This window comes from Mobula hypostoma, chromosome 8 (assembly GCF_963921235.1).
Source record: "Mobula hypostoma chromosome 8, sMobHyp1.1, whole genome shotgun sequence".
In the NCBI taxonomy this organism is placed as follows: domain Eukaryota; kingdom Metazoa; phylum Chordata; class Chondrichthyes; order Myliobatiformes; family Myliobatidae; genus Mobula; species Mobula hypostoma.
The window spans coordinates 135749741-135808440 of record NC_086104.1 but is presented as its reverse complement, the minus strand read 5'-3'; the positions used below and the strand labels follow the sequence as shown (position 1 = coordinate 135808440).

Here is a 58700-nt window from a genome sequence, read left to right as displayed (position 1 = left end):
TTCTCGCAGACCACACACAAAATTTGAGGCAGTTAATATAATGGGTGTGACTGCCTCCTGAAAGAGAGCGTCCAGGTAAATCTCCCCAACCCTTTGATGTGCATCAGTGTTCTTCATTCAGATTTCATCTCATGAAATTTGAGCTTGGGTTCCTCGATCAGCCAAAACTTGCTGAAGATGTGGTCACCAGGAACTGCAATAGGATCTAGCAGCTCCTACACCATGCACCTACAGCACATTCCCTGATGACGGATCAGACCTACTTTATTTAATTAGCTGTACTTTATTGACTTTCTCCTCAACCATTACAAAAGCCTTACCAGCTACTCCCATGTGTCAGCTTGTCAGAACCTGTTGAATCAAAGTGTCACATCCCACTCCTATGCTGCTGAAGTCACACAATGACCACTCTGGTTTCATCCGGATTTTCTTTTATTTTCTGCTGTTAATGAAGCGCAAATCGATTGGTCGGTCGCTAATGTGCAGAACCCAGCGAAACGCTCTTTTATTTAAAACTCTTCTCCCCCGACCTGTGCGAAGCTCTTTCTCTCTTTGTGAGTCAATCAGTCTTCCGCTAATGCTCCAAGCCTCGCGAAACGATCTCTTCCTTTCAGCTCTGCTTCCCGACCTATGCAAAGCCCTCTATCTGCCTCTCTGCAAATCTATTGGTCCGGCGCTAAAGAGGCTTGTAGATCGTAGACATTTTATGAAGCTGGGGATATCCGCAAGCCAAATTCCTACCGCTTGAGTTTTTTTTGTGTTATTTTATCCTTTCCACTGGCAATGTGAAAATAAACCCTACTAAGGCACAGAGAGTCAGAGATTAGCCGCAGTCACCCAATAGGAAACAAATCCAAGGATTCCTAGGGATTATCGACATTGAAGTATACCTCATCAGGAACTTCATCTCAGTGGCTGATCTGTTGACAGCCCTAAATAAAAGATCTACGGGGTCTACTGTATGGAATACCTAGCGGAGTCTGATTTTGTAGAGATTAAACAACGGTTCACGACAGATCCAGCTTTGGTTTCTGTCGTGGTCCGGTTCATGAAACCCAGATTCCGGTCCACGGCCCGGTCCATCGATCCTTATTCCAAGTTTTGTTATTTTCCCCGCATCAGTTGAGACACCTGATTCTCGTTCAGGGCTGGACAGAAATACCTCAGCAAACCAGGCCTGGGTGCTGGACTGTTCTCGCTCTCTCATCCCTTCTGAATCCCGGGCAGTTACTTCAGCAATTTATCGCAACACTTACTTTGGCACTAAACTCGTCTGTAATCTTAGTCTGTTACCTTTGCCTGCTACCTTGCCTGCAACCTTGCCTGCATTCTCGCCTGTATCGCCGTCAAGTTCAACCGCCGGAGTGAGACCGGAGCCTTATCACGCCATGATAAGGAACTATCTATTGTTGAGAATGGAACTGTCTCTTTGTGTCCCCGTGTTTAGTGCCATACCAAAGAAGAGTCCCAGCCCTATGTCCTGTTCCCAAAGAGGGGTCCTGTCTCTTTGTAGAACGTAAACACAAAATAATCTGCAGATGCTGTTGTCAAAGGAACACTCATAATGCGCTGGAGGAACTCGACAGGACAGTCAGCATCAGTTGAAAAGATTAGTCGACGTTTCGAGCCGAAACCCTTCGTCAGGACTGAAGGAAGAACTCTGGGGAGGGTTTCAAGAATGCTGGTAGTTGAAAAAAAAAACAGTAATTTTTAAGACAAAGGGGTGCGGGAGGGGAGGCAGGGAGGTGATTGGCAGGAGAACAATAGTAGAAGGAGGTGGAACTATGAGGGAGGTGATGCAAAATAGGGATAGAGGAAGGGAGGGGGAGGGGATTACTGGAAGTTGGGGCATTCTGTGTTCATACCAAGGGGCTGGAGACTACGTAGACGGTATATGAGGTGTTGTTCCTCCAACCTGAGTTAAGCCTCATCATGGTAGTAGAGGAGACCATGTTTGTAGAGCCCCCGACCTAAGTCCTGTTCCACAGAGGGATATTGGCTCTGTGTTCTGTGCACGAGTCCCGAATCTACCTCCCATTCCCAAGGAGGGCTCCTGGCTCTGTGTCTTTGTGTTCCTGTGCTCTTGTCCATTGCTCTGTGTTCCTGTGCTCAAGTCCAGGGCTCTGATTTCCTGTGCTCAAGTCCAGGGCTCTGTGTTCCTGTGCTCCAAGACCAAGTCCAGGCGCTGTGTTCCAGCCCTGTCCAAGTCTGAGCTTCGTGTCCTCATTCGGTTCTGGTGCCTCGCCCAGCCCAGGGGTTCCTCGCCAAGCACCATGTTGGGGTTCTTCATCCTGTGCTGGGGAACCTCGTCCTGTGTTGGATTTCCTCGTCCTGTCCTGTAGCCACGTATGTCCTTGCCAAGACCCTTGTCCCGAGTCCTAGCCTACACCTGGGTTCCGGTTCCAAGTCAAGACCCAGGTTCTGAGTCGCAAACAAGACCCAGGTTCCGGGTCCTTTTCCAGGCTCTGGTTCTGGAGTTCCTTGTTCTACGGGACATAAGTTCCTCGTCCGGGTCCCATGTTCCTAGTTCTACGTCCGGGTCCCGTTTTCCTAGTCCAGGTCATAGCCCAGGCCCTGCGTCCTTGGCTCGTCCAGGGCTGTGTCCATGTCCAGCGTCGTTTCTTCCTGACTCCCCTTACTTTTTTGATAAACCTTGTCCTGTTACTGGTAGGTCAGTGTCTGTGTCTTGCATTTGGGTCCGCCCTCAATGCCCCCACGAATAAGTAAGGCATTCGTTAGTCTTGCGAGACCATGGATCTGCGCCTGGAAAGTCTTCACCCTCCAGGGCGCAGGCCTGGGCAAGGTTGTATAGAAGACCAGCATTTGCCCATGCTGCAAGTCTCCCCTCTCCAGTGTCGTCGCAGAGCAATGTGTGATTAAATGCCTTGTTCAAGGAATCAACATGTTGCGTCGGCTGGGGCTTGAACTCACGACCTTCAGGTCGCTAGTCCAATGCCTTAACCACTTGGCCACGTGCACCCCCTCCCTCCCCGCCCACGAATAACAGTTTCATCTATCTCGGACCTTTCCTTCATAACAAATCTTTCTGGCAATATTACAGTTAAGACAGTCCCACAAACTCGCGTTTGCGTCATATCCCTCAAATCCTTTCTAATCCAAGTATATATCATACAGTTATAGAGTCATATAAAACCGCAAGCACAGAAACAAGGCTAGTTTGTACAAAGGACCATCTAGTCATGCCAAATCATTAAAACAGGCTTCTCCCATCTAGTTGCTTCTAGACCATAGTGCAATATAACTCTATCACCAATCTAACTATCCAAGTTTCTTAAACATTGAAATCGAGCTTGCATGCACATCTTGTCCCAGCAGCTCGTTCCACACTCTCGCGAAACTTTATGTCAAGTAACCTCCACCCATTTTCACCTTAAACGTTCACCCTATTTGTAGTTCCATTCCTTAACCCTTTGCCTTCTTCTTCTTGATTCCTTATTTGTGGGAAAAATGAGAGGAAATAATTGCCTTACCTATGTTTCTCGTACCATTGTAGACGTCTGTTGGATTGTCCCTCAAATCCTTCTGTTTTAATATAATGTCCTAATCTTCTCAATTTCTCTCTATACCAGATTCCCTAAATCCCGGCAACAATCTTGTAATTGTCCTTTGAACTCATTCATGATTAATGGCCGTTTTTCTGATAACTCTCATTTTTTTTCTTTGTTATCCTTTGAAAATGGAAGCACACCTTTAGCTTCCCCCCCCTCCCTTTGGCCCCACTTTCACTCGTGGTAGATGATAACATATATCTCTAAACCAGTGCTGCTGCATGTTTTCTGCATTTCCGCACAGTGCACCTCAATATTTGGAAATAGTGCATCTATCTGTTGACTGTCCGGCACCGGAACGTGGTTTGGAAACTCACTACGAAACTCCTAATTAATCGAAGCTCTCACGTCATTGACTCTGCACAATCAACAACATAACTATATTGACCGTGAGCCAAGATGAATATAGCTCAAAAAGAAAACCAGCAATCACTACTACAACAAATAATAAAGATCAAGATATAATTGTATTATCAGAACAGAAGTATGAAGAAATGTGCTCAATTTCATACCGTATATCAATGGATTTAATGGCAATTAATAATATATAAACACAACATCAGAGAGGGAGATCAAAGAAAATCACACTGAAAAAGAAAATTCGAAAGGCATGTGACATGCAAACACTCAGGGGGAGAAAATACTTCTGATATCCATTAGAAACAAGAGCAAAGTAATAACAATATGAACCAATACACATACTGCATATTAACGTTTAAATCACAGTTCCAAACCCAAACTTCACTCACAAAAGCGGATGCTGGAAAGCAATATTAGCTACATCCCTAAGGTACAGTATTTGATGATCTCGGATAACTCATCCCATTGTTTAATAATAGCTTATTTATGATAAAGAACTCTGTCCCATTCTGCTGTGAAATTATATATAGTTTGAAGAGCAGTAAATACATATCTAAGAAAGCCCTCAGCGGTTTCACTGATTTTATATATATATATATATATCTATATGATGTTATTTCTTATTTGTGTCCCCAGAAACAGTACCACTACATTCACGATAAGAAATGATGCCCACACTTCTTAGTACTCCCATATTTCCCAATATTACCGTTATTCACCCGCATATCAACAGACATAAGACTTGTGCCTTTTATGAAATTCCACCTCAGATCTTCTGAAATTCATTCTTTCTATATGCAACCTTCAACTGAGACTATGGTCATTATTCCAACAGCAATAAATGTTAAACAGCAGCGTGTTTTATCTATTCCAGTGTGTTTCATCCATTGATGGACTTTCGCCCTTGCCTTGTTGACAACTTATTATTAGACTGCAGTGATGCAGTCCATGAGCACAAAGAGCATTGCTGATTATCGCAAGAGAGGTAGAATGAAATAGACAACTGGAAAGGGCAAATGAAATACAATGTTCGAAGGTGTATGGTCATGCACGTTGGTGGAAGAAATAAAAGGGCAAGTAATTATTTAGGTGGAGAGAGAATTTAAAATATTGAGAGGCAAGGAGACTTGAGAGTCCTTGTGCAAGATACACTAAAGGTTAACCTGTTGGTTGAGTTGTTTATGAAGAAGGCGAATGCAATGTTGGCATACGTTTCTAGAGGTACAGACCATAAGTGCAGGGATATGATCTCGAGATACTATAAGGCACTCGTGAGACCATACTTTAAGTATTGTGTGCAGTTTTGGAGTCCTTATTTTAGAAAGACTTTAGTGACATTAGAGAAGGTTCAGCGAAGATTCACCAGAATGATTCCAGGAATTAAAAGGTTATCGTCTGAGGAACACCTGGCATCTCTTGGGCTGTATTCCCTGGAGTTCAGGAAATGAGGGGGAATCTCATAGAATTATTCCGAATTTTAAAAGGCCTGAGCAGGTCAGATATGGCAACGTTATTTTCCATGGGAGTGGATTCTAGAACAAGAGGGCGCGACTTCAGGATTGAGGACGTCTTTTTAGAACTTAGTTAGAGGGTGGTGAAATTGCGGAATTAATTGCCACAATCGGCTATGAATGCAAAGTTATCGGGTGTATTTCAGGCAGAGATAGATGCAGATGAGGTCGGAAGTTTACATACAACTTAGCCCAATACATTTAAACTCAGTTTTTTACAATTTCTGACATTTAATCCTCGAAAACAATTCCTGTCCTAGGTCAGTTAGGATCAATACTTTATTTTAGGAATGTAAAATGTCACAATAATAGTACAGAGAATGATTTATTTCAACTTTTATATTGAATCTGCTCCACCATTCAATCATGAATGATTTAATTCTTACAGTCATCCCCACTCCCCTGCCTTCTCCCCATACACTTTGATGCCCTGGCCTATCTATCTCTGCCTGAAATGCATCCAATGACTTGGCCTAGCTGCTTATTGCAACAAATTCCACAGATTTACCACCCTCTGACTAAAGAAAATTCTCCGCATCTCTGTTCTAAATAGGACGTCCTTCAATCCTGCAGTCGTGCCCTCTTGTCCTAGACTCCTCTACAAAGGAAATCACCAAAAACTCACTCAGTGTGCTCTCCAATCAGATGCCCTGAATAAAACATGAGATCCAGAATTTGCTAAGGGGCAGATCAACGTCATTCAATACTATAGAGCAAGGAAGTGACATGAGTTGCAGGTAGCCATCTCACGGGCGAAGTGGAGATTCTAAACAAACTTGAGTCAATCAGGGATGTTCGGCAGCTGTGGCAGGGCTTGAATGATATCACCTCCTACAAAACTAAATCAAACAACATGGGAAAGAGGAGGGCTTTGCTTCCAGATAGCTCAATTCTTTGACCATAAGAACACGGAAGAACCATCACATAACTCCACATCTCCCAATGATCCCTCAATCTCAGTATCTGTAGCTGACATGTGGGCTGCTTTCAGGATAGTGAATCCATGGAAACCATCCATACCGGACGTGGCAGCTGGCCATGTACTCAGTACCCGTGCTGACCCACTGGTTGCTGTGTTCATGAGTTCACCGAGATCGTTATCCTCTTGCTTCAGGAGTGTGTGACCCACCTACTTCAAGTGGCTTCAATAATCATCATGCTCAACAAGGGCATGGTGACCTGCCACAATGACCATCGCCCAGTAGAGATAACTTTCAAAATGATGAAGTGCTTTGTGAGGCTGGTGAAAAAACATATCAACTTCTGCCTGAGAGGTGACTTGGTTCTGCTCCACTTTGCCTACCGGAGCAACAGGTCCACAAAAGATGTCATCTCCTTGGCTCTTCACTCAGAGCTGGAACATCTTGACAGCTGCAAATATACATACATCAGGAAGCTCTGTATGAATTACAGCTCAGCATTTAGTACCATCATCCCCTCAGAAATGATCAATAAGCTCCAAGACCTGCCTCGATGCCACCTTGAGCATTTGTGTCCTGGATTTATTCTCTTGTCGACCCCAGTCAGTTCTGATTGGTAACAACAGCTCCTCCATGAATTTATCTGAGGGAATCAAGAAGTTTAATTTCATTCCTCTTCTGTGCAGCTTTTGGAGGAAGTGCAATCTCTAAAGAGGCACAAAATACCATGTTCCCCTGCATATCTGCACTCATGAAAATACCACTGTCTATACATTGAGGCACAGCAACAGTGCCAGTTCTATTCTTACACTCACTTCTTCCAGTGATATTCTTCGCCTGAACATCCCTTGGCCGTCCAGGATAGAGATATGCAGCACATCATGTACTTTTCATATTCACTGAGTCCTCCACTCTTCAGATATATGTTCACCAGGCATACTCAGGCTACAACTATTCGCTCACTTGGCTTACTCCTCTCTACATCACCACAGAAACACAATAAAAAGTAAGATTTTCAGATGAGGATACGAGTAAACAGTTAGCAATTCAATCCAAAACCCTTCATGAGGGCTGCAAAGGGGAATAGAAGAAGCCAGAATAAGAAGGTAGTGGTGGCGGGAGGTGTGGGGAGGAGTACAAGCTGGTAAGTAACAGGTGAAGATTCAAGACTGAAGTTTATTTATCACGTGTACATCAGCGCATACAGTGAAATATGTTGCTTGTGTTAACAAACAACAAACCCACGAGTATCTGGGAGCAACCCGTATGTTTGCCACACCATGATACTTGCATGAAATGAGGAGGTGGTGAAGATGAGTGGGTGGGGAGCAGGCTGAAGTGAGAGATGTGAGGAGATACGTGGAAGAGCTAAAGGGTTTCAGAAGAAGGTATCTGATCAGAGCAGAGACATGACCATGAGTGAAGGGCAAGGAGGAAGGGCACCGGAGGGATGTGAGGCAGAGCAGAGGGGAGGGAAGAGTGGAAAAGGGTGTCACGTAGAGACCTATCTCTGCTTAAAGTGAGGGGCGGGGGGTGGAAGGGAGGGAAAGATGTGTTCAGTGGTAGAATCTTGTTGCAGATGGTGGAAATTACAAGAGTTTTGTGCAAGATGTAGAGTACAGTGGGGTGGTAAGAAACGACAAAGGTAAGTCTAAAACTCAGCTGCATGCCACTACTACGACTACTAGTACGTCGACTCAGGCCTAGGGGGCCGGCATTGGGCACGATGACGGACTATCTACTTCTCCCTCACCCTCATCAGTGTGTTCAGTTCATCTGCATTAGCCACGCCACTGACTTCTAGGCGCATGTTGACCATAGTCTTGGGAGGACCCCCAGGGTTCATCCTCCCATGCCTGGGCTCCCATATGATGACAAGGCTGGCAGGTAGCTGGGGTGGCGTAGACAGTGTCCCGCTAGTTGCAGTCTTTTCGCTTCGATTTTGCATGCCGGACGAGAGCATACCCAAGCAGCTCCTTCTTGGGGAACTCTCTGCTGGAAGACTCTCGCATGGAGGGCAGAAGAAACGTTACAAAGACACACTAAAGGCCTCCCTGAAGTCGCTTGATATAGACACGGCCACCTGGGAAACGCTGGCACAAAACCACCCTACCTGGCTCGGCCTCATCCACAACGGCTGTCAAACTTACGAAGCAAGGCACATTGCTGAAGCACACCATAAGTGCAAGCTGCGCAAGTCCAGAGCCACCAGCGCAAGAACTGCAGTGCCTATGCATGTCAGCCCAACATGTGCCAGGGCATTTCATGCCCAAATTGGCCTGATCAGACGTCTTCGGACACACCACATCCAGTCTCAAAGTGACGAATGGTGTCAACATCCATCGACAACAATGATGGAGCGCACTTCCAATTCTATAACTACCATTGTAGCAGAGAAACGGGGGACAGCAACGTGCAAAATAGGTAAGAGATATGAAAGAGATGCTGGTGAGAGCAGCATCGATAGTAGAGGAAGGGAAACCCCATTCCTTACAGGTGGAAATCCTTTAGAACCATATTTCATTTAGCCAACTGGAGAATCAGCTCACTGGAATTGGTGTGATGTAATGATCTGGAGGTGATTAGGGAATTAAAGTTAAAGGAACTCTCAGGAAGCAGTGATCACAATATCATTGAGGTCAGCTTGAAAGTCAATAGGAATAAAGAAAAGTCTAACGTAACAGTATTTCAGTGGAATAAAGGAAATTAGACTGTTATGAGAGAGGATTTGGCCAAGGTAAATTGAAAGGAGATGCTGGCAGGAATGATAGCAGAGCGGCATTAGCTTGAGATTCTGGGAAAAATGAGGAAGGTGCAGGTTAAATGTTATCCACAAACAAAGAAATACACAATGGCAAAATAGTACAACCATGGCTGACAAAGGAAATCTAAGCTAATGTAAAAGCAAAACAGAGGGCATACAACAAAGCAAAAAATCGTGGGAAGAAAGAAGATCTGGAAGATTTTGGAAACCTGCAGAAAGCACCTGAAAGAACTGCTTGGAGGGAAAAGACGAAATATGAAAGCAAGCTAGCAAACAACATCAAGGTGGAGAGAAAAATGTGTTTCTTTTTTCCCAAGTATTAAAAATACAAGAGATGACAGTAGATAAAAGTCTGCTAGAAATGAGGCTGGAGAAAGAATAACGGGGGACATGGAGATGGCAGATTAACTGAATAAGTATCTTGCATCAGTCTTCACTGTTCAAGACACTAGCAGTGCCAGGTGTTGAAGTGTGTGAGGGAAAAGAAATGAGTGCAGTTACTATTACAAGGGAAACAGAGCTCGAAAAGCTGAAAGCCCTAAAGGTATCTAAGGCACCCGAACCACATGACGTGCACACTAGGGTTTTAAAAAAAATAATGGTTGAGATTGAAGAGGCATTGGTAATAATCTTGCAAGAATATTTGGATTCTGGCATATTTCCGGAGGACTGGAAAATTGCAAATGTTACTCCACTCGTAAAGAAACGAAAAGAGACAGCAGAAAGGGTATTTTTTTTAAAGATGACCCTTTCTGCTGCCTATTTCCTTGGCCTGACCTCAGTGGTTGGAAGATATAAGTTAAGTTGGTAAGTAGGACAAAGACAGCATGGTTTCCTGAAGGAACATCATGCCTGAAGAATATATTGAAATTCTTTGATGAGCCTACAAATAGGATGAATAAAGGAGATGCAGTGGATGTTGTATAGTTGGATTTTCAGAAGGCTTTTGACCACATATGAGGATGCTTTTCAAGGTAAGAGCCCATGATATTCCAGGAAGGTTACTAGCATGGTTAGAGGATTGGCTGGTTGGTAGGAGGCAACAAGTAGGAATAAGAAGATCCTTTTCTGGTTGGCTGTCAGTGACTAGTGAAGTTCCACAGGGGTTCATTTTGGGGCCACTTCTTTTTATGCTGTATTTCAGTGACTTAGATGGTGGAAGATATACTTTATTGCTACGTTTGTAGATGATACTAAGATTGGAGGAGGAGCAGTAATGTTGAGGTGTAAACTTAAATTCGCCAGACCAATAACCACATCACACAGTTCTTTACTTTATCCTTTCACCAGTTTATTTGTTCGAGCTCAGCCGGCGAGAGGCTCCACAGCCAAAACACCTAGAGTAGTGGTCGCCAACTGGTCAATCGTGATCGACCAGCTCATCTTTGGGAATTTTCCCAGTAGATTCCAAAAAAAAAGAAAAATAAATGCACAAATACTGCTGTAACGTGAGCATTATAAAAATAAGTAATACTAATTAGGATAATGTTAATATAGAAATACTGCCACTACTGAAAGCTGTTTGTTAAGAGAATTTTAGATCCTTTCTTTCTGCCCAATATGCATGTCTGTAGCTGCCCCACTATGCACCGCGGTAGAAAAGACCGGAAGTAAAACCCTGCAACCCGGAAGCAACCTTTCTTTACAAACAGATTTCCGTAGCAGGGTATTGCTATTTTGCCGTTATCCTAATTTGTATTAACTTGTTTTTATGATGCTCACATTACAACACTTCTCCCCCTTTAAATTACAACATTCTCTAAATGTAAATAACCGGGAAACAAAAAACAGTGCTGTCATTATCTTGCGTACCTCTGAAACGTAGTGTCTCAGTGACAGTTTAGGAATACAAAACACATGAAAAACGTGGCAGATTCAACATTCAGTCCAACAAAGGAAGTTTGTCAGGAAGTTTGTGAGGGTGCTGTGCTGCCACAGATGAAAATTACGAAATCTAAGTACAGGAGCTGTCTTACTGACAGACACCTCACAGACTGTCTTAAACTGGGTGTCTGTAGTTATGAGCCAAATTTCAAAGAACTAGCAGAAAGTATTTAGCCCCAGTCATCACACTGAATACAACAGTCAATTTTATTCATTTAGTTTTCGTGTTGAAATAAAATTAAATAATGAAGCATAGAATTAAAGGTGTTGTGATGTGGGCATTATAAAAATAACTAATACTAATTATGAGAATGGTAACAAAGCAATACCTCCACTATGGAAAGCCGTTTGTAAAAAGAGGTTGTTTCTGGGTTGTGGAGTTTTACTTCTGGTCTTTTATGCCCGGTGTGCAAGCGTGTGACTAACAGATTTAGTAGATCGATCTTGCCTTTCACTAAGGCCGAGGTAGGGGATCTTGGGCTTAAAAAGGTTGGGACAGCTTTCCCTCTCTCCCTGGGGGCTCGTATCGGACCTTTGCTGTAAGGTTACAATAGTTTACTTCATCAAGAGCCACAGTCCATTCCATATAAGGAGTTGTTTTCTTTTAGTTACAAAGTGGCGCACAATAGTACACAGTTTTAAGGGAAGGAAGTAATTAGCCTTGCAGTATTATCGGACATGCACACATCTGTTACTTTACAGAGACAGTTCTTCCCTTGATTAAAACAAAGAAGTAGTTTAACTATTTCATAGCCTCACAGCTGCGCAAAGTAGAAACGAAGGATGCAACTTATGCTCGACAGAGTACAAAGTCCTTGAAGGTCATTAACCCCTGAATCCCCAATATCCTCAAAAACTTCATCATTCCCTCTTTTTTTTATCATTATATGATAAACTTTCACAATTGGTGGTCACTTCTGAAAGATACAAAACATGGCCAAAGGCATCTTAAAATGCAGACACCAATCAAAATTAATACAATCAGACTTCTGAAATGCAAAAAGAACCCCTATCAACCAATACATTTTCCTTTAGACCAAGAGAATCCTCCTACTCAGTTCCTTCAATAACACATTTTTAGCATGTTTGATTGCCCCTCCACAAATGAGGCGGATAGCTTATGGTACAAAGGGGCCAGTGCTCTAATATGGCAGATTAATGCATCAAGGAGCATTGGCTCAATAAGATCAGTTTCTTCTGAAATCAGAGGTTTTTTTTTTTGCCAATACAACTTCCTTTGCTGCCAGGGATCTGTAGGAAGTAGACACTAGGATATATAGCCACAGTCTTTCAAGTCAAGGTTGTAGAAGCCTGTGGCGCCAAGCTTAGAACTTGCTGCACCAGCTCTTGTGTCTCAGTCAGGTTTTATTTTAAGAAAGGTTTCACAATAGCAGTGAAAAGTTGTAGTTGAAAACGTGTGCTCTCATCATGGAATCCTTCCAGCAAGCTCTCTAATACCTCATCAGCTTTGTCAATTCTTTCTGCATACTCTCCACCTATCCATATTATTGTTTCTCTTACTTCTGGTTCATCCAGTAAGGGCAGATTTTCAAAAAGTGTTGCAATAACCCTTTCAAACTTGTTTGGGTATTTACGGAAAATGTTCTTTGTTACCACAATAGCTTCTTAGATGACATAGTTTACTTTTTTCTGAATGAGGTCCAGTAGCGTACTCATGCAGCATTCTACTAATTGCTCAACTTTAATTGCACGCACAGCTTTTTGTACAAAGTCAACCTCTACTTTGGTGGCATACTTATTCAATTCTGCCAAAACCTGTCCAATGTTGGATTGAAAAGCCAATTATAATATCCAGTTTTTCAAGTTTCACTCATATTGGATCATTGTATTTTACAAAAAAAAAACCTTTGTTTCATGCTTAAGATTCTCAGACCTTTTCTGTATAATGAGGTTGATATTCCGGAGGGCAACATATTGGAATTGTGCTTCTGTAGGGCAACAGCATTCGCAGTGGGGGAGCCAGTTACTTCAACAAAGTGCCATAGTATTTCAAGTCCTTTGAAATCAGTTCCATGAATTTCATCAGAACCTTCACAGCCGACAGGACAACAGCTGAGTTGGCGTGATATAAACGTGATGTCACAGGCTCACAGATGCTTTGAGCTTCTCCATCCTTTGGGCAATAACTGGCCAAACAATCAAGGATAAATATCAGGTCCTATTCAGTGCATTCAATTAAGGCTGTTAAAAGCTTATTTGATTGTCAGAAAATTGAGGTTCAGCAAGTTGCTGTTTGGATGAGATTCTGCATTCTCTGACAGAGCAGCCACAGCATTTGCAATGACCATTGGATTAGTCAGATTATCAGATCCTTTACTGTCCAGAAATCCCTGATCTCCTACCAGCTGTGCATTGATGTTATATAGCTTGGCTACACGGACAGCAGCAGTTTTTTTCCTATATAAGTATTTTCACAACAGTCACGAATGGTTAATACATTAATACGATCTTGGTGGCACCCTGATTTTAATTTGTAAAAAAAAAGAAAAAACGAATGCTGGAAAGGGAATCCCTTGTGATCCCAGAACTACCCTCTTGCCTGGTGGACCTTTTTCTTGTTTCCAACTTGATTTCATAGAATTACCTAGAGTACATTGTTATAAGGATTGCTTAGTGATAGTAGATGTATTTAGCAGATGAATTGAAGCTGTTCTATAACTAATTATACTGCTATGACTGTTGTAAAAATATTGCTAAAAGAAATAATTCCCCGCTGTGGATTTATAGAAATGATAAGCTCAGTCAATGGGCCACATTTTGTTGCCAAAATAAATGAGGAAGTCTGCAAAGAACTTGCTGTAAAACAGCAGTTTCACTGCACCCATCATCCGGGAAAGCAGCCAGCCTAGTGGAACGAGCCAATGGTACCTTGTGAAATAAGTTGGCCAAACTTACACAGGAAACTGGATTGACCTGGATGAAGGTTTTACCCTTAGCCCTATTCCATATGAGAATCATGCCATTAAGTAAGACGGGATTATCACTTGCAGAAATTATCAATGGGTACTCTTTGAAAACCCCAAGGAACCCCGACCTTGTTTGCCACTCGTCCCTGAGAGCTTACCTGCAAAATTAGATATGCATACCTTGGGGGAGGAGATGGGAATATACTTATACAAATTAATTAAAACTCTCCAAAGCTTGCATTCACAGGTACGCCAGGCTTATCAAGAGGATGAAACCCAGCCTAAAGTTGACTGTCCCACGATTGAGCCTGGATATTTTGTCCTGATCAAGAACTGGGATAGAGGGAAACTCAGACCTCAGTGGAGATGACCACACTCACCATGACTGATTCTAAATATTTCACAGCAAACAAACAAGGAGAACTCTTTGAAATTAAGCAGAACTCAACAGTGACAAGGAGAAAAAGAAAGAAGCAGTGAAAAAAGCAATTGTGTCAACGACTGTTGGCAAAAATGTCAGTGCCCTCTTTCCTGATGTCGTAAAATGTATGCAGACAGACAATTTGGAGAAGCTGGTGTACTTCTGTCTAATGAACTGTAAAGAACCAACCAGATACGGTAATTATGGCTGTCAACACCTTTGTTAAGGACTGTGAAGATCTCAATCCACTTATCCGAGCGCTGGCCGTAAGAACAATAGGCTGCACCCATGTGGATAAAATTACTAAGTATTTGTTGTTACGTACCCCGTAACTGGGTTGCCAAATCAGCAGAAATGGATCACTCAGTTGGAGTCTGGAGTACTAGGACTAAGAAAGTTTTATTAAAGAAACAAGCAACACAGTAATCGAAAGGATAATAAATGCAACAGTTCAGCGATGATAAACACACATGTGCACCGAATTAAGATAACAGCATCAATCAAGCTCTATCGTTGTCTAGGGGTAAATGACCAAATTTCAAAGTGACTCCAAGTTCAGTCCAGTTTAGTACTTCAGTTCGCAGTAATCATTGCCATGGCGATGGACAACGTTGGGGGAGAGAGAGAGAGAACGGGAACAACTGATCATTCAGACACGGCTTCACTCACAGACCGGCGATATGGCTCACAAGCAACTTTTGGGCAGGTCCTTGGTGATGTCACCTGAGGTCACCGACTGTGACCCCTCCTCCAGATGCGGTCGATCCTCTGCAGTGAACCTGGCACCCAGGCAAGGGCGGACACACACCGGGTTCCCGCTGATCGTACCTTTCCACCCTGGCCGTTGTCTGGTACTTACCACCGACTCGTGAGAGGCGCACCACTTCCAGGGTCTCGTTACCTCGGGTGGCGTGTGTGTCCTGCCTTAGCGAACCGGTCCCTTTTTATCCCCCTGCTGGGGTATCGCCTGTCCATCACTTCAAACAGTTCAGGGTTCAAAGGGGGAGCCGCTCCAGACAGCTCTCTCTCCCGTCCCTTCATTACACATCTCCAGACGCTGCTCCATTGTTCCTTATCTCTCCTTCCCCTGAGGGCAGGTGGCAGACCACTTGCTGATGTCACTGATGCTAACCCAGGCCAGCAAACATCTTAATTTTATGTGTATTCTCGTCACATTGTGTGCGCAGCTGCGAAAATGTCGAAAGCATGAAGACCCTTCTGTACGAAAATCTGCTGCTGTCTGTGCAGCCAAGCTACATGATATCAATGCACAGCTGGTAGAAGATCAGGGATTTCTGGACACTATAAAGGATCTGATATCTGACTCTAATCCAATGGTCATTGCAAATGCTGTGGCTGCTCTGTCAAAGATTGCAGAATATCATCCAAACAGCAACTTGTGGGACCTCAATTTTCAGACAATCAATAAGTTTTTAACACCCTTAAATGAATGCACTGAATAGGGCCAGATATTTATCCTTGATTGTTCGGCCAGTTATAGCCCAAAAGATGACCAAGAAGCTCAAAGCATCTGTAAGTGTGTGACAACACATTTATCTCACGCCAACTCAGTTGTTGTCCTGTCGGCTATAAAGGTTCTGATGAAATTCATGCAAATGCTTTCAAAGGACGGAAGATTGGCTTGTTTGATGTGCTGCGCCATGTTCACAATCTTCTGCAGCTTAGTCTTGACAAAGAGTCTCGGCCTGAAACGTCGACTGTACCTCTTCCTAGAGATGCTGCCTGGCCTGCTGCGTTCACCAGCAACTTTGATGTGTGTTGCTTGAATTTCCAGCATCTGCAGAATACCTGTTGTTTGCCTTCTGCAACTTCTTTCGGTCTTGGACAGGACAACTTCCATACCAAGTTGTGATGCACCCCAGAAGAATGCATTCTACGGTGCATCTATAGAAATTAGTGAGGGTTTCAGGGAACAGGCCAAATTTCTTTAGTTTTCTCAGGAAGTAAAGGCGCTGGTGGGCCTTCTTGGCGGTGAACTCTGCTTGGTTGGACCAAGTCAGGTAATTTGTGATATTGACCCCGAGGAACTTAAAACTTTTGACCTGTTCCACTTACGCACCACCAATGTAAATTGGGTCATGCGGTCCGCTACCCCTTCTGAAGCCAAAAAACAATTCCTTCGTCTTGCTGATGTTGAGGGATTGGTTATTGTCTTTGCACCATGCCACCAGCTTCTTAATTTCCTCTCTGTACTCAAACTCATCATTACCCGAGATGCGGCCTACAATTGTTGTGTCATCAGCAAACTTATATATTGAGTTTGATGGAAACTTGGCTACACAATCATGGGTTTACAGTGAGTATAGCAGGGGGCCGAGTACACAGCCTTGTGGGGCACCAGTGCTCAGAGTGATCGTAAAGGAGAGTTTGTCCCCTATTCTTACAGCCTGGGTCCAGTCCGTGAGGAAGTTGAAGATCCAGCTGCAGATCTGAGTGCTAAGGCCCGGGTTCCGGAGCTCAGGAATCAGTTTATTTGGAACAATGGTATTAAAGGCAGAACTGTAGTCAATGAAAAGGAGCCTTATGTATGCGTCTTTATTCTCCAAGTGTTCTAAGCAGGAATGTAGGGCCAGAGAGATGGCATCTGCCGTTGATCTGTTGCTCCGGTAGGCGAATTGCAAAGCATCGAGGTTGAAGCTATGGTTTATGTGTGCCAAAATCAATCTCTCAAAGCACTTCATAGCAATTGATGTCAGAGCCACAGTTCGATAGTCATTCAGGTGAGCCACCTTGCTCTTCTTCGGCACTGGGATTATCGTTGCCTTCTTAAAACACGAGGGGATCTTAGACTGCAGCAAGGAGCAGTTAAAGGTGTCAGCAAACTCTCCAGCCAGCTCGCTTGCTCAGGCCCGGAGAACCTGTCCTGGGACGCCATCTGGGCCCGTCGCCTTCCTTCGATTTATCTTCAGGAAGGCCCTTCTAACATCCTCCTTGGTGACGATGAATCTCGATGTCACCAGGTCCGGTTCATCCAGAGGGAGCGGGACGCTCCTCTGCTGTTCGAATCTTGCATAGAATATGTTAAGTTCTTCAGGAAGAGAAGTGCCAGTTATTCATAGTCCCGGCCTTTTCTTTGCGCCCAGTGATCTCATTTAGACCCTGCCATAGTCTACTGGCATCGCTTTGGTTAGCCTGGGCTTCCAACTTGGCTCGATATTTCCTCTTGGTGCCCTTAATGGCTTTCCAGAGTTCACACCTGGGTTCCGTGTAGCGACTTGAATCCCCGGACCTAAAAGTCGCAGCTCTAGCCATTAAAAGGGACTTAATTTCGTAATTCATCCAAGGTTTCCAGTTAGGGAATACCTGGATCATCTTGCAAGGCACACAGTCCTCCATGCATTTCCAAATAAAGTCCACGACAGCTGAGACATACTCATCAAGGTTAGCTGCCGAGTTCTTGAATACTAACCAGTCCACCAATTCACGGCAGTCATAGAGGTCCATCCAACGCGACACTACGTTTGACACGTGACCTCCCGCTTCAGTTTCTGTTTGTCAGCCACGAGGAGGAGTACGGCCTGACGGTCCGTTTTTCCGAAGTGAGGTCGTGGGACAGAACGGTAGGCATCCTTGACTGCTGTGTAGCAGTGGTCAAGTATATTCGGGTCTCTGGTGGGGCACGAGCCATGTTGGTATAACTTTGGCAGCGCCTTTCTGAGGTTGGTCTGGTTAAAGTCCCCGGCTGTAATGCGCAAAGGCTCCGGATGCCTGGTCTCAAGTTCACTGATGTTGGCATACAGTATGTTCAGAGCACATTCCACGTCCGCCGGGGTGGGGGGCAACGTAGACCGCTGTCAATATGACTGAGGTGAATTCCCGAGGCAGAGAGTAGGGACGATACTTCACCGACAGGTGTTTCAGGACTTGTCAGTGTCACTGAGTGCGAGCACCACCCAGTGTTAATCAGTAAGCAGACACCACCTACCCTCATCTTGCCCGAAGACGCCGTGCGGTCCATCCGATGGATCGAAAATCCCTCTGGTTAGATGGCACAGTTGGGGGTGGGAGGGGAGAGCCAGGTCACGGTGAAACAGAATACACAGCAGTTCTGCATCTCCCTGCAGTATGTGAGTCTCCTTTCAAGATGATCCACCTTGTTCTCTATGGCTTGCACATTAGCTAGTAGGATGGTGGGCATAGGGACCCTGAACCCCTCAGTTTCAGTCTGACCAGCAGCCCAGCTCTTTTCCCACGCTTCTTCGGTAAGTAGTCCATCTTTCCCGGTCTCCATCGATGCAGTGTGTTGTTGTCAGCTCTTCGCTGTTGGTGGGTCATGTCATCGTGCGCTCCTGGTCGGGCCGAGTAACAGGAGAGGCTTTGCTGCCACTTCCAGCTGCCGAGGGCCTGGGCTATTGATTGGGTCAGGCCCCGAAGCCGACACTTAATCCCGGATGGCCAGGCTCCTTTCTGAAACAAGTCCTTAAACCAATTCACGGTTGCGGAAGGCTCCGTTCCAGCCGAGCCTCGAGCTCGATTTCCGAGGTTAGCGGCGGAGGCCTCACTTCCCACTTCCGGCAACTGTGGATGACCACCAACGGGGCTTTACGGTGGTCGCTCCATGGAAGTGTCTGGGGCATCTTGAGGTCTCTGCCGTCACTTCTGTGTGGTCGTCTGCTCCGTAGAGCTGCTGGTCGGAATGGGCCGTGTCTCCAAGCGCTCTAGCACGGTAGCAGACCACGGGTGTCCGGGAACGTGGTGCGCCTCGTTGGTCGGGCCTAGGTATGGTCCGGAGTTTAAGAAGCAGTTCTGGTGCGATGGTCTCCAGCTCGGTCAGTAGCTTCTCCAGGGTGTTGCTGATCTTTATCTTGCTAAACTGAAGGTTTACAAGGGTTTCTCGGGTATAGGATACTGGAGAGGGCAGTTTGCTCTGAACAGCACGCGCAAAGTCGCCAGTAACCGGCACCATCTTTAACGTATAACAATGATCCAATATAAGTGAAACTGGGAAAACAGGATATTATGATGCGACTGGCTTCTCAAGCCAACGTTGCACAGGTTTCGGCAGAATTGAAGGAGTACGCCACTAAAGTAGATATTGATTTTTTTTACAAAAAGCTATGCGTGCAATTGGATGATGTGCAATTAAAGTTGAGCAATCAGCAGAACGCTGCGCGAGTACGCTACTTGAGCTTATTCAAATAAAAGTAAACTACGTCGTCCAAGAAGCTATTGTAGTAAGAAAGGTCATTTTCTGTAAATACCCAAACAAGTATGATAAGGTTATCTCAACAGTCTGTGAAAATCTGGACTCACTGGATGAACCAGAAGCAAGAGCACTAATGATATGGATAGTTGGAGAGTATGCAGAGTATTGACAATGCTGATGAGCTATTAGAGAGCTCCTCGGAAGGATTCCATGATGAGAGCACACGGTTTCAACTACAAGTTTTGACTGCTATTGTGAAACTTTTCTTTTAAAAAACACGACTGAGACACAGGAGCTGGTGCAGCAAGTTCTAAGTTTGGCGACACAGGATGCTGCAACCCTGACTTGAAAGACCATGGCTATATATATATATATATACACACTGGCATCCACATTCTACAGATCCAGTGGCAGCAAAAGAAGTTGTTTCGGCAAAAAAAAACTTCTGACTTCAGAAGAAACTGATTTAATTGAGCCAATACTCCCTGAAGAATTAATCTGCCATATTGGAACACTGGGCCCTGTGTATCTTAAGCCACACAGTGCATTTGTGGAGGGGCAATCGAACAGACTGCAAATGTGTTATTGAAGGAACTGAGTAGGAGGACTCTCTTGGACTAAAGGAAAATGTACTGGTTGATAGGGGTTGTTTTTGTATTTCGGAAGTCCGATTGTATTAATTTTGATCATTTTCTGCATTTTAAGATGCCTTTGGCCATGTTTTGCCTCTTGTAGAAGTGACCACCTGTTGTGAAAGTTTATCATGTAATGATAAAAAGGAGGGGTTGATTATGCTTTTGAGGATATTGGGGATGCAGGGATTAATGACCTTCAAGGGCTTTGTACTCTGTTAGCTTAAATTGCATCCTTTGTTTCTACTTCGCACAGCTGTGTGGTTGTGAAATAGCTAAACTACGTCTTTGTTTCAATCAAGGGCAGAACTGTCTGTGTAAATTAACAGATGTGTGCATGTCTGATAACACTGCAAGGTTAATACTCTTCCCTTAAAACTGTCTGTACCAGTATGCATGAACTTTGTAACTAAAAGAAAACAACTCCTTATATGGAATGGACTGTGGATGTTTACGTGCATAAAAGTAAAGTATCGTAACCCTACTGCAGAGGTCAGACACGAGCTCCCAGGGAGAGAATGGAATCTATCCCTCTCGGTGTTTTGGCTCCGGACCGTCTCGCCGGCTGAGCTCGAACAAATAAACTGGTGAAAGGATGATGTAAAGAACTGTGTGATGTGGTTATTCATCCGGCGATTTTACGTTTACAATAGCAGTATTATTAGTTGTAGGGACAGCTTCAATCCATCTGCTAAATGTATCTACTGTCACTAAGCGATACTTATAACACTGTACTCTAGGTAATTCTATAAAATCAAGTTACAAACAAAAAAAAACGTCCACCAGTAAGGAGGGTAGTTCTCGAACCACAAGCCATCCCTTTTCCAGCAATCGCTTTTTTTTTTACAAATTAAGTCAGGTTGCCACCAAGATTCTAATAATGTATTTAATATTCCCTCCTTCCCTCCTTGCACAGGTGTGTACAATTATGTACATAATCTATTAAAATAGGTAAAAACACAGAGGGAATGCGGGGGTGAACCAGCGCCCGTCACTGGACCAACCTTTCAGCCCATTTGTGTCCATAATTTGCGTTCCCTGTCAGAGGCGTCCCCCGAAACCTAACTATTTCCCCTATGTCTGGCGTACCCGCCCTTAGACTTTGTCTGATAGGAGCTTGCTGGGTTCCCAAGGAGACTAAAAGAGTGGGATTCAAGGCTGTCAGTTGGGCTCCTGCATCAGCCCCAGCATTACCATTAGATATCTCATCAGATTCCCAAGTAGAGGCTGCACATTTAGTAATAGCCAAAACTTGAGGTAGCTGTAGAGTGGTGAGTAAGTTGTTTACAAAGATAGCGTTACTAATGGGGTGGCCAGAGGAAGGTAGGAATCCCATAAATCCAAATGCATAACGGAAGTCTGTGTAAAAGTTTGCACTTTAGTCTATTGCTAGGATACAGGCACAAGTCAGAGCAAGCAGCTCAGCCTTCTTGGCGGAGACTGCTGTTTCAAAAGAAGCCTGCTCCATTACTTCACTGTTCCTCATTATCACATAACCAGAACATAGTTTCTGTAGCTGGATTCACAAAAAAGCTTCCATCCTCATAAAACAATGCCTCAGGCTTGAAGGGGTATTGCAGAAGGGATGGGAGAGTCTGTCCCTCTTTCATGGTAATCCGGACAGGGGGCAGTTGGTGCGGCCGACTTCATGGCCTGAAATTGCCCAGAGATGGGGTACAAATCCTTGGGTTCGGTCAATATTAAGAGTGGCTTGTGAGTCTCCTTTCAGCAGCCCATGGAGTAAGACGCGTGTTGGCGCTACTCCTTCCTTTTACAACTTATTTCCACTGTTTTCCATCCTAGTTTTGTTGAAACTTTGCAGATTTATTACTTTTAGCGAAGGATTTACGATTTAATCACGATGGCTGGAACCCTAACTAGAATCGATTTAAGAGGTGGCAAGATTGTTTCTGAAACTGAACAAACAAAAAGTTAGAGGTAGTCTCTACTTCAGAAAGAATGTTTTCTTTGATGCAAAATATTAATACTAAGATCAGAATAGTGGATCCGATAATAATCTCTCCACATCTCTGTTTAATATGGACGCCCCTCTATACTGAGGTTGTGCCCTGCTGTTCTAGACTCCTCCACCATAAGAAATATACTATCTTCATCTGGTCTGTGTTAGCCTATCAACATTAGAAAGATCTTAATGTAATTGCCCTCATCCTTCTACATTACAACGACTGCAGACCCAAAGCTATCAAACGTTCTTCTAATGATAATCCTTTCTTTCCCAGAATATAGCTGCAAGCAGGACCCTTTTACACTTGAAATTTCTTCACTCAATCCATAAGGATTAAACAACTTCTGGTTCTATGTCACAACTTTCTACAAATCTGATGCCATTGTTTACCAGCAGATCTCACCCTCACTTGGCCTACTTCCTATCACTCCGGAATAAGACATAAGTACTCAATTGCTAGCATTTTTGGTTCTACTTCCCAAATGTACTGACGTTCAACCTACTGGCTGCAATGATGTCCAGTCATTTGTCTGCCCATTTTGACAATCTGGATGCACGCTATTTTTGCTTGCTTGTTTTTTTTTCTAACTATCCGCACTGTCCTTAGTCTATTCACTCCGGTTCCCACCTACCAAATTAGTTTAAACCATCCGAAAAATCTCTAACAGGCCTACCCACGAGAATATTGTTACCTCTCGGGTCCGGTGCAATCATTTTGAACAGATCATATGTCCCCGAGAAGAGATCCAAATGATCCATGATCATAAAACCCTGCTCAACGAACCAACTTCTCAGCCACGCATTAATCCGCCACATCATCCTGTTTCTACCCACTGTGGCTCATGGCAAAATCAGCAATCGAAATATTATTATCTTGGCGGTCCTGCTTTTCAGCTTTCTACCAAGCTCTCTAAATTCTACCTTTAGAACCTTTCTCTTTTTTGTTCTTTCCTATCTCATTGTTACCAATATGTCCCAACATCTGGGGGTTATAGCTCCCTCTACAAAATGCTTGTGATCCAGATCGGAAATGTCCCTCATCCTGGCAATGGGGGATTGGGCTGAGGGGTGGAACATACTATTTAGATGTCCCATTGAAGTCCACAGATCTCCTGTCTGTTTCCATGACTATTGAGATGCCTATCACTACCACTCGTTTCTTCTCCCTCTTCCTCTTCAGCACCATGGAACTATGCTCCAAGCCAGTGTCCCCCTCGGCGTGTCATCCCCTTGGGAGGACAACCCCTCAACAGTATCCAAAACGGTATACTTATTATTGAAGTGAATGGCCACAGAGGTTTTCTGCGCTTACTTCCTATTCACATTGACATTTCTCCTGACAGTCAGTCATCTTGCCTCCTGCAACTTTGGGGTGAATACTTCTTTGTAGCTCTGATCGATGATCACCTCACTCTCCCGGAGAAGTTGAGAACTTTACAGTCCTGCTAAAAATCCCTAACACGGTAGTCAGGGAGCTGAATCCAGATGCTTTCTTCGCAGATGTAATTCCCCGAGACTTCTGTGACTTCCAGGCCTACAACATCCGGCATGAGCAACATACATCAGACACTTTGTACAGTCGTCTGTACTTTTTAACAGGCTTCGCCGATCTGCGAGAAACTTCGAAGCCATGTACTGTTTCTGCCTCTGATTGGCCCTTCGAAATTACTGTTTGTTGTGCAGTAATCAGTTCGAATCACTCCAGGCAGGTTCAGACTCCATCATTTACAAACCTGCAAGTTGTATTCTATCAGCAACATCTCACAAATAACTTCAGTTTCGATATTATCTCTCGTCCAGAAAATTATATGAAGCAACATTGATTTACTTAAAAACACAGAAAATAAAGCAACTTCATCTCAGAAATGGTCCCACAAACTGCAGCCTCCAAGCACATGGCTGGAACTAAGACTACCTGCTTACATTCGAATTGCATGTTTTCTTCCATCTTTGAAATGCACCATGAGAAACATTTTGTTATTATTACATTTTGATACATTCCATATATACTGGACTGGCCAAAGAACACTGAGGCTGTCTACAAGAAGGGTCAGAGCCGTCTCTATTTCCTGAGGAGACTGAAGTCCTTTAACATCTGTCGGATGATGCTGAGGATTTTCCACGAGTCTGTAGTGGCCAGTGCTATCGTGTTTGATGTTGTGTGCTGGGGCATCAGGCTGAGGGTAGCAGACACCAACAGAATCAACAAACTCATTTGTAAGGCCATTGATGTTGTGGGGATGGAACTGGACTCTCTGACTGTGGTGTGTGAAAAGAGGATACTGTCCAAGTTGCATGCCATCTTAGACAATGTCTCCCATCCACTAAAGGAACGCAGTCATAGGAGAAAAATGAGTACAGAGGAGAACTCAGCACACAGCCTTGAGGCACACCGGTTTTCAGGGTAAGAGTGGAGGAGGAGAGGTTGTATAAACTGATTGGGGTCTGTTAGTCAGAAAGTCCAAGGTCCAATTCAGGTGGGATGAGCTGATACCAAGCTGGCGAAGTTTGGCGACCATAGTGGAGGGGATCACAGTATTGAATGCCGAACTAAAGTCAATGAACAGGATTCTGCCTAAGCACATCTTTCCCTCTCCACCCCTCTCTGCTTTCCGCAGGGATCGTCCCTTCCGCGACTCTCTGGTCAACATGTCCCTCCCCACAGATCTCCCACACGGTACTGGTCCCTGTAAGCGTAAGTGCTACAACTGTCCCTACACATCCTCTCTCACCACCATTCAGAGCCCCAAACAGCCCTTCCAGGTGAGGCAACACTTTACTTGTGAGTCCACTGGGGTCATGTATTGCATCCGGTATTCCCGGTGCATCCTCCTCTACATCGGTGAAACCTGACAAGATTGGGGGACCGCTTCGTCTAGCACCTCCGCTCCGTCCGCCACAACAGACACCCACTTCAACTCTGCTTCACATTCCCATTCAGATATATCCATACATGGCCTCCTCTGCTGCCATGATGAGGCCAAACTCAGGTTGCAGGAGCAACAACTCGTATACTGTCTGGGTAGTCTCCAGCCCTTTGGTATGTACATTGAATTCTCCAACTTCCGGTAATTCCCTCCCACTCGCTTCCCCCATCCCAGTTTCACTCTGCCCCCTCCCCCAACTGCCTATCACCTCCCTCATGGTTCCGCCTCCATCCACTACCCATTGTACTTTCCCCTATTCCTTCTTCACCTTTCCTGCCTATCCTGTACCTGCTTCCCCTCCCCCACCCGTTTATCTTTCCCCTTACTCGTTTTTCACCATGCACCTACCAGCCTTCTCCTTCTCATCTTCCCCCCCACCCACCAGCTTCTGGTAGGGCCCCTGACCCCTCCCTCTTCAGTCCTGACGAAGGGTTCCGGCCCAAAACGTTGTCTGTTCTTTTCCACAGATGCTGCCCAGCCTGCTGAGTTCCTACAGCGTGTTGTGAGTGTTATTCTGACGTAAGAGTTGGGGCGCCCCAGGTGAGTCAAGGCAGGGACAAGTGCCGTGGAGATGGCGTTCTCTGTTGACCTGTTGATGCGATACACAAATTGTTGGGGGTCCAGGGGAGTGGGCAGACAGGATTTCAGATGTGATAGAACCAGTCTCTCAAAGCACTTTGCAATGATGGGGGTGAGTGCAACTGTGCAGAAATTGCCATCCCTTATCCCATCCCTTACGTAACTGCCTGGCATTTTGATATGGTGCTAAAATCCTAGCTATGATTTTCTTTCATTCACGACTTAGTGATAGCTAATTGTTTCCGCTGTGGGTCAAGATTGTTCACGATTTTCCATTTACTGCATTCATTCATATATGGCAGCATAAATCATGTTTTCATTAGCCTATTCAGACGTAATCGGATGTTATTTACCTTTTTCTAAAACTTTTGTCTAATTTATTCTTGAGATCCCCAAAACCTCTCCAGCATTCCCACAACTAGCTTTAATAATTAAAGTATGATCAATTCAACACTGCATTTAAATACCAGTAATTTCTTTCATTGTTTTTTTTTTCGTTTTAAGTGCTTTGTTACCTGGAAATAAAGTGGCCCTGCCACAATTGTGAGGAAGATGTTAAACAACAAATAGAGCATGTTCGCCTGGATAACAGTGGGCACAGAGTATAATTGTTGGGATGTCACGGTGCACCTTAATAAAACATTAAGTATCCACATTTGTTGACATGTCTGCACTTATGTTTCCCATATTAGAAGAAGAATATGGATACAGAAAGACCTGAACGAAGAGGTTCACTAGGTTTTTCCTGAATTGGACAGTTATACTCCCAGTGAAAAGTTCGATGAAGTTTTAATACTGTGGAGTGATCTGATCAAATTTCTGACAGACATCGATAAGTTTTTAATAGTTTCAGATGGTGATGATTTTATTACGGAGATGGTGGTAGGTGCTTTATACGTGCTGCCACGTAACAGCGTAGTGCAATTGGTATGAATTGTGTGCACAATATATGACGGAAAAAAAGCCTGTTTGCATTTACCCTATCGATACCCTTCATTATTTTGTATACCTCTATTAAATCTGCCCTCATTCTCTTACATTCCACAGAATAAATTCTTAACCTCTTATATTGCATATATAATAGATTTGTGATAGAGCCACCTGTTAACTCCGATCAATCTATCAATCTTATTCAGGGTAATTTCAACACAGAAGGCTTGTTCCGCCTTACATTCATATTAGGTATTACGTCATCTATTTTTAAACCTGCTGGCTCATCCTCAACTATATCTACTGTTTCTCATCGCCTTGCCATATTAGTGTGAAACAGTGACAACAGCTCTAACAAATCGACCGGCAAGGACGTTGGTGCCTCCCGGATTCAAGGGCAATCTGTCCCTTTTGTACAGTGCACATATGCACCACAAGAGGTCACAACGATGCACATATCTAAATCCCTGCACTTGCTCCATTTGCACATCCATGATGGGGTAGATGGTCAAGGACAAATGACAGACACTGGAGGACATAACTCTAAATTTAGAATCGGTATATATATATGTTTAATATGCACGAGGTCATGATTTTATCACACAGAGGATCATATGTTTCTGGACTCAATATGATGTGTCTGAAAACTGGTGAGGTTGAAATTCACTGGGATCAATTTAACATAATAAAGTGTCGGCGATGAATGGAGAATATGTGCCGTAGGCTCTAAGTGTGATTTAATATTCATGTTCTGATCATCAGCAAATGCAAATATCTCTTCAGCAGTTTACTGGTAGAGTAGAACACTGTTATGCATAAGAACGCTGACTAATAGAATATATAACAGTACTATTAGCTTACGGATTATTTCATTTTATTAAGATGACGTTGGGTAACCTACAGCCATCACATCAAGTCCTTGGACCAAATCCACATACACTGCCTCCAGCGCATCCTGGGAACTACCTGGCATTAACGGGTGCCTCACACTGAAATACTTGTAAAGATCAACTGCAGAAGTATTGAAGCTATGATCACCCAGCGTCAGCTGCGGTGGCTGGGCCACATGATAAGGATAACCTCATGTTCGCTACCCCACAGAGAGTTATACGGCCAGATACATCATGATCGACACTCAGCTGGAAGGCCAAAGAAGCGCTTTAAGTATCAAATGAAGAATGCTTTAAGGAAGTGTAAGATCAGACCCGAGGACCTGGAGATGGTTGCTGCTGACCGTACCACTTGGTGACAGCTGTGTAGGGACGGGGTTCGTATTCTGGAGATGGAAAGAACAACCATAAGACAGCAGAAGAAAGCCAGGAGAAATGCAGCCATGGTTGCCACCACTAGCACTAGCACTACTACATATACATATCCCACCTGCAACAGAGCTTGTGGGTCCAGGATAGGACTGTATAGTCATCAAAGGTCGCACCGTTAAAGGAGTGGATGTCGTCATCGGATTTTGATGGACAACCGAAGAGAAAGAAAGAAAGTAAGAAATAAAGAACGAGCATCTCTGATAAGTAGATCAACTTTCATGGTTCTTGAAAAAATATAATACTTGATTTATCCCTTATTTATCATAGGAAAGGAATTCATATTGAAGCTCTTCAGTTGATTAAAAAAACAACAGTGTGCAATTTGAACAGGGAGATGGGTATGCAATGAGAAGGGTGTCTGGGTAATGGTAGATGGTTTATTTGAAAGAGGGTTTTGTGTATCATATATATCTGGCACGAACTAGCTAGAAGAGGCAAAAATAAAGTGGGATCAAGTGCTATGTGAGGTCTGTTCCTCTCGTGTGGGTTTGGAGTACACCATGAGCACAAAGAGCATTGCAGATTATCGCAATAGAGGTGGAATGAAATAGACAACTAGAAAGGGCAAATGAAATACAATATTCGGAAGTGTATGGTTATGCACTTTGGTGGAAGAAATAAAAGGGCAACTGATTATTTAGATGGACAGAGAATTTAAAATATTGAGAGGGAAAGAGATTTGAGAGTCCTTGTGCAAGATGCACTATAGGTTAACCTGCTGGTTGAGTCGGTTATGAAGAAGGCGAATGCAATGTTGGCATACGTTTCTAGAGGTATAGACTATAAGAGCAGGGATATGATGTCGAGATTCTATAAGGCACTCGTGAGATGAAACTTTACGTATTGTGTGCAGTTTTGGGGTCCTTATTTTAGAAAGGCTTTAGTGACATTAGAGAAGGTTCAGCGAAGATTCACCAGAATGATTCCAGGAAGGAAAGGGATATCGTACGAGGAACGCCTGGCAGCTTCTGGGCTGTATTCCCTGGAGGTCAGGAAATGAGGGGGAGTCTCATAGAAATATTCTGAATTTTAAAAGGCCTGAGCAGATCAGATATGGCAAAGTTATTTCCCATGGTAGGGGATTCTAGGACAAGAGGGTGCGACTTCAGGATTGAGGACGTCTTTTTAGAACTTAGAAGCGGACAAATTACTTTAGTTAGAGGGTGCTGAAATTGCAGAATTTGCTGGAACGATCGGCTATGAATGCCAGGTTATTGGGTCTATTTAAGGCAAAGATAGATACAGATGAAGTCGGAAGTTTATATACAACTTAGCCCAAGACATTTAAACTTAGTTTTTCACAATTTCTGACATTTAATCCTTGAAAACATTCCCTGTCTTAGGTCAGTTAGGATCACTACTTTATCTTGGGAATGTAAAATGTCACAGAATAATAGTAGAGAGAATGATTTATTTCAACTTTTATATCGAATCTGCTCCACCATTCAATCATGACTGATTTAATTCTTCCAGTCATCCCCACTCCCCTGCCTTCTCCCCATACCCTTTGATGCCCTGGCCTATCTATCTCCGCCTGAAATGCATCCAATGACTTGGCCTCCACAGCCGCTCATTGCAACAAATTCTACAGATTTACCACCCTCTGACTAAAGAAATTTCTCCGCATCTCTGTTCTAAATAGGACGTCCTTCAATCCTGCAGTCGTGCCCTCTTGTCCTAGACTCCCCTACAAAGGAAGTCACCACAAACTCACTCAGTGTGCTCCCCAATCAGATTCCCTGAATAAAACATGAGATCCAGAATTTTCTAAGGGGCAGATCAAAGTCATTCAATTCTACAGACCAATGAAGTGACAGAAGTTGCAGGTAGCCATCTCATGGGCGAAGTGGAGATTCTAAACAAACTTGAGTCAATGAGGGATGTTCGGCAGCTGTGGCAGGGCTTGAATGATATCACCTCCTACAAAGTTAAATCAAACAACATGGGAGAGAGAAGGGCTTCACTTCCAGATAAGCTCAATGTTCTGACCATAAGAACATGGACGAACCATCACATAAGTCCAGATCTCCCAGTGATCCCTCGATCTCAGTATCTGAAGCTGACATGTGGGCTGCTTTCAGGATGGTAAATCCATGGAAACCATCCATACCGGATGTGGCAACTGGCCATATACTCACTGGTTGCTGTGTTCACCGAGATCGTTATCCTCTTGCTTCAGCAGTGTGTGACCTACCTGCTCCATGTGGCTTCAATAATAACTATGAAGGGCATGGTGACCTCTCTCAATGACCATCGCCCTGTAGTAATTACATCCAAAGTGATGAAGTGTTTTGTGAGGCTGGTGAAAAAACATATCAACTTCTGCCTGAGAGGTGACTTGGTTCTGTTCCACTTTGCCTACCGGAGAAACAGGTCCACAAAAGATGTCATCTCATTGTCTCCTCACTCAGAGTGGAACATCTTGACAGCCGCAAAGATGCATTTATCAGGATGCTCTTTATCAATTACAACTCAGCATTTAGTACCATCATCCCTTCAAAACTAATCAATACGCTCCAAGACCTGCCACAATCCCATCTTGTGCATTTGTGTCCTGGATTTCCTCTCTTGTCGACCCCAGTCAGTTCTGATTGGTAACAACAGCTCCTCCATGAATTTATCTGAGGGAATCAAGAACTTTAATTTCATTCCTCTTCTGTGCATCTTTTGGAGGAAGTGCAATCACTAAAGAGGCACAACATACCATGTTCCCCTGCATATCTGCACTGATGCAAATACCACTGTCTACAGATTGATGCACAGCAACAGAGCCAGTTCTATTCGCACACCCACCTCTTCCAATGATATTCTTTGCCTAAACATCAATTCACTGTCCAGGATAGAGATATGCAGCACATCATGTACTTTTCATATTCACTGAGTCCTCCACTCTTCAGATATATGTTCACCAGGCATACACAGGCTACAACTATTCGCTGACTTGGCTTACTCCTCTCTACATCACCACAGAAACACAATAAAAAGTAAGATTTTCAGATGAGGAGACGAGAAAACAGTTAGCAATTCAATCCAAAACCCTTCATCAGGGCTGCAAAGGGGAAGAGAAGAAACCAGAATAAGAAGGTAGTGGTGGCGGGGGGCATGGGGAGGAGTACAAGCTGGTAAGTAATAGGTGAAGATTCAAGACTGAAGTTTATTTACCACGTGTACGTCAGCGCATACAGTGAAATATGTTGCTTGTGTTAACAAACAAAACACCCACGAGTATCTGGGAGGGGTAACCTGTCTGTTTGCCACACCAGGATACTTGCATGAAACGAGGAGGTGGTGAAGATGAGTGGGTGGAGAGCAGGCTGAAGTGAGAGGTGTGAGGAGATAGGTGGAAGAGCTAAAGGGTTTCAGAAGAAGGTATTTGATCAGAGCAGTGACATGACCATGAGTGAAAGGCAAGGAGAAAGGGCACGAGAGGGATGTGAGGCAGAGCAGAGGGGAGGGAAGAGTGGAAAAGGGAGTCACGTAGAGACCTATCCCTGCGTAAAGTGAGGGGCGGGGTGTGGAAGGGAGGGAAGCATGTGTTCGGTGGTAGAATCCTATTGCAGATGGTGGAAATTACAAGATTTTTGTGCAAGATGTAGAGTACAGTGGGGTGGGAGGAAAGGAGAAAGGTAATTCTATAATTCATCTGCATGCCACTACTACTACTACTACTACCAGGTCGACTCAGGCCAAGGGAGGCGGCGTTGGGCACGATGACGTACGCTCCACTTCTTCCTCACCCTCATCAGTGTGTTCAGTTCATCTTCATTAGCCATGCCACTGTCTTCTAGGAGCATGTTGACCATAGTCTTGGAACGACGCCCAGGGTTCATCCTCCCATGCCTGGGCTCCCATATGATGACTAGGCTGGCAGGTTGCTGGGGTGGCATAGACAGTGCCCTGCTAGTTGAGTCTATTCGCTTCGATTGTTCATGCTGGACGAGCGCATACCCAAGCAGCTCCTTTTTAGGGAATTCTCTGCTGGAAGACTCTCGCATGGAGGGCAGAAGAAACGTTACAAAGACACACTAAAGGCCTCCCTGAAGTCGCTTGACATAGGCACGGCCACCTGGGAAACGCGGGCACAAAACCACCCTACCTGGCTCAGCCTCATCCACAAGGGCTGTCAAACTTACGAAGCAAGGCACATTGCTGAAGCACACCATAAGTGCAAGCTGCGCAAGTCCAAAGCCACCAGCGCAACAACTGCAGTGCCTATGCATGTCAGCCCAACATGTGCCAGGACATTTCAAGCCCGAATTGGCCTGATCAGTCGGCTTCGGACACACCGCATCTAATCTCAAAGTGACTAATGGTGTCAACATCCATTGACAACAACAATGGAGCGATCTTCCAACTCTATAACTACTATTGTAGCAGAGAAATGGGGGACAGCAATGTGCAGGATATGAAAGAGATTCTGGTGAGAGCAGCATCGATAGTAGAGGAAGGGAAACCCTTTTCCTTACAGGAGGACATCCTTTAGAACCTTTTTTCATTTAGCCAACTAGGGAATCAATTCACTGGAATTGGTGTGATGTAATGATCTGGAGGTGATTAGGGAACTAAAGTTAAAGGAACTCTCAGGAAGCAGTGATCACAATATCATTGAGGTCAGCTTGAAAGTCGATAGGCAGAAAGCGAAGTCTAACATAACAGTATTTCAGTGGAATAAAGGAAATTAGAGTGTTATGAGAGAGGATTTGGCCAAAGTGAATTGAAAGGAGATGCTGGCAGGGATGATAACAGAGCAGCAATGGCTTGAGATTCTGTGAAAAATGAGGAAGGTGCAGGTTAGATGTTATCCACAAACAAAGAAATACACAATGGCAAAATAGTACAACCATGGCTGACAAAGGAAATCAAAGCTAATGTAAAAGCAAAACAGAGGGCATACAACAAAGCAAAAATTAATGGGAAGAAAGAAGATCTGGAAGATTTTGGAAACCTACAGAAAGCACCTGAAAGAACTACTTGGAGGGAAAAGACGAAATATGAAAGCAAGCTAGCAAACAACATCAAGGTGGAGAGAAAAAGGTGTTTTTTTTTTTCCAAAGTATTAAAAATACAAGAGATGCGAGTAGATACAAGTCTGCTAGAAATGAGGCTGGAGAAATAATAATGGAAGACATGGAGATGGCAGATTAACTAAATGAGTATTTTGCATCAGTCTTCACTGTTCAAGACACTAGCAGTGCCAGGTGTTGAAGTGTGTGAGGGAAGAGAAATGAGTGCAGTTACTATTACAAGGGAAACAGTGCTTAAAAAGCTGAAAGCCCTAAAGGTATCTAAGGCACCCGAACCACATGACATGCATACAAGGGTTCTAAAAAAGATAGCGGTTGAGATTAAAGAGGCATTGGTAATAATCTTTCAAGAATATTTGGATTCTGGCATGGTTCCGGAGGACTGGAAAACTGCAAATGTTACTCCACTCTTAAAGAAAGGAAAGAGGCAGCAGAAAGGGTATTTATAAAGATCAGTTCGCCTGATCTCAGTCGTTGGTAAGATATAAGTTAAGATGTTAAGTAGGATAAAGACAGCATGGTTTCTTGAAGGAACATCATGCCTGACGAATATATTGAAATTCCTTCAGGAGCCTACAAGTAGGATGAATAAAGGAGATGCAGTGTATGTTGTATATTTGGATTTTCAGAAGGCTTTTGACCATATATAAGGATGCTTATCAAGGTAAGAGCCCATGATATTCCAGTAAGGTACCTAGCATGGTTAGAGGATTGGCTGGTTGGTAGGAGGCAATAAGTCGAAATAAGAAGATCCTTTTCTGGTTGGCTGTCAGTGACTAGTGAAGTTCCACAGGGTTTCATTTTGGGGCCACTTCTTTTTATGCTGTATTTCAGTGACTTAGATGCTGGAAGATAAACTTTATTGCCACATTTGTAGATGATACTAAGATTGGAGGAGGAGCAGTAATGTTGAGGTGTAAACTTAAATTCGCCAGATCAATAACCACATCACACATTTCTTTACATCATCCTTTCACCAGTTTATTTGTTCGAGCTCAGCCGGCGAGAGGCTCCGGAGCCAAAACACCTAGAGTAGTGGTCGCCAACTGGTCAATCGTGATCGACCAGCTGATCTTTGGAAATTTTCCCAGTAGATCCCAAAAAAAAAGAAAAAGAAATGCACAAATACTGTTGTAACGTGAGCATTACAAAAATAAGTAATACTAATTAGATAATGGTAATATAGAAATACTGACACTACTGAAAGCTGTTTGTTAAGAGAATCTTAGTTCCTTTCTTTCTGCCCAATGTGCATGTCTGTAACTCCCCCACTATGCACCGCAGTAGAAAGGACCAGAAGTAAAATCCTGCAAACCGGAAGCAACTTTTCTTTACAAACTGCTTTCCGCAGCGGGTGTATTGCTATTTTACCATTATCCTAATTTGTATTAATTTGTCTTTATAATGCTCACATTACAACACTTCTCCTCCTTTAAATTCCAATATTCTCCAAATGTAAATAACCGGGAAACAAAAAACAGTGCTGTCATTATCTTGCATACCTCTGAAACTTATACTACTGTCTCAGTAACAGTCTAGGAATACAAAAGACACGAAAAAACATGGCAGATTCAACATTCAGTCTAACAAAGGAAGCCGTCTATTCAAATATTCAGTTTACAGCAGGTTTGCAAAAGTGCTGTGCTGCCACAGATGAAAATTAGGAAATCTAAGTACAGGAGCTGTCTTAATTACAGACACCTCACAGACTGTCTTAAACTGGGTGTCTGTAATTATGAGCCAAATTTCAAGACTAGCAGAAAGTATTTAGCCCCAGTCATCACACTGAGTGCAACAGTCAATTTTTATTCATTTATTTTTCGTATTGAAATAAAATTAAATAATTAAGCATAGAATTAAAGGTGTTGTAAAGTGAGCATTATAAAAATAACTAATACTAATTATGATAATGGTAACAAAGCAATACCTCCACTATGGAAAGCCGTTTGTAAAAAGAGGTTGTTTCAGGGTTGTGGAGTTTTACTTCTGGTCTTTTATGCCCGGTGTGTATGCGTGTGACTAAAAGATTTAGATCGATCGATCTTGCCTCTCACTAAGGCCAAGGTAGGGGATGTTGGGCTTAAAAAGGTTGGGACAGTTTTCCCCCTCTCCCTGGGGGCTCATATTGGACCTCTGCTGTAAGGTTACAATAGTTTACTTCAGAAAGAGCCACAGTCCATTCAATATAAAGAGTTGTTTTCTTTTAGTTACAAAGTACACGCACAATAGTACACAGTTTTAAGGGAAGGAAGTAATTACCCTTGCAGTGTTATCAGACATGCACACATCTGTTACTTTACAGAGACAGTTCTGCCCTTGATTAAAACAAAGAAGTAGTTTAACTATTTCATAACTTCACAGCTGCGCAAAGTAGAAACAAGGGATGCAACTTATGCTCTACAGAGTACAATGTCCTTGAAGGTCATTAACCCCTGAATCCCCAATATCCTCAAAAACTTCATCATTCCCTCCTTTTTATCATTATATGATAAACTTTCACAATTGGTGGTTACTTCTAAAAGATACAAAACATGGCCAAAGGCATCATAAAATGCAGACACCAATCAAAATTAATACAAGCAGACTTCTGAAACGCAAAAACAACCCCTATCAACCAATACATTTTCCTTTAGACCAAGAGAGTCCTCCAAATTAGTTCCTTCAATAACACGTTTTCAGCATTTTCGATTGCCCCTCCACAAACGCAGCAGGTAGCTTATGGTACACAGGGGCCAGTGCTGCAATATGGCAGATGAATACATCAAGGAGCATTGGCTCAAAAAGATCAGTTTCTTCTGAAACCAGAGTTTTTTTTTTGCCAATACCACTTCCTTTGCTGCCAGGGCTCTGTAGGAAGTAGACACTAGGATATATAGCCGGGATCTTTCAAGTCAATGTTGTCAGAAGCCTGTGGCACCAAGCTTAGAACTTGCTGCACCAGCTCTTGTGTCTCAGTCAGGTTTTATGTTAAGAAAGGTTTCACAATAGCAGTGAAAAGTTGTAGTTGAAAATGTGTGCTCTCATCATGGAATCCTTCCAGCAAGCTCTCTAATACCTCATCAGCTTTGTCAATTCTTTCTGCATACTCTCCACCTATCCATATTATTGTTTCTCTTACTTCTGGTTCATCCAATAAGTGCAGAATTTCACAAAGTGTTGCAATAACCCTTTCATACTTGTTTGGGTATTTACGGAAAATGTTCTTTGTTACCACAATAGCTTCTTAGATGACATAGTTTACTTTTTTTTTCTGAATGAGGTCCAGTAGCGTACTCATGCAGCATTCTGCTGATTGCACAACTTTAATTGCACGCACAGCTTTTTGTACAAAGTCAACCTCTACTTTGGTGGCATATTTCTTCAATTCTGCCAAAACCTGTCCAATGTTGGCTTGAGAAGCCAATCATAATATCCAGTTTTTCCAGTTTCACTCATATTGGATCATTGTATTTTACAAAAAAAACCTTTGTTCCATGCTTAAGATTCTCAGACCTTTTCTGAATAATTAGGTTGATATTCCGGAGGGCAACATATTGGGATTGTGCTTCTGCAGGCAACAGCGTTCGCAGTGTGGGAGCCAGTTACTTCAACAAAGTGCCATAGTATTCCAAGTCCTTTGAAATCAGTTCCGTGAATTTCATCAGAACCTTTACAGCCAACAGGACAACAGCTGAGTTGGTGTGAGCTAAACGTGACGTCACACGCTGATTTTAATTTGTAAAAACAAACAAATGCTGGAAAGGGGATGCCTTGTGATTCCAGAACTACCCCCTTGCCTGGTGGACCTTTTTCTTGTTTCCAACTTGATTTCATAGAATTACCTAGAGTACATTGTTATAAGGATTGCTTAGTGATAGTAGATGTCTTTAGCAGATGAATTGAAGCTTTTCTATAACTAATTATACTGCTATGCTGTTGTGAAAATATTGCTAAAAGAAATAATTCCTCACTGTGGACGTATAGAATTGATAAGCTCAGACAATGGGCCACATTTTGTTGCTAAAATAAATGAGGAAGTCTGTAAAGAACTTGCTGTAAAACAGCAGTTTCACTGCACCCATCATCCGAAAGCAGCCAGCCTAGTGGAACGAGCCAATGGCACCTCGTAAAATAAGTTGGCCAAACTTACACAGGAAACTGGATTGACCTGGATGAAGGTTTTACCCTTAGCCCTATTCTATATGAGAATCACGCCATTAAGTAAGACGGGATTATCACTTGCAGAAATTATCAACGGGAAGTCTTTGAGAACCTCATGGGGAACCGAACCTTGTTTGCCGCTCCTCCCTGAGAGTTTACCTGCAAAATTAGATATGCATACCTTGGGGGAGGAGATGGGAATATACTTATACAAATTAATTAAAACTCTCCAAAGCTTGCATTCACAGGTACGCCAGGCCTATCAAGAGGATGAAACCCAGCCTACAGTTTGCCCCACGATTGAGCCTGGATATTTTGTCCTGATCAAAAACTGGGACCGAGGGAAACTCGGATCTCAGTGGAGTGGACCACGCTCACCATGACTGATTCTAAATATTTCACAACAAACAAAAAAGGAGAAATCTTTGAAATCAAAGCAAAACTCAACAGTGGCAAGGAGAAAAAGAAAGAAGCAGTGAAGAAAGCAATTGTGTCAACGACCGTTGGCAAAGATGTCAGTGCCCTCTTTCCTGATGCCGTAAAGGGTATGCAGACAGACAATTTGGAGAAACTGGTGTACCTCTGTCTAATGAACTATGTAAAGAGCCAACCAGATACGGTAATTATGGCTGTCAACACCTTTGTTAAGGACTGTGAGGATCTCAATCCACTTATCCGAGTGCTGGCCGTAAGAACAATAGGCTGCACTCGTGTGCATAAAATTACTAAGTATTTGTGTGAGCCTCTGCGAAAATGTCTAAAGGATGAACACCCTCCTGTACAAAAACTTGCTGCTGTCTGTGCAGCCAAGCTACATGACATCAATGCACAGATGGTAGAAGATCAGGGATTTCTGGACACTCTAAAGGATCTGATATCTGACTCTAATCGAATGGTCATTGCAAATGCTGTGGCTGCTCTGTCAGAGATTGCAGAATATCATCCAAACAGCAACTTGTTGGACCTCAATTTTCAGACAATCAAACAAGCTTTTAACAGCCTTAAATGAATGTACTGAATAGGGCCAGATATTTATCCTTGATTGTTTTGCCAATTATAGCCCAAAGGATGACCGAAAAGCTCAAAGCATCTGTGAGCATATGACAACACATTTATCTCACGTCAACTCAGTTGTTGTCCCGTCGGCTGTAAAGGTTCTAATGAAATTCATGGACATAATTTCAAAGGATTGAAGATTGGATTGTGTGACGTGCTGCACCGTGTTCACGATCGTCTGCAGCTTCTTTTGGTCTTGGACAGCACAACTTCCATACCAGTTTGTGATACACCCTAGAAGAATGCTCTCTACGGTGCAACTGTAAAAAATAGTGAAGGTTTCAGGGGACAGGTCAAATTTCTTTAGTTTTCTCAGGAAGTAAAGGCACTGGTGGGCCTTCTTGCGCCTGAACTCTGCTTGGTTGGACCAAGTAAGGTCATTTGTGATATCGACCCCGAGGAACTTAAAGCTTTTGACCTGTTCGACTTGCATACCACCGATGTCAATTGGGTCGTGCGATCCGCTACTCCTTCTGAAGTCAACAACCCATTCCTTCATCTTGCTGACGTTGAGGGATAGGTTATTGTCTTCACACCATGCCACCCGGTTCTTAATTTCCTCTCTGTACTCAAACTGATCATTACCTGAGATATGGCCTACAATTGTTGTGTCATCAGCAAACTTATATATTGAGTTTGATGGAAACTTGGCTACACAATCATGGATGTACAGTGAGTACAGCAAGGGGCTAGAGTACACAGCCTTGTGGGGCACCGGTGCTTAGCGTGATTGTAGATTAGAGCTTGTCCCCTATTTTAACAGCCTGGGTCCTGTCTGTGAAGAAGTTGAAGATCCAGCTGCAGATCTGAGTGCTAAGGCCCAGCTTCCGGATCAGGATTCAGTTTATTTCTACAATGGTATTAAAGGCAGAGCTGTAGTCAGTGAAAAAGAGCCTTACGTAAGCGTCTTTACTCTCCAGGTGTTCTAAGCAGGTATGTGGGGCCAGAGAGATGGCATCTGCCATTGACCTGATGCTCCAGTAGGCGAATTGCAAAGCGTCGAGGTTGTATCTGTGGTTGATGTATGCCAAAACCAGTCTCTCAAAGCACTTCATAGCAATTGATGTCAGAGCGACAGGTCAATAGTCATTCAGGCATGCCACCTTGCTCTCTTTCGGCACTAGGATTATCGTTGCCTTCTTAAAACACGAGGGGATCCTAGACTGCAGCAAGGAGCAGTTGAAGATGTCAGCAAACACTCCAGCCAGCTCGCTTGCTCAGGCCTGCAGAACGCTTCCTGGGACGCCATCTGGGCCCTTCGCCCTCCTTCGATTTATCTTCAGGAAGGGCCTTCTAACGTTCTCCTCAGTGACGATGAATCTCGAACCACCAGTTCCGGTTCATCCAGAGGGAGCGGAACTATCCTCTTTTGTTTGAATCTTGCGTAGAATACTTCAAGTTCGTCAGGAAGAGAAGCGCCAGTTAATCATATTCCCAGCATTTTCTTTGCGCCCAGTGATCTCATTTAGACCCTGCCATAGTCTACTGGCATCCCTTTGGTTAGCCTGGGCTTCCAACTTGGCTCGATATTTCCTCTTGGTGCCCTTAATGGCTTTCCAGAGTTCACGCCTGGATTCCATGTAGCGACTTGTATCCCCGAACCTAAAAGCCGCAGCTCTAGCCTTCAAAAGGGACTTGACCTCATAATTCATCCAAGATTTCCGGTCAGGGAATACCCGGATCACTTGCAAGACACACAGTCCTCCGTGCATTTCCAAATAAAGTCCATGACAGCTGAGGCATACTCATCACGGTCAGCTGCCGAGTCCTTGAATACTAACCAGTCCACCCTTTCAAGGCAGTCACGGAGGTCCACCCAATGCGACACTACTTTTGACACGTGACCTCCTGCTTCAGTTTCTGTTTCTAAGCCGGGAGGAGAAGTACAGCCTGATGGTCCGATTTTCCGAAGTGAGGTCGTTGGAAGGAACAGTAGGCATCCTTGACTGCTGTGCAGCAGTGGTCAAGTAAATTTGGGTCTCTAGTGGGGCACGAGCCATGTTGGTTTAACTTTGGCAGAGCCTTTCTGAGGGTGGCCTGGTTAAAGTCCCTGGCTGTAATGAGCAAAGGCTCCGGATGCCTGGTCTCAAGTTCACTGATGTTGGCATACAGTATGTTCAGAGCACATTCCACGTCCGTCTGGGTGGGGGGGCGGGGGAATGTAGACCGCTGTCAGTATGACTGAGGTGAATTCCCGTGGCAGATAGTAGGGACGATACTTCACCGACAGCTGTATCAGGTCCGAGCTACGGGAGCTTGTCAGTGCCACTGTATCCGAGCACCACCCAGTGTTGATCAGTTGGCAGACACCACCTCCCCTCATCTTGCCTGAAGACGCCATGCGGTCCATCCGATGGATTGAAAATCCCTCCGGTCGGATGGCACAGTCGGGGGTGGCAGGGGAGAGCTAGGTCTCGGTGAAACAGAATACACAGCAGTTCTGCATCTCCCTGCAGTACGTGAGTCTCCTTTTAAGATGATCCACCTTGTTCTCTATGGCATGCACATTAGCTAGTAGGATGGTGGGCATAGGGACCCTGAACCCCTCAGCTTCAATCTGACCAGCAGCCCAGCTCTTTTCTCACGCTTGTTCACTAGGTAGTGCATCTTTCCTGGTCTCCATCGATGCAGTGTGTTGTTGTCAGCTCTTCGATGTTGGCGGGTCACGTCGTCGTGCACTCCTGGTCGGGCCGAGTAACAGGAGAGGCTCTGCTGCCACTACCAGTTGCCGAGGGTCTGGGCTATCAATTGGATTGGGCCCTGAAGCCGACACTTAATCCCGGATGGCCAGGCTCCTTGCTGAAATAAGTCCTTAAACCAATTCACGGTTACGGAGGCCTCCGTTCCAGCCGAGCCTCGGGCTCGATTTCCGAGGTCGGCAGCGGAGGCCTCACTTCCGGCAGCTGTAGATGTCCACCAACGGGGCTTTACAGTGGTCACTCCGGGAAGCGTCTGGGGCATCTTGAGGTCTCCGCCGTCACTTCTGTGTGGTCGTCTGCTCCGGAGAGCTGCTGGTCGGAATGGGCCGTGACTCCAAGCGCTCCGGCACGGTAGCAGACCACGGGTGTCCAGGAACGTGGTGCACCTCGTTGGTCAGGCCCAGGTGCGGTCTGGAGTTTAAGAAGCAGATCTGGCGCGATGGTCCCCAGCTCGGTCAGTAGCTTTGTCAGGGTGTTGCTGATCTTTATCATGCTAAATTGAAGGTTTACAAGGGTTTCTTGGGTATAGGATAGTGAAGAGGGCAGTTTGCTCTGGAGAGCATGCGCAAAGACGTCAGTTACCGACACCATCTTTAACGTGTAACAATGATCCAATATAAGTGAAATTCGAAAAACAGGATATTATGATGCGACTGGCTTCTCAAGCCAACGTTGCACAGGTTTTGGCAGAATTGTAGGAACATGCCGCTGAAGTAGATATTGACTTTTTACAAAAAGCTGTGCGTGCAATTGGGCGATGTGCAACTAAAGTTGAGCAATCAGTGGAACGCTGCTTGAGTATGCTACTTGATCTTATTCAGATAAAAGTAAACTACTTTGTCCAAGAAGCTATTGTAGTAATAAAGGACATTTTCCATAAATACCCAAACAAGCATGAAAAGGTTATTGCAACACATTCTGTAAATCTGGACACACTGGATGAACCAGAAGCAAGAGCAGTGATGATATGGATAGTTGGAGAGTATACAGAGTATTGACAATGCTGATTAGCTATTAGGGAGCTTCCTGGAAGGATTCCATGATGAGAGCACAGGGTTTCAACTACAAGTTTTGACTGTTATTATGAAACTTTTCTTTAAAAAAAACACAACTGAGACACAAGAGCTGGTGCAGCAATTTCTAAGCTTGATTGACTTGAAAGACCGTGGCTATGTATGTGTGTGTGTGTGTGTGTGTGTATATATATATATATATATGTATATATGTGTGTGTGTGTGTGTATATATATATATATATATACATACTGACCCCTCACCCCTGTGTACCCTAAGCCACACAGTGCGTTTGTGGAGGGGCAATCGAACAGACTGCAAATGTGTTCTTGAAGGAACAGAGTAGGAGGACTCTCATGGACTAAATGAAAATATACTGGTTGATAGGGAAAACAACAGGAATTCGGCAGATGCTGGAAATTCAAGCAACCCACATAAAAGTTGCTGGTGAACGCAGCAGGCCAGGCAGCATCTCTAGGAAGAGGTGCAGTCGACGTTTCAGGCCGAGACCCTTCGTCAGGACTAACTGAAGGAAGAGTGAGTAAGGGATTTGAAAGTTGGAGGGGGAGGGGGAGATCCAAAATGATAGGAGAAGACAGGAGGGGGAGGGATGGAGCCAATAGCTGGACAGATGATAGGCAAAAGGCATACGAGAGAATCATGGGACAGGAGGTCCGGGAAGAAAGACGGGGGGGGGGGGGTGTTCAGAGGGACAGAGGGAGAAAAAGGAGAATGAGAGAAAGAATGTGTGTATAAAAATAAGTAACAGATGAGGTACTGGTGGAGGTGGGGTTCAGAGGGACAGAGGGAGAAAAAGGAGAGTGAGAGAAAGAATGTGTTTATAAAAATAAGTAACAGATGGGGTACAAGGGGGAGGTGGGTCCCCACCTCCCCCTCATATCCCACCTGTTACTTATTTCTATACCCATCAGGAAGGTTTCAAAGCTCTCCGCTTCTTTTTGGATTCCAGACCTAATCAGTTTCGCTCTAACACCACTCTGCTCGTCTAGCGGAATTAGTCCTTACTCTTAATAATTTCTCCTTTGGCTCCTCCCACTTCCTCCAGACTAAAGGTGTAGCTATGGGCACCCGTATGGGTCCTAGTTACGCCTTGCCTTTTTGTTGGCTTTGTGGAACAATCTATGTTCCGTGCCTATTCTGGTATCTGTCCCCCACTTTCCCTTCACTACATCGACGACTGCATTGGTGCTGCTTCCTGCACGCATGCAGAGCTCGTTGACTTTATTAACTTTGCCTCCAACTTTCACTCTGCCCTCAAGTTTACCTGGTCCATTTCCGACACCTCCCTCCCCTTTCTAGATGTTTCTGTCTCTGTCTCTGGAGACAGCTTATCCACTGATGTCTATTTTAAGCGTACTGACTCTCACAGCTATCTGGACTATTCCTCTTCTCACCCTGTCTCTTGCAAAAACGCCATCCCCTTCTCGCAATTCCTCCGTCTCCGCCGCATCTGCTCTCAGGATGAGGCTTTTCATTCCAGGATGAGGGAGATGTCTTCCTTTTAAAGAAAGGGGCTTCCCTTCCTCCACTATCAACTCTGCTCTTAAATGCATCTCCCCCATTTCACGTACATTTGCTCTTACTCCATCCTCCCGCCACCCCACTAGGAATAGGTATCCCCTGGTCCTCACCTACCACCCCACTAGCCTCCAGGTCCAACATATTATTCTCCATAACTTCTGCCACCTCCAACGGGATTCCACCACTAAGCACATCTTCCCCCCCCCCGCAGGGATCGCTCCCTATGCAACTCCCTTGTCCATTCGCGTTCCCCCCCATCCCTCCCCACTGTTCTCCCTCCTGGCACTTATCCGTGTAAGCGGAACAAGTGCTACACATGCCCTTACACTTCCTCCCTTACCACTGTTACGAGAATACACATAAAATTAAGATGTTTGCTGGCCTGGGTTAGCATCAGTGACATCAGCAGTTGGTCTGCCACCTGCCTCAGGGGAAGGAGAGATAAGGAACAATGGAGCAGTGTCTGGAGATGTGTAATGAAGGGACATGGGAGAGAGAGCTGTCTGGAGCGGCTCCCCCCTTTGAACCCTGAACTGTTTGAAGTGATGGACAGGCGATACCCCAGCAGGGGGATAAAAAGGGACAGGTTCGCTAAGACAGACACACACGCCACCCGAGGTAACGGGACCCTGGAAGCGGTGCGCCTCTCACGAGTGGGTGAGAAGTATCAGACAACGACCAGGGTGGAAAGGTACTATCAGCGGGAACCCGGTGTGTGTCCGCCCTTGCCTGGGTGCCGGGTTCACTGCAGAGGATCGACCGCATCTGGAGGAGGGGTCACAGTCGGTGACCTCAGGTGACATCACCAAGGACCCGCCCAAAAGTTGCTTGTGAGCAATCTCGCCGGTCTGTGAGTGAAGCAGTGTTCTGAATGATCAGTTGTTCCTGTTCTATCTCTCTCTTCCCCCACGTTGTCCATCGCCATGGCAACGATTACTGCGAACTGAACTGGACTGAACTTTGAGTCATTTTGAAATTTGGTCATTTACCCCTAGACAACGATAGAGCTTGATTGATGCTGTTATCTTAATTCTGTGCACATGTGCGTTTATCATTGCTGAACTGTTGCATTTATTATCCTTTCGATTACTGTGTTGCTTGTTTCTTTAATAAAACTTTCTTAGTTCTAGTACGCCAGACTCCAACTGAGTGATCCATTTCTGCTGGTTTGGCAACCCAGTCACGGGGTACGTAACACCACCATTCAGGGTCCCTTACCACCATTCAGGGCCCCAAACAGTCCTTCCAGGTGAGGCAATACTTCACCTGTGAGTCGGCTGGGGTGATATACTGCGTCCGGTGCTCCCGATGTGGCCTTTTATCTATTGGCGAGACCCGACGCAGACTGGGAGACCGCTTTGTTGAACACCTACGCTCTGTCTGCCAGAGAAAGCAGGATCTCCCAGTGGCCACACATTTTAATTCCACATCCCATTCCCATTCTGACATGTCTATCCACGGCTTCCTATACTGTAAAGATGAAGCCACACTCAAGTTGGAGGAACAACACCTTATATTCCGTCTGGGTAGCCTCCAATCTGATGGCATGAACATCGACTTCTCTAACTTCCGCTAAGGCCCCACCTCCCCCTCGTACCCCATCCGTCACTTATTTTTATACACACATTCTTTCTCTCACTCTCCTTTTTCTCCCTCTGTCCCTCTGAATATACCCCTTGCCCATCCTCTGGGTCCCACCCCCCCTTTGTCTTTCTTCCAGGACCTCCAGTCCCATGATCCTCTCGTATCCCTTTTGCCTATCACCTGTCCAGCTCTTGGCTCCATCCCTCCCGCTCCTGTCTTCTCCTATCATTTTGGATCGCCCCCTCCCCCTCCAACTTTCAAACCCCTTATTCACTCTTCCTTCAGTTAAACCTGACGAAGGGTCTCGGCCTGAAACATCGACTGCACCTCTTCCTAGAGATGCTGCCTGGCCTGCTGCGTTCACCATCAACTTTTATGTGTGTTGGTTGATAGAGGTTGTTTTTGCATTCCGGAAGTCTGATTGTATCAATTTTCATCATTGTCTGCATTTTAAGATGCCTTTGGCCATGTTTTGTATCTTGTTGTAGAAGTGACCACCTGTTGTGAAAGTTTGTCATGTAATGATAAAAAGGAGGGAATGATGATGTTTTTGAGGATATTGGGGATGCAGGGATTAATGACCTTCAAGGGCTTTGTACTCTGTTAGCCTAAGTTGCATCCTTTGTTTCTCCTTCGCACAGCTGTGTGGTTGTGAAATAGCTAAACTACGGTTTTGTTTCAATCAAGGGCAGAACTGTCTGTGTAAATTAACAAATGTGTGCATGTCTGATAACACTGCAAGGCTAATTACTCCATTCCCTTAAAACTGTCTATACTGGTCTGCAAATACTTTGTAACTAAAAGAAAACAACTCCTTTTATGGAATGGACTGTGGATATTTATGTGTATAAAAGTAAACTATTGTAACCTTACTGCAGAGATCTGGTACGAGCCCCCAGGGAGAGAAGGGAAATCTACCCCTCTTGGTGTTTAAGCTCCGGACCCTCTTGCCGGCTGAGCTCGAACAAATAAACTGGTAAAAGGATAACGTAAAGAACTGTGTGATGTGGTTATTCACCTGGCGATTTTAAGTTTGCAATAGCAGTATTATTAGTTGTAGGCACAGCTTCAATCCATCTGCAAAAAATATATCTACTGTCACTAAGTGATACTTATAACACCGTACTCTAGGTAATTCTATAAAATCAAGTTGCAAACAAGAAAAAGGTCCACCAGGCAAGAGGATAGTTCTGGAACCACAAGGCATTCCTTTTCCAGCATTCGTTTTTTTTTCACAAATTAAGTCAGGGTGCCACCAAGATTGTAATAATGTATTAACCATTCCCTCCTTGCACAGCTGTGTACAATTATGTACATAATCTATCAAAACAGGTAAGAACACAGAAGGAACACGGGTGTGAACCAGCTCCCGCCACTGGACTATCCTTATAGCCCATTTGTGTCCATCATTTGCATTCGCTGTCAGGGGCGTCCCCCTGAAACCTAACTATTTCCCCTATGTCTGGCATACCCGTCCTTAGACTTTGTCTGATAGGAGCTGGCTGGGTTCCCAAGGAAACTAAAAGAGTGGGATTCAAGGCTGTCTGTTTGGTGCTGCACCGGCCCCAGCATTACCATTTAGATATCTCATCAGATTCCCCAGTAGAGGCTGCACATTTAATAATAGCCAAAACTTGCGGTAGCTGTAGAGCGGTGAGCAAGTTGTTTACAAAGATAGCGTTACTAATGGTTTGGCCAAAGGAAGTCAGGAATCCCGTAAATCCAAATACATAACGGGAGTCTGTCTAAAAGTTCACACTTTAGTCTGTTGCTAGGATACAGGCACGAGTCAGAGCAAGCAGCTTGGCCTTCTAGGCGGAGACTGCTGTTTCAAAAGAAGCCTGCTCCATTACTTCACTGTTCCTCATTATCCCATAACCAGAACATAGTTTCTCTCGCTGGATCCACAAAAGAACTTCCATCCTCATAAAACGTTGCCTCGGGCTTGAGAGGGTACTACAGAAGGGATGGAAGTGTCAGTCCTTCTTTTACGGTAATCCGGATAGGGAGCAGTTGGTGCGGCCAACTTCATTGTCCTGAAATTGTCCAGAGATGCGGTGCAAATCCTTGGGTTCAGTCAATATTAAAAGAGTGTCTTGTGAGTCTCCTTTCAGCAGCCCATGGAGCAAGATGCATGTTAGCGCTACTCCTTCCTTTTACAACTTACTTTCCACTGTTTTCCATTCCTGGTTTTGTTTAAACTTTGCAGATTTATTACTTTTAGTGAAGGATTTATGATTTAATTACGATGGCTGGAACCCGAACTGGAATTGAATTAAGAGGTGGCAAAATTGTTTCCGAAGCTGAACAAACAATGGAGTCAGAGGAAATCTCTACTTCAGAAAAAATGTTTTCTTTGATGCAAGATATTAATACTAAGATCGGAATAGCGGACACCAAGATTGATAAACTGACGAATGCTAATGAAAAGCTTGAAGAAAACCGTCTCTGCTGTCCAACAATCTTTGAGGAATCTGGAATTTCAATATGAGACGCTTAAAAAGGGCACTAACAGAATCGGAAGAGAACAGGAGACAGTGAATCAAGTGATTAAAGAACAAGAATTAAAGATACCTTCTATGGAAAAGAAAACGGTTGAGGTTTCTTCGGAACTATTTAGAATTGAGAAGGAAACGATTGATCTGGAAAGCAGAAGTCGTGGGATGAATTTAAGCATACTGGGTTTGTCTGAAAACATGGAAGTGGGTGAGCCACTGAAGTTTTTTATGAACATGCTATACTCACTTTTTAGTGAGATACTCAAAGCTCCTCCGATGATAGATACAGCTCACCGAATCCTCTGCCCAAAGCCCTCTCTTGAGATGAAACTTCACCCTGTGATTTTATGTTTGCATTACTTTACTGCTAAAGAAGCAATCCTTCGGGATTCTCAGAAGAGGGGGAAGCTAATTTATAACGGAGTAGAAATTCGTATAGTTGAAGATTTTGCCCCAGAGGTTTATGCAGAAAGAATTAAATATCGGGAAGTGATGGCTGAACTTTATAAGAAATGTCATCCCTCCCTGCGTAATCCAGCTCGTTTGAGAATTTCTCTGCCTAACGCTCGCCCAAAATGGATTGACTCCACAGAAGAGGCTTGGAAATTTATAAAGGAGTTTAAGCCTGTTTTGCAAGCAACTTAAACACTTAATCCTTAGCTGGGAGTCGTTTGTAGCTGGATTGTAGAAAGTTTAATCTATGTTTTATGTCTGCCCAGATATCATTTTGGCTGTATTAGTTTTTCCTTCAGGTTTCACTTTTCTGTTTTTATATCTTAATTTGTTTCTTGTTTTTCTTTAGCTTGATCGTTTTTCATTTTTCTTTTTCCTTTTTCTTAATAAAAATATTTAGAAATGTTTGCTTTAATTCTCAATAGTCTTGGATTTATTATATGTATATGTACTTATTTTTCTCTTGATTTGTAAGAGTTTAACACTAGTCATAACATATTACTTGGTTGGATCTATCTTTTTTGAAAAAATAATTATTTTTTATCAAATGAATTTAAGATGACCGCTATTAACTATGTTTCAACCTTTGTTAGACATAATATTAAACTATTTGGAATCTGTTTATTTCTTCATGAATGTGTTGTGTCTTTAGTCAGTTAACGTATAACTTTCTAAGAAGGGTCTGCCTGGTGGAGACGGGTTAAGGGATCTTAGTTTAGCATGCTGTCCATCTATTGGATGGTTCTTGGGCTTTGGTGAGAGGGGGTGGGGCTATTAGTTTAGGCTTTTTGACTGGGCAGTCCTGAGAGGTTATCCTGTCAATCATGTTTTTTTTTTCTATCTGATCGAATCTAATTTGTTCTGTCCTGCGGGTTTGGTCTGTGCTGGCACATTAACTTATTTTATAAAATCTTAAATTAAGGGTTATTATGAATGTTAATAAAATTAATATAATCTCTTGGAACCTGAATGGCTTGAACCAATCTATTAAGCGTAGAAAGATCTTCCAGAAATTAACAAAACTCCAAGCTGATATTACTTTTGTGCAAGAGACGCATATTTGTGGGGAGGAGGATGAAAACTGTTCTTTTTTTTATAATTTTGGAGGGGCTCTCAGCTTCACTCTTCATCAGTAACTAAAATTAAGGGGTATCTATTTTTATTGATCTTAACATCCCTATTGTGCATTTTAATACTGTCACTGATTCGGTTGTAAGATTTTTAATTGTTACTGGTTTGTTATGTGGTCAAAAGGTGGCTTTGTTGTGTGTGTATGCACTTAATATAGATAGCATTGGATTTTTAAAAAAAAGTTATTTTCTGCATTACCGAATTTAAATGAGTGTCAGTTGATTATGGGCGGTGACTTTAACTGTTGTCTCAATCTTTCGATTGATAGGTCATCAACCAATCCGTGGCTTCCTAATAAGGCTACGACTTGTATTAAATCTTTTATACTGGTAAACGGTTTGGTTGATATTTGGAGATTTCTATATCCTAGTGATAAGGATTTTTTCTTTTTTTTTCACGTTAATTATAAATATTCAAGAATTGATTTTTTTTTGCCGGATACGGGATTGGTGCCTTTTCTTGCCGACTGTGCGTATGACCCTATTGCGCTGTCGGATCATGCGCCCATGAAACTAATACTGAAGTTCGCTGATAATATACAGAATGCATCCGAGTGGGGATTTAATGCTACACTGCTGCATGATTCAGCATTTGTAAGTTTTATTAAAGAGCAAATTTCTCTATTTTTTTGAATCAAATACAACTGGCGGTATGTCAAATTTGGTTACTTGGGATGTGATGAAATCTTTTCTTAGGGGACAGATAATCTCATATTAAGTAGCTTTAAGAAGGAAAACTAAAGTGGAACATTTAGTGATTACTAACAGGATTAAAGAAATAGTTAAAATGTTATTCAGTAACCCCAAGTGAAGATCTATATAAGGAAAGGCTGGAACTTCAAACACAGCATGATCTGCTTTTGACTTTTCCCATTGAGCAGCAACTTTTGAAAACTAAAAGTCAATTTTATATACATGAGCATAAGTCAGGTAAATTGTTGGCCGGTCAACTTAGAGCAACTCTGACTGGAAGGCAGATTTTGAAAATACGAAGAACTGATAGAACTGAAACATCAGATTGTCAGGAAATTAATGAGGTATTTCTGGATTTCTACTCTATCCTTTATAAATCTGATTTTCCAGACAATACTACCATCATGAATAGTTTCTTGCAAAGAATTAAAATACCCAAAATTTCTATTCAAGATATGAATACATTAGATGCGCCTGTTAAAAGAGAGGAAATAGCAAGGTCTATATCCTCTTTTCAATCAGATAAAGCTTCGGGACCAGATGGATTTACAGTAGAATTTTTTAAGACTTTTACTTACAATACTTACACCTCATATATGCCAAATTTTTGCTGATTCTATAACCTCTGGGACTCTTCCGAAAACTTTTTATGAGGCATCAATTTCATTAATTCCCAAAAAAGAAAAAAAGATTTATCTGATTGTGCCTCTTACAGACAAATGTCCTTATTAAATGTGGATTCTAAATTCTTTCTAAGATTTTGGCCAACAGGCTCAAGAATATTTTACCTAAGGTTATTTCTAAGGATCAAAGTGGATTTATTAAGAATACATATTCATATTTCAATCTTCGGAGATTATTGAACGTTATTCATTCCTCTCCATCTAAAGAATACAAATTTGTTGTTTCCCTTGATGCAGAGAAAGCCTTTGAGAGGGTACAGTGGTCTTATTTATTTCAGGCTTTAGAAAGATTTAATTTTGGTACAGGTTTTATTTCCTGGATTAAACTAATCTATCAAGCTCCTATGGCGGTACTTATAATTAACAATCAAAAATCTTATTATTTTAGGCTATACAGATACCTGGCAGGGTTGTTCTGTTAGTCTGCTGTTATTTAACCTGGCTTTAGAAGCACTTGCTATTACCCTTCGAGACTCCAACAACGTTCAAGGTATTAACAGAGGAGATAAAGTGCAGAAGGTTTTGTTTTATGCAGATGACTTGTTAGTTTATATTTCAGATCCGAAGAAATTTATTCCTTCTTTCTTATCTATATCTTCTGAATTTAGTAGTTTTTCTGGACATAAATTAAATTTGTACAAAAGTGAGTTATTTCCTATCAATAACTACTTGGATCAATATGATCACATTCATTTTAGCATTGCAAAAAATAACTTTACTTAGTTTGGTATTAAAATTACCAAAAATTTTAAGGACCTGTATAAATATAACTTTCTTCCATTAATTGAATATACGCAACAAATACTTTCGAAATGGTCTCCTATGACATGATCATTAATTTGTCAGATTAATGTTATTAACATGATAGTGCTACCAAAGTTCTAATATGTATTTCAAGCAATCCCTTCGTTTGTTCCTAAACTGCTTTTTGATAGAATAGACTCTTAAATTTTATCTTATACTTGGAATACTAAAAATCCTAGATTGAGTAAACCTCGACTGCCGAAATTTAAAAAAAAGCATGGTGGTATGGCTTTGCCAAATTTTAGAATGTATTGCTTAAGCAATTAATGTTCAATATATTTTGTTTTGGATTCATTATTCAGATATACATGACTGTCCTTTATGGGTGGATTTGGAGAAAAACTCAGTGAAGGGGTATTCTTTGGCCTCTTTACCGGGAGCTCCTCTTCCTTTTTTGCTTTCTAAGATTGGTAGTTGAGAATTCAATCGCATTATTAAACAAGCATTAAGAATTTGGTTTCAGTTTCGTAGATATTTTGCGCTTAATAACTTTGTTCTTTCTAGTAAAATCCATCTTAATTACTTTTTAAACCATCAATTTCTGATCAGACCTTTTTAATTTGGAAAACCAAAGGAATAATAACTTTTTTTAGATTTGCTTATGGGGGATTGCTTAATGTCTTTCACTCAGTTAGTGGACAAATATGACTTACCTAATGCACACTTTTTTAGATATTTACAAAGAAAGATTTTTTTTTTCTCTACGTAGTTTACTTCCAAATTTTCCCCTTGCTTATCCACCCAATATGATAGATACTCTTTTAAGGTTAAACCATTTCAAAAAGGACTGATAGCTATAATTTATAAATGGTTATTGAATTTGTGAAAGTTATCTAATGATAAAATTAAAGGTGCGATCTTGCCTTTCACTAAGGCCGAGGTAGGGAATCTTGGGCTTAAAAAGGTTGGCGACCACTAACCTAGAGGGACAGTTTTGCTTCTCTCCCTGGGGGCTCGTACCAGACCTCTGCAGTAAGGTTACAATAGTTCACTTTAATACACATAAAGAGCCACAGTCCATTCCATACAAGGAGTTGTTTTCTTTTAGTTACAAAGTACGTGCAGTCTGGTACAGAAAATTTAAAGGGAAGGGAGTAATTAGCCTTGCAGTGTTATCAGACATGCACACATCTGTTACTTTACACAGTTCTGCCCTTGATTGAAACAAAGTAGTTTAACTATTTCACAACCTCACAGCTGGGTGAAATAGAAACAAAGGATGCAACTTATGCTAATAGTGTACAAAATCCTTGAAGGTGTTTAACCCCTGCATCCCCAATACCCTCAAAAACTTAAGAGGAAACAGGGAAAAAAAAGACCAAGGCTAATTAGGAGAAGGGGCAAGTAAGTGGCAAATGAAATAAAATGTAGCAAAAACCATGGTCATGCACTTTAGTAGAAAAAATACATGTGCAGCCTATGTTCTAAATGGAGAGGAATCTAAAAAAAAATCTAAGATGCTAGGGAACTTTGGAGACCTTCTGCAGGGCACCCTGAAGTTCAGCTTGCAGGATGAGTTGGTGGTTACGAAGGCAAATGCAATGTTAGTATTCATTTCAAGTGGTCAAGAATATAAGAGCAAGGATGTAGTGCTGAGGCTTTATAAAGCACTAATGAGTCCTCAACTTGAATATTGTGATTAGTTTTAGGCTCCTTACATAAGAAAAGATGTGCTGGCATTGAAAACGGTTCAGGGAGGATTCACAAGGGTTATTCCGGGAATGACAAATTTATCACACGAGGAGTGTTTGATGCCTCTGGGCCTGTACTTGCTGGAATTTAGGATAAGGAGGGAATCTCATGGAAAGCTTTTGAATATTTAAAGGACTAGACAGCTAGATGTGTAAAGGACATTTTCCATGGCGAGGAGTCTAGAACAAGAAGGCATAGCTTCAGGATGGGCGGACCTCCAATTAAAACAGAAATGCAGAGAAGTTTCTTTAGCCAGAGGGTGGTGAATTTGTGTTACTTGTTACTACAGGCAACTGTGGAGGCCAGGTCTTTGGGTGTGTTGAAGGTGGAAATTGATAGGCTCTTGATTGGCCACAGGATCAAAGGTTATGTGGAGAAAGCTGAGGAGTGGGAAAAAATGATCAGCCATGATTGAATGGGGAAGCAGACTCGATAGACCAAGTGGCCTAATTATTGAGCGATTCGTCTCGGACCAAGATGTAAAATCATTAACACTTGCTCCAAATGATTCGAAGACAAAATCCATTACATGTTTTTGTTTTGTTTTTGCGTAGTTGTGTTTAAGTGCGAGAAAAAAGACTCTTTCAAACATGATATTCTCCTGCATAACTCCTGGAGCCTCCTCATCGGGCAGTTATTTGTATTGATGATGATAATGTGGAAAACAGCAGCATAATGAGGTGAATTCAAAATTCAATGTAAATTTATTATCGAAGTAGGATAGACCCAGCAGGATGGAAAAGGCTTTCAAATTTATGTTAGTATTCTGTACAATATTTCATTCAGTGGCGTGTCATCACATTTTTTACTAGGTGGTGTTCACCACATTTTCAAAGGTCGTCTGACATAGAGCATAGAAATCTACAGCACATTACAGGACTTTCAACCCACAATGTTGTGCCTACCATGTAATCTGCTCTTGAAACTGCCTAGAATTTCCCTATAGCATACCCCTCTATTTTTCTAGGCTCTACGGACCTGTTTAAGAGTCTTTGTAAAACCCTACTGCATTCACCTCTACCACTGTCAGTGGCAGTGCAATCCACGCATCCACCACACTGTGTGAAAAACTTACTTGTGGTATCCCCTTTGCACCTACTTCCAGGCATCTTAAAACCATGCCATCTTGCACTAGCCATTTTAGCCCTGGGAAAAAGCCTCTGGCTATCCACACAATCAATGCCTATCATCATCTTGTACACCTCTATCGGGTCACCAATCAAACTCCATCACTCAAATGAGAAAAGACCAAGTTTACTCAACCTATGCTCATAAGGCATGCTCTCCAATCTAGGCAACATTATTCAGTATAAAGGGAAATCAGTAAAATACACAGTACATTTTGTAGATGCCAAGAGTCCTCTTGCAGTCGTCTGACCAAACAGAAACAAATCTATATATGAACAGCATCTACCCCTTTAATTTTACCTTCTTAGCCTGTGCAGTATGGATTTGATTGTTTGGTTTGTGTTCTGCTCTAATACAGATTTGTAACGACTAGTTACATAGAAGGCATCATTGTTGGAGAATCTAGAGCAGTCAGTTGTCTTCTATATTCTTCCAATTCTGCAAGGGATGATAGAAAGGTCAGGAGCTTTCATTGCATTCATTTACCTCCATAAGCAGTGGGAAGGGACATAAATATAAAAGGAAGGATAACCGCTAGGTGCTAAAGTATGTCAGTTATTTCTTGTGTTGTTGACTGAAAATCAAACCAAGCCCACTTCTGTTAGTGTGGTGCTTTGGCAACGCTCTTTGTAATGATTAATCCAGTCGCCCAATCAGCACAAGGGTCTACTGGTTTTGTGGGTATTTCCAAATTGTCGTAAGCAAGGAACTATTCTAAATCGGAGATTGTCTGCGAGCAGTTATAATCAACAGATGTTGCTTCAGCCATGTTATTCCTGATAGCATGAGACATCATGTGGCTTAAGCCCAATTTATACTTCTGCGTCAAATGTACGCCATATGTACCGCATACCCTACGCCGTAGGGTGACGTGCACCTCCCCAAAAATATAACTCATGTGTCGCGGTGATGCAGACTGCAACAACTATGATTGGTCCGCTTGGTAGCATCGCATTTCCTGCTACGCATTTCCGGTTGCTTTTCTCCGCCATGTCTGTACACTGATACAAAATAAATGATTGGAGACAATCAACCAAATTGTCAAATCTATCTGCCGACATCCGAAAGTATCTGAAATGCATTTTCTCGTCCATGTCTCTCACGAAGAATCTCAACACAATGGCATAGAAACCCCACTGTCAACTAGCGTTTTGGTGGTGAATTACACAGCGATTCAGATGCAACTACACATGCTCGCTACGGCGTAGGGCTATGCAAAAGTATAAATCAGTCCTACGGCATAGGCTGCAGCGTAGCCCGTACGCACAAATATAAATCAGCCATTAGCGTGAATGCACAATCCACAATCCATCTGGTGAAGTGCATCAAACTGTAATTGGGAAAAACTGTCACACACCAATATGCACATCCTGAGGCTAAAGTCCATCAGTGCTGCTGCAAATATTTGAACTTCGGACATATAGTCTGTTTCAGATTTATAAATTAATTCCTATTTAAGAGTTGAAAGAAAAGACCAGTTCCATCATGGTTGCAGTCTGTTTCGTCCTCATTGGTGGATTACTCATATTAATTAATGGCTCCGTCTTTCAAAGGAGACAATGGATGTGCCCGGTTCCGGGGCGCACACCTGGGTGATGAATATGGAGATCCTGGGCTGCCCAACCATCAAGATCCCCCTCTCGGTCTCGAGGATGTTGTCCAAATGAATGTAAAGCAGTACATTTGGCATCGGTTTGGCTGCAGGAGCTGCTGGGAGGCGACATGATACATCATCCAGCTGCCTTAGGGGCTCCATTGCGGATTTCTGTCCGGTTTATTCCTTAGGCTTCTCTTCTTCCAAAGATACTGACAAGGTAGTGGGATCTGTGACCCTGGATAGGGGCCCATACAGGGTACTGTCATCCAGAGCCAGCTGAGTCTGGACTTGTGTAAGGCAGGGTCGTCATACCCTGCCTTACATGATTACTCATATTGCTGATGATAATGGAATGAAAGTCATTAAAAAGGAGAGGTTCACAGCTCAGAATTATTATCCTGTATAATATTTGATAACTTGGTGAGAATCCCATTCATTGCACTTTTCCAAACCACTTTTTACATTAGGGGAAAATGTATATAACCTTTTCTTTAAAGTATATTTTTATTTTGTGATCTGCAGACGACTTGAAGTCATGCAAAAAATTAGAATCTCGACTGTTGATGTGGACCACCTGAGCCAAGCATACAGTTCAATAAGTAACATAATGGATTCTGCACTTAATTATCACAAGAAATTCTGCTGATGCTGTAAATCCAAAGCAGTAGAAACACACATAACACTGGAGGCACTCAACAGGTCAGGCAGCATCTCTGCAGTGGAATAAACAGATGACATTCCAAACTTTGCAATGGACAGGAAAGGAAGAATACCAGAATAAGAAGCAGGTGGAAGAGAAAAAGATGTATATGCTTTTCAAATGGGGATTGCTTTTTGATACTGTTGACTTCATCATCTCTATTTCAGCTCCGACTCACTGCATTGTAGTCTTCTTGGACTCTAAAGGAGTGGTGCAGAACAGTTAATGAAAAAAAAACCCTAGGTCTTGGAAACAGAAACATAGAAAGCCTACAGCACAATACAGGCTCTTCGACCCACAAAGCTGTGCCGAACATGTCCATACTTGAGAAATTACCTAGGGTTACCCATAGCCCTCTATTTTCCTAACATCCATGTGCCTATTCAGGAGTCTCTGAAAGACCCTATAGTATCCTCCTCCACCACCATCACTAGCAGTCCATTCCACACATTCACCACTCTCTGCATGAAAAGCCTACTCCTGACGTTTCCCCTGTACCAACTTCCAAGGACTTTAAAACTTTTCCCTCTCTTGTTGTCCATTTCAGCCTTGGGAAAAAAGCTCTGACTATCCACAAGATCAAAGCCTCTCATCATCTTTTACACCTCTACCAGGCCATCTTGCATCCTCCGTCGCTCCAAGGAGAAAAGGCTGAGTTCACTCAACCTATTCTTATAAGGCATGCTCCCCAATCCAGGCAACATTCTTGTAAATCTCCTCTGCACCCTCTCTATTGTTTCCACATCCTTCTTATAGTGAGGCGACCAGAACTAAGCACAGTTCTCCTAGTGGGGTCTGACCAGGGTCCTATATAGCTGCATCATTACCACTCGGCTCCTAAACTCAATCTCATGATTGATGAAGGCCAATGAACCATATGCATTCTTAACCAGAGTCAACCTGTGTAGCAGTTTGTGTCTCCTATGGACTCTGACCGCAGGGTCTCTCTGATCCTCCACACTGCCAAGAGTCTTTGTTGCAAAGAACGAGGCGAACCCAAGCGCAGGACACAGACACAGAGGTTGCGTTAGAATGTAGACGCGGGCATGAGCACTGAACGGCAAACAGGAGAGAGTGCAGGAAGGCAGGAGACAGGCAGAACTGAATTTGACACGGAGCGGAGAAAGGGAAGGGACAGGCAAAGGTTTTCTTAGCACGGAGAGACGGAGTTACACAGGTAAACCTCGGTGTTGAAGTAAAACTTAAAACACTTATCTTGACACAGGGAGACTGAGTTTCACATGAAATTCTCGGTACTGAAGGAAAACTTAGAACACACAGTTCTAAGTGGCTGGGAACCGTTAATTACCGCACAGGCAAAACCAATCATCTGACAACTAGTGGGTGCAAAGCCGGATCCTCTACACTGCCAAGAGTCTTACCAATAATTCTATATACTGCCATCATATTTGACCTACCAAAATGAACCACCTCACACTTATCTGGGTTGAACTCAGCCCAGTTTGGCATCCTACCGATGTCCCACTGTAACATCTGACAGCCCTCCACCCCATTCACAACACCCCCAACCTTTGTGTCATCAGCAAATTTACTAACCCATCCCTCCACTTCCACATCCAGGTCAACTATTTATTCAACTCTTCTACTAGTTTGAGTAAAATGCAGAGTAGATCACCAGTGCGGCCATCAGCACATATGCTCTTATAGATATACCTCAATGTCGTACTTTAGATGAAAATACTATGTAACAATTATTTCTACCAGAAAAAAAATAAAGTATGAATGGAAACGTGGAGAACTGGGAGCAAAAGATGGCAAAAAATTAACAATGAATAATTTGCCAAATAAGGAGCTTTCCAAAAATATAGCAAAATGAAATCTGGATTAAGCAACAGTGTAAAATATGCAGGTTTGTAGTAGATGCAAGTTAATTGTTCCATGAAGTGTAGCAGAAGCAAAGAATGAAAACATAATTAAGTGGCAATTATGAAGCATTATGCAAATTACTCTGCTGGATTGTATAGTCGACATGATAGGAAGAACATAATGTGTTAGAAGTAGTTGGATATATTTGTGCATATTAACGGCATTGATGGATAATGAGGAAGTACAGGAAATAATATGAAATAAAATTATCATGATTTTGTTGAATAGGGGAGCTGGTCCTTTATTTCAAAGTAATTTTATAATAGAACTACAAACATATCACCATATACAATACTGAGATTCATTTTCTTACGGTCATTCAGAGTATACTAAGGAACAAATAATATGCTGAATTAAAAGAAGAAATTGGAATACTTTGGAACATGAAACCAACCAAATGAAAGGGCAAGGTGGGGCAGAAGTGGAGAGGATGTTTCCAGTGATTGGGGTATCCAGAACCTGAGACCACATCCTCCAAATTGAGAGTTGACCTTTCAG

The 58700-nt window shown here is 43.1% G+C and overlaps 4 pseudogenes; 2 read left to right on the top strand and 2 right to left on the bottom strand.

Moving 5' to 3' along the window:
* Positions 1–12071: 12071 nt before the first annotated feature.
* On the bottom strand, positions 12072–13624 carry LOC134351216 (AP-1 complex subunit beta-1-like; annotated as a pseudogene).
* A 692-nt stretch (positions 13625–14316) lies between these two features.
* Positions 14317–20112, top strand: LOC134351215 (AP-1 complex subunit beta-1-like; annotated as a pseudogene).
* Positions 20113–35564: 15452 nt separating this feature from the next.
* On the bottom strand, positions 35565–36964 carry LOC134351214 (AP-1 complex subunit beta-1-like; annotated as a pseudogene).
* A 458-nt stretch (positions 36965–37422) lies between these two features.
* LOC134351213 (AP-1 complex subunit beta-1-like) lies at positions 37423–47161 on the top strand (annotated as a pseudogene).
* The last annotated feature ends 11539 nt before the right edge of the window (positions 47162–58700 follow it).